Below are 72,089 nucleotides of genomic sequence, written 5' to 3' on the forward strand. Positions count from 1 at the left end.
GAAGAGTTGGCATTTTTGGAGGCAGCAAAAACGCATTTTTCCTCTCTTTCTTTTCCCCCAAGCTTAATAGTACAAAAGGGACACCTCAATCCTACAAGAACCATCAAGAATCCTCCGGAAAAAGCCATCAAATAGCCCAAAATAAGCCAGCAAAGCCGGTTCCCATCCTCACCATTGAGGTGAGGGTTTTGTGGTTTTCATTTCATTTAAAATGAAAGGATGCATTTCTGGTAGAGGGGGAGAGTAAGAAAAAATGGCAGAAAGAAAGAGACAGCAAAAAAGAAAGAAAAACAGAGGAGAGTAAAGGAAATTTTTCTGCAAAATTTTTCCAGAAAAGGCTGACTTTGCAGCCCTGTTTCAATCTAGTTTTCTCCTTCAATATAGCTTCATTCGAGAAGCTTTTGATTTCTGCACAATGTACGCAGTTGGAAGAGCAAGTTTCATTTAGAAATTCTTCACAAAAAACGTCCAGAAACCCTTCGTATTTGGCCACAAACTTGCTGCTTCGACTCCACTGGTGCTGCCGCGATTTTGCGTGAAACTCCAACGAATTTGCTTCTCTCATGATTTTCTGGTCTCAATTCAATCCGAAATCATCCCCAAGGTATATCCACGACTTTTCCCTTTATGATTATGCAAGAGATTTGAGAGTGTTTATGGAAGTTTATGTTCAAGAAGCTTAGATCCATATTTTGTTATAATTACTTGGTTTTTGGATCTTGTTTGATGCTTGGTTGAATCCATAGCGTTATGAGCTTCGTGTGTATAAAAAATCCAGTCTCAAAAGTTAGAAAATGAACTTCCGGCTAGGTTGGCCAATTTGGTCAGAATTTTTTCAGTTTCCGGCAGGTTGACCCATCCGAAATTTCTTGCTATTTTCTCTTCATTTTTTGTTCCAATTATTCTTGTTTGTTTTATTATGTTTGATCATTTTTGGGCTGTAAATGGCCAATAAAACATGTTAGTGGGCCAAAGAATTGGGTTTCTTTTTATTTTTCACTTGGGTTAGGGATTGAATTTTGCAGTTTAAACCCAATGTTTTATTAGATTTGATTTAGTAAAAAAAGAGTGAGCTAGCCCTTTTTTAAACAGAAATAATCTGATTTTTACCTTGGGCTAGGGGGTTTATGGCCCAATACAAAGTAAAATAGAAAGGACTCAATATTGTTTTCTTGGAAAGCCGAAACAAAATTGTAATCTGATGCCTGATCTTTTGAATCATTTTACTGTGGCCCTAAAAATTTTTATTTCTTTCAATTAGACCCTTAATTTAATTGCATTTTGATCAATTTTATCTTTTATTCAATTTTGACCCCTATTTTTTGATAATTAATTTGACCCCAAAAACTTCTCAATTTTTTACAATTAGGTCCCTGATCTTAATTATTTCTTTAGTACAATTACTTATCTTCTTTAATTGTCAACCATGCTTCATTTAAATGCATTTAATTAGTAAATTTCAGGAATTTTATGTTTATTTATATTTCTTTATAATAATAAAATAAATTTGCTATATGTTTACTTTTTCTTTTAAATTGTTAATTAAATTAGTGTCTTGACTATTTTGTTAATTTTGGAGTATAAATAGGGCAAACTCTACCTTATTTAGTCACTATTTCAAGGGAGGTATCGTCTATTATTTTTAAGTTTCTTTTTATGTGCTCCTATATGTTTTCCATATGTATGATTGCATGTTTTAAGTGCCTTTTCTTTCATTTTATTCATTTTTTTAGCTTTCATTCATTTTAAGTTTTCATTTATTTTATTAATTTTTTATGATTATTTAAGAGGCATTTAAAGACCAAATTGTAATATATAGGTATCCAAAAAATAAATTTAGTTAGGCCATATAATAGATAGGTTTTATTTTTGGTCAAAAATATAATTAGTTAGATAAATGTAATAGATAGGTTAGATATGTTTATTATCTATATTTCCCCTTTTAGATTGCAGTTAGAGTTTCCTAATGTAATAGTTAGTTTTTATTTGCTTGCATGCTTGTGTGCTTATGTGTTTTATTTGCTTTCTTTAGAATTTTTATATCTAAATATTATACATACGTGTTATGTGCTCGACATGGTTTATATGTTTTATGTGTTTATTTGCTTTAATTATACTTTATATGCTTTATTTATTTATAATGAGTGTATGATGTCACCACACTAGTCCAACGCTAGTGAGAATTTGTAGAAATAAGTTAGTTAAATGCTAGACCTTTTAGGTATCGATTCGCTAAATTCATGCTTTGGTGTGCCATTTATTACATCTCATACGTTTTTTCCTATTTTTAGGATTTCTTATCATTTGCATGATATTTTTCCTACTATTATTTCCTTACCCTTTATATTTTTGGACCATATCATTTAGAATTGCATCTCATTGTAGCAAATTAGAAATAGGCTAATCCATTTGCTTGACTAAGTTAGGGGAGTCACCATTCGAATATGGAAAATGAACGAGTATGACTTTTTAACCTTATCACACTATTACCCCTCTATAAGAAGAAAAATTGAGTCACGAATTTTCGTCTCCCGTATTCGTTATATTGCATTCCCCCCTTTTAGGACATGCATATTTATCTATATATTATAATTTCCTTTTGTTGAGTCTTATCTTTTGTATTTTTTCGTGATCTGTTCAAAAAATCATTATTGGGTATCACAATTAATATGATTGGTACCAATTAAATTTTGAAAAGTGATAGGTAATAATTTGTTGCTAAATTTATAACTAGTATTCCCTTGACCTTAGTCAAATATTGCGTTAATTGATAGATTCTGCTTATATTTGGTTAATGGTGCTAAATTGTAGGAAAAAGAGCAAAACGTGACAAAAAGAGACAATCTTCCAATTAATTTGATGGTGGCATGTTCGGGACCGGTTTCCAAGTTCGATTCAAACTCTGGGCAGCTTTAGAGGAAGATTTGGAAGACTTGAATTCTAATTATTAGTTTTATGGTTGAATTAGGAAACTTGAAATACTTTCTTTTGTGGTTTATTTTTCTATTTAGGAGTCTAGTTTTATTTGGTAGTAGACTTCCATTAGAAAACAAAAAAGAATAAGGAAAGCCGGATTCCCGCTTAATCAAGAGTTGGCCAGCAACAATCTCGCAGGAGATTAGATTAGTTTCGGCCGCAAGGGAAGCAAAAAGGGAGCCGTCACTTGTTTGGGCTAATTCGGCTTGCTTTCATTAGTTTTTAGAGGAAAACCAATTGCAACCAGATTCCATGGAGTCTGGCGGAATTTCTTCTAGGATGCATAGCTAAATCTCCATTTTCTAGTCGAAGGTCAATTCGAGAACTCGTTCCAAACATCTGTGAGATCGAATTATTTTACCTATTTCTTTTATTCATTGGTATGTATATGTTTTTCGTTTTTAATTGTTATAGCTATTGTGTATGACTGAATAGTGCGCAACATTTAATTATTCATATGGACTATTTGCTAATTGGGGGTAGTTGAATCCGTAATTGTTCGATTACTTCTATCCCGGTAGCAACAGACATAATTGGGTTTATGTCAGGAAAATATACGATCTAACTTAAACGAACCCTCGTAGCGTGTTTGTTGGTTAGGATTGGATTTTTCTAATTATTAATGCAATCGAGGAATTAAATCCTACGGTCGTACCTAGGGTTGTCTCTTGGTTAAAAAAATAGTCAACGGTCGTACCTTGACTATCGATAAAGTAAGGAAGAGTTGGCTATCAAAGTTTGTTGATGGCTATAACCAATCTGGTAATTAGCAATTGAATTATTTTTGTATCGATAATCAGTTGAATAGACCGTATCTAAAAAGTTGCATCTTTAGCTAGAGTCGTATTGGTTATTGATTAACTCCTGTTTATTTCTATTAGTTGTTTTATTAGTTGGTTAATTAGTTATTTTATATTTTCCTAAAACCCCCCGTTTGTTTTGACTTGAAAGGAAACGAACATTTTTCCAATCCCTGAGGAGACGATCCTGCTTGCTACTGTCTACTAGTTAGTAAATTTTGTCAATTAATTCATTCTGGTATATCGGATTAAGCAAACTCTTTGGGAACAGGGTGAATCAAGTAACCCATTGCGCACTTAGAATCCCTGCTCCAGTATCTAGAATTGATTATTGACTGCTTTTGGTGGTAGTTAGGTTTTATTATTATTATTGCACAAGTTCGATATCTGTCAATTTTTTGCGCCGTTGCCGGGGACTGGTGTCTAATTAATTTGTTTATTTTTGAGTTCATCTTGTTTTCATTTTTTTATCTTTCTTTTTTTTATATATATAGTTTATAACTGCTAACCTTCCGTATTTTGGTGATAGACTGAATTTTATTTCTAGAAGGGGCTATGAGACTCGTGCTTTTTTTAATGATCAATGGGCTGTTGCAAATTATGAAACTTATTTTACCTCAGATCATTCAACCGACATATGTCCAACATTTCAAGATGGTCTAAGTGCTCCAATCAATATTTTTAAAAATTTTTCACCTCAATATCAAACGTGGTATGACCCTTATTCAAACGGGTATGATCAAGGATGGTTGGATGATTCCAATTTTAATTATGCGATCAGGCCAATGGGTTTTCAACAACAAGAGTCTCAAGAAACGTCATCTACATTAGGTATGTCTCTCGAAGAAATGATTGAATCACTAGTTACTAACACATATCTATTCATCAAGAGACACAAGCGAGCATGCGTAACCTGGCGGATCAAGTGAATCAATTGACATCTAGGATAACGCAATTGACTTCTCGAATGTGTGAAAAATTGCCCTCACAGACTATTATTGATCATGAGGAAGATGAGAATACAATTATCCTGACAAATGACATGGAACTGCAAGAGTCTCAAAAAGAAGAATCTAAAGATGCAGTTGAAAAGAGAATTGAAGTATAAGAAATGGAACCCTAATATCAAATTATTCAAGTGGATGAATCCAGTGAACAATCTCCAAATGCGGTGATATCTCCTCCATTCTTTAATCAATATTCTCCTGACTCTTATTCTTTAATTCCTGTTAGTGAGATTGATTTTATTATATCAGAAAATTTTGAATTTCATGACAGGAATTAAGAGTTGCGATGACAAAATATTTCAAACCAATAAGTGCTCGTGATGGAGGAGTGAGGGAAGAATTAAGGCCATTACTTGTTTGTTTGGCGTCATCTACTAATCTACGGAAGACCGTAACTCGTGTGTTCAAGAATTACTCTATTTATGAGAGCTATCAGAATTATATAGAGGATGAATCATTGAAACGAGTCACAAGATTTTATCCTCCGTGAATAAACATGAAAATGTCTAGTAAAAAATATTAAAGAAATGCGCTGCTTGGGAGGCAACCCAATGCTCTTTGTTTTGGTTTTCTTATGTTTTTGGAGTTTTTGTTAAGTGTTAGTTGCGTTTAGTGATTTGTTACTTTTGTGGCAAGAAGTTGGTAGTTAGACATGCCCACGTCAAGTGGTCACGCTTAGACCGATCAACGGGTCGTGTCCGGGTCGGAATTCATTATTCCGGATCTGACCCATTTATCCGACGGGTCTTCTACTATAGATTCCGGATCCGGATCCGACGGGTCTCGGATCCGAGTCGGGCCTATCCAAAAAAATTATCAAAACTTACAATTTCTAATAAAAATGAGAAAAAAATATATTTGTAAACTAATTTCTAACTAATACAAAAAAAAATCAAATAAGAAAAGAAATCAAATTGACTTTACTCAAATACATCACCCTAATCTAATTATATTGATAAATATATATTTTAAATTATTAATCCATTTATATCTGGATCCGAGTCTAATACGGGCCGGAATACTATATTTCGTATCCGACTCTTTTTTTGTTTGACAAAACGGATCCGGATCCGAGTCCGGGTAACGGAATTAAATTCCTACCCGTACCAGCAAAAATTTCAAGGATCCGGTCCGGGTCCGGGTCCGGGTCCAAACCCGAACCGTTGACAGGCCTAGTCACGCTTAAAGAAGGCAATTCTCGTCCGCGAGCAGAAGACTCTCCGTGAGTTAGGCGTGCCCACGCCAAGTGGTCACGCTTAAGGAACTCAATTTTTGAAGATTGGTCAGAAGACTCTCTGTTAGTTAGGCGTGCCCATGTCAGGTGGTCATACTTAAAGATCTTAATTTCCATGGGTTGATAAGAAGACTTGAGGGTTGTTAGGCGTGCCCACGCCAGGTGATCACGCTTAAACATCTTAATTTCCGTGGGTTGGTCAGAAGACTCAATGGCAGTTAGGCGTGCCCATGTCTAATGCAGTGGTTCCAAAAAAAAAAAATTCCTTTCTTTTCTTTTTCTTTTTCCTTTTTTTTTCTTTTTTTCTTTCTCTCTTCTTTTTTGTTCTTCTTTCTTTCTCTCTTTTCTTCTTCTCTCCCTTTCCTTTTTATTCCTTTCTTTTCTTTTCCAGCCGCAAGACCGCAACCAAAAGACCTCAAATTCCACCCCCACCGTTGCGCTATCCAACGTGGGTCGTCGGTTCCTGATTATCGCTGCTCATCGCGCGTAATTCTTCCTCATCCATCGTGAGCCACTCGACATCCTTAGCTGTTGATCATAGCCTTTATCTTCATCAGTTTTGCCATCGAGTTCTACATGTCTTTTGCCTCTCACCTATAGCTGTGCCACAACCCTCCTTGCATGTCTTAGGGAAGTTTCGTTGTCCCTTTTTGCTTTGTATTTTATTCTTTATTGCTTACATTGATGACAATGTAAGATTTAGGTGTGCGGGGAGTAGTATATTGGTATTTTATTAAAAAAGTGCAAGTGTAGGCATTTTTGTTGGAATTTTTTTGTTTGACTTTGTCGAATTTTATTCAATTTTTACCTATCTTTGTGCATATTTGTGATTATTCTTGATAAACGATGGTTAGATGTTTTAAATTTTTCTATTGCTAAGATTTTACACTCTAAGGTGTTAAGTATGACATGGTTAAGTTAGAGAATATCTCTTTGGTGAATATTTGAAATTTTGTGACTTTTACACTTTTTGGTTAACTTCTCTAAGTATTGTAAATATTTGTCTAGCATTTTTTTTATGCAAATTGGTTCAACTATTAATCTTAGTTCTCCATATTTAAGAAATGAAATGGATTTGTGTGATTTTTAATTTTAATTTGGTGCTTATTTATAAATAGTATTCAGTTATACTTCACTAGTATTGTTACCTAGTAACCGGGGGTCTTCACCACAAGTGTTGATTTTTCCGTTAAAAAGCGATGATAACTATGAGTATGTGGTCCTTTAGCGACAAAAGTTGAGTAATCGAGCTCCTTTATTTGGCCAATGTCGGAATTTACGTCAAAACGCTTAAATGGCTAAAGATTAAGCATTTCTCCCTGAAGAACAAAAAAATCAATCAATTGTGGGAATATTTTAGCAAAAAAAAGTGCTAATAGTGAAAAATGTGAATGAATTGTTAACCCGTTGATTGATGAATTTTAATGTTGAGATTTTGCTTAATAGTCGAACCATTTGCTTATGGATGTTGGTTGAAATTTTATATTCTTAGATTAGTTAGTCATAAATTGAAAGAGTCCTTGGTCTTGAAAGTTAACTGAAGAGATATTTCTTGAAAATTGCTACTAATACTTGACATATGTTTTAATTGTATTTTAACAATAGAAGATTTGAGCAATAGCCATTGTTTGAATTTGATTATTTGATTTGTTGTTCTTATGCTTGAAAACAAGTATGGTTTAGGTGTGGGAAAAATTGATAGGTCATAATTTGTTGCTAAATTTATAACTATTATTCCCTTGATTTTAGCCAAATATTACGTTAATTGATGGATTCTACTTATATTTGGTTAATGGTGTTAAATTGTAGGAAAAAGAGTAAAACGAGACAAAAAGGGGCAATCTTCCAATTAATTTGATGGTGGCACGTTCGGGATCGGTTTCCAAGTTCGATTCAAACTCTGGGCAGTTTTAGAGGAAGATTTGGAAGACTTGAATTCTAATTATTAGTTTTATGGTTGAATTAGGAAACTTGAAATACTTTTTTTTTGTGGTTTATTTTTCTATTTAGGAGACTAGTTTTATTTGGTAGTAGACTTCCATTAGAAAACAAAAAAAAAAAAAAGGAAAAGCCGAATTCCCGCGTAATCAAGAGTTGGCCAGCAACAATCTCGCAGGAGATTAGATTAGTTTCGGCCGCAAGGGAAGCAAAAAGGGAGCCATCACTTGCTTGGGCTAATACAGCTTGCTTTTATTAGTTTTTGGAGGAAATCCAATTGCAATCAGATTCCATGGAGTTTGGCGGAATTTCTTCTAGGATGCGTAGCTAAATTTTCATTTTCTAGTTAAAGATCAATTCGAGAATTCAGTTCCAAACATCTGTGAGATCGAATTATTTTACTTATTTCTTTTATTCATTGGTATTTATATGTTTTCTGCTTTTAATTGTTATAGCTATTGTGTATGATTGAATAGTGCGCAACATTTAATTTTTCACGTAGGCTATTTTCTAATTGGGGGTAGTTGAATCCGTAATTGTTCGATTTCTTCCGTCCTGGTAGCAACTGGTATAATTGGGTTTATGTCAAGAAAACATATGATCTAATTTAAACGAACCCTCGTAGCATGTTTGTTGGTTAGGATTGGACTTTTCTAATTATTAATGCAATCGAAAAATTAAATTCTACGGTCATATCTAGAATTGTCTCTTGGTTAGAGAAATAGTCAACGGTCGTACCTTGACTATCGATAAAGTAAGGATATGGCAATCAGAGCTTGTTGATGGCTATAACCAATCTGGTAATGAGTAATTGAATTATCTTTGCATCGATGATCAGTTGAATGGACCGTGTCTGAAAAGTTGCACCTTTAGCTAGAGTCGTATTGGTTATTGATTAATTTCTGTTTATTTCTATTAGTTATTTTATTAGTTGGTTAATTAGTTATTTTATATTTTCCTAAAACCCTCCGTTTGTCTTGACTTGAAAGGAAACGAACTTTTCTCCAGTCCCTGAGGAGACGACCCTGCTTGCCACTGTCTACTAGTTAGTAAATTTTGTCAATTAATTCATTCTGGTATATCGGATTAAGCAAACTTTTCGAGAACAGGGTGAATCAAGTAACTCATTGCACACCTGGAGTCCCTGTTCCAATACCTAGAATTGATTATTGACTACTTTTGGTGGTAGTTAGGTTTTATTATTATTATTGCACAGGTTCAGCATCTGTCAAAAAGACATTTCGACCCTCTCGATATCCCTTAGGTCTAAACTTGCATCCATATAGAAACATCCAAATGTGATAAGTTTTATAAGTTAGATTAGGAAATTTTTTGACTAAATCTTGCAATTAATCTTGGTTAAGTTGGAAGGGTACCTTAGATCAAAATCTTTGCCTTTCCTTTCTTCAACCGTGATTCCCAAACTCTTTTCTCTTATTTTCAAAGACATGGAGTGGTCTAAAAGGGTTTTTATTTGTTTTCATTTAAAAATTTATTTTGGGTGATTTGGTACACCTAAACTTAATATCAAGTGGCGATTTCTATTTTTCTTAAAAACTCTTTTTAGACTAAATTTTGAGTTCAAATCATCGCACTTTATATTCCCTATTTTAGACTATTTTTATTTATTTATTTTTTAAAATAAAAAACACATTTTTAGACATCCTTTCTCTTTTATTTTAAAAAAAGGGGCACGACAACAATCAACAACCAAAGCCAATAACAATGCCTCCTAAAACTAACAGCTTGTACCATGGCAACGAAATCAGCCAATGATAATAAATATAATAAACCATACTTATCAATCATATAAACACCAATAGAGAAATGCATTGCAATTCTTCAAGCAAAGAGCACCAATCGAGTTCCCTATCAAAGATAATTCAAAGATATGCAACGGAAACCAATAGAAAAAGATACAAGCTACCGTCGTTTACCGCCAACCATCGAATACCCAATTTAATTAATTAAACTTAAATGACCAAATAACCAAGCTAGCAAACAATACATCCTCTAGACAATAAGGGCATAATTGATAACAGAGATAAAAAATGGAAACCCCTAACCTTTTGACATATAAACCCACCGCCACCTACAAGGGACAATTCCCTTGCCATCACATCATTCAATACCGAAAAACCTCAAGACACCTATCTCAATTACAAGACCAACCAAAAAATAAGTGGCCATTTTAAGTCAATCGCAATTGGAATCGAATTGCCAATTGCCTCTTTTAGTATTGTTAAGATTAGATATTTAGTTTTTGCATTTAGACGTGGTATTGACTGATTATGCTTGTTAGCTAAAAAATATATGTTTTCCTAGAAAATTCTCCTTTATATTTTCCAATTTTACTATATTTATTTGTATTATTATAATATTTTTTATATATTAAAAGATTTAAATTCATGGGACTTATGCTCCGCCTCAATAGAAACAGTGCACCCGTTTTTTTTTTATTACGATTCTTCAACCTCTCTCTCCATTTTGAAGAATCCTAAGAAAATTTTGAATGGGACTGAATCACTGCTAACTTAAACAGATGCCTACACACCACACCAGCTCATGACATTTTCATGAAAGTTTAGATTTTAGAATACAGAGAACGGATTTTATAATGTAGCCTGGATTTGAGAAACAGAGCACCCATTTGATACTCTCACTTTTTAAAACGTTCACACTTACTAAATCTTAATGACAGGCTTACATAATCCAGATAAAAACAGGTCATTTTTTTTTCCCTTTCCAAATTCGTTACGGAAAAGCGTGCCTAGTGTTACACGTTCGAAGTTCACTCAGGCTCCGCCAAAGTCGTGATGACGGCAGAAGCGACAGGAGGAGCAATACAAAGTACTCTCGTGAAGCGCAAAAGCTATCATCAATGTGTCACTTCCTCCAACCTTGACTGTATTTCCCGGGAATCCTGCTCCTTAGTCACTCTTCTTTTTGCTGACGCGTGGCAAAAAGGGTCTACATTTGTTGCCACGTAACCTCACTTCCTTCGCTGACGTTCCTGTTTCACCTTCATGGAATCTATAATCATCATCATGATTTAAGAAAAGCAGAACAGATTAGAGACTAATGGCAACTACGGAACTATGATTCAGTTTTATGAGATCCAAGAAAGCTTTTATACAATTTCTACCCTCCAATAGTCCTAGAATTTGCACAAAGCTGCATAGAAAAGGTGGGGGAGAGGGAGGCAAGGGAACACATTTTCATCAGCATCATAATCATCAATGGAGGTACCAGTAGGATTTCTGGCCAAGCTATGGAGCTTTGTGTCCTTCTTGCCTTTCTTCTTTTTGCTCTTCATCCTTGGCTCTGTGAAAGGTAGGTTTGATAATTCTTTGTTTTTCTTTACCATTATAAGTGCACATGTGGTTCAGTATTTGTGCTTGTTTCATAGTTTGGTTTGCAGTTGCACTTAAACACCATTTTAGTTTCTGTTTGTTCGTCCTTTTTAATTGTGGGTATGTGAACTGCCTTGAGAGTGGATTTATTGGGTTTTTTTTTTCTTGGCTAATTCGATCTGCCGTTTGAATTTTTAAGTAGTAGTTTGGACGCCATTGCGCTTATATGTATGTGTTTATTAATTTTTTTAAATTTGAATTTATATTTATATGCACTTTTGGAACTGCATTGAGGGTGGGTTCTTGACAGATTTGGAGTTTAATGCTTGAATCTTGGAGATCTAGATTCGTAAATTTATATTGCTTGATAAAAGTTATACAGATTAATGTGACTGGAAATTTATTTTGTTGAGCAGGTATAATCATTGGTCCGATTGTAGTACTCATTATTCTGATTGGGAACACATCCGTGGTTATTGGCCTGTGGCCTGCTCATTTTGTCTGGACTTACTATTGTGTGGGAAAGTATGTTTCTCAAATGGGACAGGGCTAGCAATAATTTACAAAATCTACTCTCTTGTTCTATTCTTTATCTATGTAAGTTTCACTACCAAGCAATTTGAGATGTTTTTGTTGTCGTGTTTGGACACCAATTCAGAAGCAAAAGGCTTGGATGGGTTCTGAAGATTGTTGTTCTCATGACCTTGCCTGTGCCTTTGGTTCTTTGGCCGATTGTGGCAATAATCGGAAGCCTGCTAGGCGGGATAGGGTATGGGTTTTTCGCTCCCTTGATTGCAACTTTTGAGGCTGTGGGGAAGAATGTGACAGAAAAATTTTACCACTGTTTTGCGGTGAGTCACTCACTCCTTTCGGGCTCTGTTAGTTACTCCAATATTACTCTTTTTCATGAATGACCTCCTAGCAGCATTCTCTTAAGGATTGCTTTAGAGCAATAATGTCTTTTGGACAATGTACTTTTGGTGTACCCCTGTCTGCCCTGCTGCCCGAATCACACAAAGGAAAAGCGAAATATTTACCAGACCTCGAAAAAGAAGCAGAGGGTTCCGTTATTATAGTAGTTGCTTTTGTAACTGATAGAGGACTTCATTGAGCTCTTTTAATCGCTTCTATGTAATTCTTGGTTTTGCTCCAGTTAAGGTTTCTAAAAAGTTTTTGTAGTTTGCAATATGTCATTCACCTACCCTTATAGTCCAGGATTTCCGGTCCAAAGGATGAGGTCACTCATGCTTCTAAGTTGTTGATATAGAGAACACACATCATATATTGTTGCTGGCTGGATCTCAGTTGCTTGACCATTTCGCTTAGTGAAAAGAAACTATACTTATCTGTGGTAAATAAAGACATTATCAAACAAACTTTACTCAACGAATATTGTTAATATTTTTTCCTTTTTGGCTTGTCATTGTCCTTATTCAGATCTTCTTCAAGCTTTCAATTCTAGTTTCATTATTCTTTTGCATTAACTTTTGAAAATAATGTTTTTCAAAATTTATCTTAGCACGAACACCAACCATGCATGTGTAATTAGTATTCGGTACCATCACCTATTCTCTGAACTTGAAAGGTTTATGCAGCCAAAATACATACTTTACTGTGAGTTTATTCGCACTTTGAACTTTAGAGTTGTAAAAGCTCATAAATGACATGATTATCAGGATGGTTGCATTTCCACACTCAAGGGAAGTTGCACAGTTGCCCGAGACTTCACAGATTTTTGTTTCCATTCGTACTTCTCCTACATGGATGAACTTTCTGAGGAAGTACCAGAAGATGAGGCACCAGTGGACCTAAAGTAAGAAATTAGCTGATGAAACTGATTAACTTTTGAAATGTGCAAGCGTTGAATGTACAGTGCTTATGTTTACACCTTTTGTCACTCTTTAAGGTTGTCAAAGTTGCCAAGCTCTGTTTTGGTCTCCCTGGTGGCTATACTTGTGGATGTGCCTGTAATTACGGTAGTTGCTATCTGGAAAAGCCCTTACATGTTGTTCAAAGGATGGAAAAGGTTGTTAGAAGACCTGATTGGACGAGAAGGTCCATTTCTTGAGACTGTATGTGTCCCATTTGCAGCCCTTGCAATCCTTCTGTGGCCTTTAGCAGTTATGGGATCTGTGATAGCTGCGTGCCTGTACAGCTTCTTTCTTGCACTATATAGTGGAGTTATTGTACATCAGGTGCATTTTGTTTCCATTTCAAAATTGTGCATTCCCCTTCTTTACCTCCATTTTATTAGCTTGGGAACTTGAGAATCCAGAAGTTTTTCTGTTTAATTTCAATGCGATTCTGTTGGTGAGATTTGTCTACATATTTCCAGGAAGACTCATTCAAGATGGGACTTGCGTATATTATTGCCAGTATTTCACTTTTCGATGAATATACCAATGATTTACTTTACTTAAGGGAAGGTTCATGCTTTCCAAGGTACAAGCTATTTTCAATCTCAAGCTGGGCATGCAGGGAACGAAGTTTGTTTAATTGCTTTTTTGGTTGCCTATGGTGTTACGAGACTTAAATAATCAACATAATCAAGTTGTTGATAAAACTAATCCTTATGACAGCCAGGCCCTGCTATCGGCGCAACACAAGGCCTCCTGATCCCACTGACAAAGGAAAGTTAAATCATCAAACGAATGAGAGGGAAGGACCATGCAATTCCAAGCTGGTTTCTGAAGGATCAAGAAAACTGAAGGAAACCATCCAACAATATACTCCAGTGCAGGTTCTTATATATCTTCTGCTTTCTTATTTCCTTGTTCCTTTTTTCCAGTGCTTCTAGTAAAGCAAGATCTTTGTGTGTTCTCTTTCAGAGGGGGAAGAGAGCTTTGGCATTGACCTCTTCCTGTTCATTAAACATACAAGATGCCTTAGAGGGCGAGGATTCAACTTTATCTCCATATGTACATGGAAAACCATCTTTTGAACAAATATAACCTAGTAATAATCTACCATGATCTTTTAGAAATAAGAAAGTTTGAACATCGTGAAAAAATTGTATCCTTCTGGTGTGCAAATCTGAATATAGCCTAGGAAACTGCTGATTGATTAGTTGTCCTGAAGTGTGAAATCTAATCATAACTTTCAAAGATCAAGGAAATGTATTTTGGTGCAAGATCCTAGTGAGTCATGGTTACATGAATCTTGATACACCTGGCATTAGTTTCTGTTTAGTAGTTGATTTAGCATCCATACAGGTATGGGATTGGCTCTTCAAATCCTGTGAGATAAATGGTAGGATGCTTATCCGTGAAGGTCTGATAGATGTGAAAGACATTGGGGAATGCATTGTGAAGGGAAAGTGTAAGAAGTTGGGCATCAAACTCCCTGCTTGGTCGATTCTTGACTGTCTTCTTGCATCAGCGAAGTCCAACTCCAGTGGTTTAGTTATCTGTATGTTATCCCTTGAACGGCTTTTACTTCCTGTGTGCTTTATATATGGAAAACAGAAAATTCTTATGTTCATGTGAAATTTTTTAGCTGATGAGGTGGAGTTGACAGTGACCAATTGGCCAAGGGACAGAGTTTTTGAGTGGTTCATCTCTCCACTTTTTGTAATCAAGGAGCAAATAAAAGGATTACAACTGTTGGAAGATGAGGAAATTTGTCTGAAAAAGCTAGTCATGGGGTGCAAAAATGAAAGCCCAGAGGATTGGAATGACAAAGGCTTCCCATCTACTGACAGTGTCAGGAGAGCACAGTTGCAAGCTGTAATTAGGAGGTCAGTTCCAAAATTTTTCTGTTCTTTTAAGATTTCAAATAGACTTTCCCTTGCATAGTTTGCATTAGCTTGGCACACAGGTTCAGTGTGATATCTAACCATGTGAAAATCTTGGTTTAACTTCCAAATAATTATGTTTAGCTTGGAGACCTCAACAGAAGGTCCAATAGTTGTGCAGTTTGAAGTACGAAGTATATCTGAGTAGTATATCTGAGTAACCGTGTAACTGTTCCAACTTGGTGGAAACTCGGTTAATAGTAATTTGTAAATTACTAATAGCCCTTATGAAACGAACCATTCATACTGAGTTTTCATTTTAGAGATTTAATTATCTTAATCCAAGTACCAATGACTCTGAAGCACCCTAGATGGGTTTGCCTTGAAATTTACGATAGGCAGTCTGTCTGTAATTAGTATCTTTATTTTGTGCGGGTGAGTGCGAATCTTTCCCACATGTTCACAATTACGATCATGCATGGGGCAAGTTCGAATCTTTCCCACATATTCACACTAGGATTATGTCCAATCTTATTATATACTGATAGCATGATACAAATTTACTAGTGTAAATAAATTTCGCTACTGACAGCACATGTGAGTATGTTTGGAAAGTTATATTTTGTCAAGATATTGAATGCTTTTTTGAGTGTCACTTCTTTCACAAAAAAAAAAAGGATCACTTCTTAAATAAACCAAATCAAATAGCTACTCATATCACTTTCCAGGATTCTCAAAATTTGCAAGGCCATGCATTAATGAAAGCCATTTTTTCTGAGTTGATATGTTGACAACCTATTGGTATTACAAATTTCTTATGAAAAAAATTATTTTATAATTTTTATTATATTGCCTAGGTAGTATTTTATGTGTTTTGATTAGCCATTGGACATCCAACTATGCAAAGAGATTAGGATCTTGTCTTTATGACATTTTTGTGAACGGTTGAAAATGGTTAAATAATAGCCCTGGATGACTGCTCTGCAATAATAGAGACTTCAAGTTCAGGGTTTGTGACCTTTTTCTTCGCCATAGAGGAGACTACTCTTAACCCATTATGTTAAATTATGCGACGTGTCAATGTTATAACGTCGCCTTCCATGTAGATTTTGATTCCACTTTATTCTTGCCATACTGTAGTTTTTATTGCAGTGGCTGAGTAACAACGAATCACTCTCAGGTAGTCATCATTGACATTGCTCTGTCAAACATAGCACATTGTAGAGGATAAGTTTCTGGAATTACAAATAGCCTTCCCATGGAAATTTAGTGGACTAACATATAGTAATGACAAACAGTTGACTGATGAATATGATCGAGCTAGTTATGTTTCATCAAAGACAAATTACTGGTTGTTTTGGAACCAATATGTAAAGTCAAAAAAGCTAGATTCTTGCAGCCTTAATGATAATATGATTTTCATTAGGTAATAACTTGCTTAAGTTTGCGTCTCTGTGAGTTTGGTTCAAAAACACCATGCAGATTGGATAAAGAGTGAGGATTTGAAGCCAACAGTTATCCAATCTCATATTGCTTTCTGCTGTAAGCAGCAAGGCAGTGGTTCAAGTCCAAGTATTGGTTTTCCAAGGTAGACAATCAGTTCCACTGCTTGACCTGTTACTTGACCTTGCCATTGGTCCTAAAAGGGAACTGATGAACATCTCACCTTTGGCCAAGGATACTAGTCAAACATGTACTACACCAGCCAGCTTTCAGGTTTATCATGATAGTGGAGGCTCAGCTACCAGTAGAGAAGATATTTGATCAAGCTGAATGTGGTTGAACCACATTGACTTCATTAAGTCTATAGAGAGTGACAAGCATCAACTTTCGGCTTAAGGAATTCTAGATTTTTGTTGGAAAGATCAGCTTAATTGCTTTACCCAAGTTTTTGAAACTTGAAAATTGACCCCTGCTACACATTCATATAATTTCCTTTACAGTGATTCGAAGAGCTCGATTTTAAGCATTTCACATTTAGCCCAATGGACAAAAACTATGTTCTTGAACATAATCTTATCTTCCACTCATTTTCAGTTGAAATGCTAATGAATTATATGGGCTCCTACAACTAAATATGAGCTGTAGGATTCTTATTGGTAATCTATCGAAGAGTATGCCAACACAGAAGAAGTCTACTCTGAACCTTTTAGCCTAAATAAAATTCTATTTGATTATTCATGAGGCCTTCATCCTTAATATGGTATGGAACTCCTCATATAAACTTTTTGATGTGGATATATCTCAACACTAAAGTTCCTAATGAAGAGTTTTAAGTATTTCTAAATGGTTTCTTGAATTTTAGCTTTGTTTTCTGCTTATATTATTTTTGGTTCCTTTTGGAATTGAGTACATTCATATCTTATAATTATCTGCAACTCAAGTATATACATTTAAGGTAAAAATAACTCGCCCTCTAGATATAGGTCTTCACTTACCTTTAGAAGTCAAATCTTTGCCTTGTGCCCTTTCTTTAGATGTTGGCCCCACTTAAACTGTGAAGCACTCCATCTCTCTTTGTTCTCTATCATCCTTCAGCAAGCAGTTGCCTAATGACCTGCTAACAGTTAGTAATTTTTATCCTTTCTCCTTTCCTTGGTTGTGTATATTGGGAGCTTCCAGATATACCTGGTTACCAAATGAGATGCCACTTTAGTTTGCTCAAATATTAATAGATTGGCCAAAGTAAACGAACTTTAGAAGGTACATATTCTTTTGGTTCCAAACTCTAGAGAAACCAAAGTCGCAACTTTGAAGCGGCTTGTTCAGTGGAATGTTTAGATCCAAGTGGAAGAAGGGTGGGTTCATTGAGTTTGATTTTTGTACACTTACGGAATTTTTCTGTTAAGTGTCAACATGAATATAGTCAGGTCAACGAATGCTGAAATGCAGTATTTTGGGTTATTCTTACTTTCCTTCTCCCCGGAGAGAAAGAAGGAACTTTACTTGTTCTTTGAGTCACAAAGAAAGTCAGAGCCTTAGTGAGCCTCTTACTAACAGAAATATATACTAAGTGGAGAAAGCGCTCATAGCTTAATCTTTTACTTCAGGCTGGATCTGATTGTCTTCTTTCTTATTTTCCTGAGTACTAGCTGTTGTCAACATTGTTCTCTGACCAGGGCTATATCTTGGTTGGATGTTTCCCCAGCAATTAATTTAGAACTGCCCTGATGTCTGGAGGTACCAACTGGGAATTTGGTTGATTGTTTAGCATTGTTAATTTCTTTTTTGTTTTTTCTGTTTGCTCATTGACCTTTTGCAAGGAGCTGTTCAAGTCTCGTATGGATCAGAATTGTAAGCATTGTTGGTTCTACTAGTTATCAGGGAAGACCAAGTGCACTAGAAGAGCTTACTAAGGCTTGTGGTGCTACATATGATGTCTTGCCATAATAGCATCTTGGCTTCTCATTAGCATGAGCAAATCGTTGTCTACACTGAAAGAAACTCTCTGTATACAGCAATTATGCTGCTAGGATGTGGCAATATTTCCTTAATTGTTTTATACTAGCACATCATCTTTTCTTTCATTGCCTTCTCTTCTGTGTACAAAACGCTTTAACATCTATGATGGCAATCATGCTTGTGAAACAGACAAATCTTTTGTCAATTGCCAGTTCTCGAAGGTCTTGCGGCCAATTTAACTTTGAATCCTATTCTGCATTTATTATGTGGCCTTATTGCCACTAAGCATTAGAAAAACTATTTGTTCCACTTGTTGGAAGCTGATACCAGAACAGGATCTACAGGTCTTGTATGCATACAATAGAGCAAGTACTGGAAGGCATTTGCACATGGTTTTTTATTTCTGCACATATAACTGTTCAGGTTAAGATATTTGCAAGGTTGCAGCGTGTAGGATGGGTTGGAACTTGAGAAAATTGAAGGGCTTTGGAGAATGATATCGAAAATTTTCTTTCTTTTGTTATTTAGTTATTCGCATGTTTCTGTTAACAAACTTATCTGCCTTTTCCCTTTTAGTCTCCTAATAAACGGGAGCAGGGCTTCCTAAGTGGTCTACTGTGATCAGTGTTGTACATTTTTAAGGACATTTTGAGTGTGTAAATTTCCAGGTAAGAGTAACAGTAAGTGCATGAACGTGCACTTAGTTTTTTCAAATTTCTGGCCAGCTGCTACTTGCAGAAGTTTCTGCTGATTCTATTTGTAATCACAACAATAATGAATTTAAGAGGAATAGTATAGTGCACATGTCTTGCTTTCTGCTTCTACTTTTTTTTTTTTACATATAAAGCAACTCCTTGTACTTTAGTTTCTGCAAAACCATCTGCCTAATCTCTAAATTCTTGCTGTCTGCCATTCACCAACATGAATGTTTCATTGTTTCCCAGGCTGGAGGGCATTGTAGGTTCATTATCCCGATTCCCAACGTTCAGGAGGCGATTCAAGAATTTGGTAAGAATCTTGTACCTGGAGGCCATGCAGAATGGTCTTTTGTCAGATCGTGTAATAGGAAGGTTGAATTCTGGAAGTTACACAAAGCAGTTTCGTGGAAGAGGTCGTCAAAAATCAGACGAGATCGGGCAGAGCATCCACGACAATGTTGACAATGTCTGATGGTTCACTTCTTCCTTGACTGTTTACGGTCTTGTAGTTCATATTGGAATCAGGCTTATGTGAGTGTATGTGTGTGCGCATTTTACTGCAAAATAGATAAAATTCAAATCAATACATTGTAGAGTATCTACATTCTGTGTCTTATACTAGTGAGACGGCCAGCGTATTTCCCGTGTTAAATTGCACAATTTTAGCTGTTATATATTTCTTATAATGTAGCCGTTATAGTTGTTAAAGGATAAGTGGAAGAAAGTCAAGATGGCAAAAAGCATAATTGAAGTGATAGTTGTTAAAGGATAAGTGGAAGTTAGAAACTCAAGACGGCAAAAAGCATAATTGAATTTAGAAAGTAAAGGAAATGTAGTTACATGCATGGAAGTCAGGCTAGAGCATAGTTACGTTCATGGTTAGGTTGATTGCTACATGAAAGGGGTACAAAAGTGCATCTGGAATTGACTTCATCAGAGCGGTAATGTCGTCTTAAATTGGCATACAAGACGGAAACAACTTTATGTCTATAGAATGAAAAAAATAAGAATAAAAATAAGGACATCAAAAAAATTGTAAAAATTATATAAACTAAATATGGATATATAGACTAATATATCTTTATAATTGTACGTCTTAAATAGTAGAAGGATTATAAATCATTTTTAGTTCGAAGTCTTGACACCTTAACCAACTTTGGTTACTCGTGATGACAACGTTGGACTTTTTTTTTTGGCGGTTCAATTTTTGGGAATCATGCAATCAGAAGCTTCTGCGGAACATGGTAGACAACCACTCCACCCACGATGCACCGCAACGAGTAATAAATTGTATAAAAGGATACACTCATAGAGCTTTTATTTACTGCTTTACAAAGAAACCGCCAGCTATAAATAGCCAAAACTGTCAATTGACGAAAATAACCGGAATATCTAATAACAATTGTAAAATAATCGCTTGACAAAAAAGCATCATTCATAAGGCAATTTTCCCTTTTATATATTTTTTTAATTTTTTTTAAGTGTAAGCAGGAGAACTCGAATCCGAAATCTCTCACTTACACTCCCTCCCCCTGTACCACCCAACCCTCCCTCTTTTATATTGTTAGATACTAAAGAGTGTGACTCGTTTGTGTAGTATTCTAAAAGCTCTGGGTGTGTTTGGATCCTTGTTTTTGGAGCTGTTTTTGAAAAATTGTTTTTCACATCCCAAATGCTACAGTAAATGTGTATTTCTAAAACAACTCCAAAAACATCTCATATCCAAACATTATATCTCTCTGTTTGGATTAGCTGTTTTTGGGGTTATTTTTCAAAAACAGCACTGTAGCATTTCGTTTTTGAAATACAAGTTTGTTTGGATTAGTTGTTTTTTAGGTTGTTTTTCAAAAACTATATGAAAAACTTTTACTGTAGATATTTTTTGGATTATTTTTAGAGGTATTTTTAAAACATATTTTTGGGTATTTTTATAATTTTAATTTTACATACATTTATGCATTTATAATACATTTATAAATATTTATAAATAAATATATTTATATATTCGCTAAAAAATATATAAATGTATTATAAATGTATTATATTATATATAATACATAATATAAATATATTTATAAATGTATAAGTGTATATTATTATAAATGTATAAATTATAAATGAATATTATATAAATTATAAATTATAAATTATAAATTTTATATTTTTATATAAATATACATTTATGGATTTATAATACATTAATAAATATTTATAAATAAATATATTTATATAAAAATATAAAAATATATTATATTATATATAATACATAATATAAATATATTTATAAATGTATAAGTGTATATTATTGTAAATTTATAAATTATAAATGAATATTACATAAATGTATAAATGTATAAATTATATATTATATATTTTTATATAAATATACATTTATAAATATTTATAAATAAATATATTTATGTATTTATATAACAATATATAAATGTATTATATGTATAACAATATATAAATGTATTATATTACATATAATACATATTATAAATATATTTATAAATGTAAAAGTGTATATTATTATAAATGTATAAATTACAAATGAATATTATATAAATGTATAAATTATAATTTTATTAATATCTATTAATATTATCTATAAATGTATTAATATAATTAATATAAATGTACAAATGTATTAATATTATGTATAAATGTAAAATTAATATTATGTATATTAATATAAATGTATTATATTATGTATAATACATAATATAAATGTATATTATAAATATACATTAATATATATATTATGTATAAATGTACATTTATATAAATGTAAAATATATATTATATTATATATAATTTATATAATATATAATATTCATATAAATATATTATAAATATGTAAAAATAATTTTTAAGTAAAATAAAATATTTATAATATGTAAAAATAAATATATAAATATTTAATATATATAATATACATTAATATTAATTATAAATATTATAATATTATAAATATGGTGTTTATATAATATTTCAATTTGTAATATTTATTGTATATTTCATTATATAAATATTCATATAATATATAATATATAATATATAAATATATAATATATAATTTTCAATTTGTATAATATACATAATATTGTATATATATAAAATAATATATTATACATAATATACATAATATACATTATTACATTATTACATATTATGTATATTATATATTATACCTAACATTATTAGACATTATTATACACAATAATGTACATAATAATATTATACATTAATAATGTATATATTATAATATAATGTACATAATATATTATGTATAAATATTTACACATTTATGTATACAATATTACATATTATGTATATTATATTATGTATATTATAATATATTATGTATAATATTAATGTATATAAATATTTATATAATATATAATATATATAATTTTCAATTTGTATATTTCAATTTATATTAATATAATATATATATATAATATACATAATTGAAATATACATATGTAGTTGTTTTTGACTATAATTGAGTAGTACTTCTCACGATACAAATACTCCAGGATGATGATGTGTTTTAGAAAAGTAGCAGTTCAACTATCAAGCCTTCTTCCTTCCCAAGCTAGGACTTTCCATAAATTAATTTTTTTTAAAAAAAGCTTCTTTCTAGTAATTTTTCAAGAGTTTATCTAGGAATGGTAACAGATCAAATACTTTTCAAATATATAGACATGAGGTATCGGATTTTTTAAGATCTTTTATAAGATAATTTTTTATTAATATTATCGTGTTGGGTACTCATGATAATAATTTCTTATTAATATTATCAGGTTGGGTACTCATGAGCGTCGGATTTATTCTACCCAATGTCATATTTCTTATCTTTAGTTCTTGAATTCAAGGATAATCAGAAGTTGCCCAGAAGAAGGAAGGATAAAACAAATATATCATTGGTTGGTTCAAACATCGTGCAAGGCCAGGTATGGTTACCAACATTTTCGTATCAAATAAATGAAAGTTGCAAGGAAGTTAGATGAATTTAAAATTTGAGTAGAACGTTGGGGGACGCTTCCCAGGTTATGTCTTTTGAGGATAGGCTTATCCAAAAAATTCTTGAAGTGCTCAAAAGTTGAATAAAGTATTTGATCAAATTTGTCTGCTCCACATTTTGGGACTCAGCTATGGTGCAAAGCTGAGTTAGCTTTGTATTGTAGGAAGAACGAAAGGGAAGAGGACAACACATGAGAATGGGTCAGGCAAAGGACAGCTAAGGTAAATAGCTATCAAAATCGGGCTGAAGGAGTTCTCAACATGGGACCCACTGTAGTATACGGACTATATTATTGTAAATGAACATGCACCCGGAACAAGTTGTGGGCATGCTTTATGAACCCCAGAACAACTTGTGGGCATATCCCCCATTTTGGGATATGCGTGGGTAGATCATTTACTGTAAATTGGCGCGAAGAGAAGTAAAAAATTGTGCAAAGAGTAGAAACAATAGGATTGAATTTGTTCAAAAAAAAAAAGAATTGAAATTATATATATAAACCATACGTGTGATCACAAATCAAGATTATTAAGCGGTAAATGTTTACTTAAAGAAAGAGTTATGCTGATTTAAACTAAATTGTTAGTTGATGCAAATGAGTGAATATATACATAATTGACCCCTTTTGCTTCAACAGGAATCAAAATTTTAGATGTGTAATCATAAGCATAATTAACACATTATTTGAAGAAATCAAAATTTGTGGTTGTGCATAATTAATCACAATCATAATTAACATAGTGAATTTGATTCACAAACATAATTATATAGTTGACATAATGACTTTTAAGCCAGTATTGAAAATCAATCTGGAGTCTAATTTACACCTTGCAATAGCAGTTGTCTAATTCCAATTTAATTAAGACTATTACAATTGTTTGATCTCTATTGTAAACAAAATTAAACATATATTCGTTACTTATCATCGGTTTTAATCTCAACTTCTGATTGAGTGACAACATCTCACCTTAACACATGTATTGAACCAGTGGTGGAGCTAGAAAAAATTTTTAGTGGGAGCAAAAGCAACTCTAAAATTTTTTACCTACTGTTTTTTTAGTTTTTTAAGGAAAAAAAATATTCACCAACAAGTACAAATGATGCATATATTTCACGAAAAACATGAAAAGACAAACTCAATATTATTAATATAATAATAATTTTATTTCAAAAAGCAAATTAAACCATTTACAATTGCTTATGACGAGTTTTCATATTTTGATAACGGTTTACAACCTTTTCATTTTGAACTTCACGAAGTATATTTTTCTCAATATAAGTAACTAAACAATTATTCATCCAAGTGTCTTCCATTCTATTTTGTAATCGATTCTTCACTATATTCATAATTGAAAAAATCCTTTCTACGTTAGGTGTAACAACAGGTAAAATCAAAGGCAATTTTAAAAGCATATAAACTAATAGATACACAAAACTCCAGGGGCACACTTGAAATTATATTAAATTTTTATAGGTATTATAGAAATTTAACGGGGTCCCCAGTGTAAATCCGTTACTGTATTGAACATATCCAATCACTCTTCTGATTTCAAGTTTACTATGTAAATTACGTTTATCATTAGTCATATCTTATTTTGGCTCATATTGAAAAGAACAATTTATGTTCTCTCTCAAACATATATTCAAGTCCTCTATGTCAATTATGTTTATAATTAGGCACTGACAAATTTAGTTTTGTTTTTAAAACAAAATTGTCAATTATATTTGTGATTACTCATCTACAATATCAATTCCAATTTCAAAGCTTTAAATGAATTGTGATTGTCATATATCTTGTACAATTATAATTATAGGAGTACAATGCCAATTATAATTAGAGAGTTTTTGGTGTCCAATATAATATTGCTAATTATAGGAGTATAATGCTAATTATAATTTCACTAGTGAGTACAAAGGCACCCGTCTGGTTCAGTGGTGGTTCGTTCAGTCCCATCCGAATTCCCCATTAACTCCCTTGGGTCCACCCTTTTCCCTTAGTGTAGAGTAGGAGTAGATGTGAAATAAAATTTAGTATGTCTGAAAAAAAAATTATTATGTAACATAGTGCTGAGTTTTGTTTTTTTAATTTAGTATTCGAAGCCAATTACAAGAAGTCAGTAGTATATTTTGAAAACTGGAGCAATGGGTTAGGTTAAGTCCAATTTTGCATGATATATAAAATAATAGCGTACTTAGTTGCTTTTAAATTTTTTTGTGTGCATTCTCTAGTTCTTGTATGTAACATGAGCTAGAGAATTTAGAATTTGAAGCTGACTAAGTACATTGAATAAATTCTAGTAGTAGATATATTATTTCATTATTTTCTGTGATATATAAAATAATATTGGGCTTACTTGGGTTTTGGAGAGTTGAAGCAGTATGTTAATGGGCCAGAAAAGTAAGGAAAAAAAACCCCATTAATTATTTGGATGACCAGAAAATTTGTTTTCTATCACAGCCTGCTATTTTTTTCTATCAACAGAAGTAGCTTTATTCATTTGGCTCCGTCTAATCCTAGCTACTAATTCATCTAAAACATACTTGGCCCAGTTCATTTGGTTCAACAATTCCACCTCGTGCAGAACTGGTATCAAGGTCCTGCTCAATTGGCATGCCTTGCTTGGAACCAATACCTTTCCAATTAAGAGTAATGCAAACTTCACCTTAAAATCAACATTATGACTTGGTTCGAACTTCCAACAACGCCAGTTTCACCACCCTTATACCAAGAAAAATTAACAGTGCACATTGTTGGTCTTGAGCCTGTTCTACTCATCCAATCATCGCTTGGTTCATCTTTCAATTTCCTAAAATTTCAAAAATATAATCTATCACAGCCTGCTATTTTTAATATATAGCCTAGACAACTATACTAATTTAATGATAATCATTAATCCTCTCATTAATTGACATTTCTACAAGTGGGTGATAGATGGACCCAAGTCTCCACAACAACTAAAATTTGAGATAAAATGATAAGTATTTTTTCATTTGCTATTTATTGTTCATTGTAGCTCCCAAAAAATTAGAGATAAATAACTTATTCTATCATCAGATATGAACTACTTCATCCATTCAACAATATATCAGATATTAACTATTTTATGCTCACTGATTTCTACGAAACTTGCATTTTATCCACAAATGTTTCCTCCTTTGTTGAGATTGCTTCTTTTCTTTGGTTTTCTAGGAGTTTATGCTTTCTATTGCAACATAAGATTGCTCCTCATTCCACACCATCTACATTTGACAGATGATTCCTTCAACAAATTTGTCAACATTGCAGTGCCATTGCTTTCTTTTGCCATGCTCTTTCTACCGCCGCCACTATAGGTCTTCATTGTAGCCCTAGATCAGTCAAAGTTTGACAACTTGTATTAGGTGTCTTGATTTTTAGTTCCCTGAATTTAGCATTACATTGATGACTGTTGTATTCTTGTATTTGACAAGGCGATCCTTCATATATTGTAGATACTTTATTGTACGCTTTTGTATACACCGGTTATCTGTCCTCATTGATGTGCCAAAATCATTAAGTTGGTTTCCTATTGAGTTGTCAACCTACTATTGGTTCTGTCCATCATAAGCAGAAGATTCCATCTTTGCATAGTAGAAGCGTCCCACATTTTGGCAATGGGCTACCTAACAAAGAAATGAGCTGTTATGCACTTTGACTCGTGCACGGGTCTTTGTTTCTGAAGTAATAGTTTCCTTTTTCTTTTGGGTCTCAATATGTTAAAAATATAGCATTGGTAACACCTTGTTTTTGCTTTAAAATTTAAGGTATATAAGTTTGAGAATATACCAACTTTTAGAGTAATTTTCAATTTTGAGTGGAAAGAAAAAACAATGAAACGAAAAAAATGAACCCAATGTAAGTTTTTTTTAAGGATTTAATTGTTTATGAAATAATCATGTAAGTTGTATAGCTGATTAGGATTATCATCAGGAGGAGAATAATTTCTATAACTTCTATTTTTATATTATCAGCATCCAGTTATTAAAGTAACAAATTAGTGATTAATCATAAAAGGAAGTTAGATCCATAAGAAACTTCAAAGATTTTTAGATGCTTTGCTATAACCTTGCCTGTGAACATTGAAAATATATAATGTGCTCTGCATCAATTATTTGATGGGTAATTAAAATAAAATTTTGCATTATCAAAACTAACCGTTTGTAAAATTGACACATGGAACAAAAACTGGAACTTTGTAATCCTAACTTTTCCTACCGTTTCTGACAATATCACAATATATATATATTTGGCAGGAAATGAGCTTGAAAACAAAATGCAGCTGCCATTATTATAAACGAGGAGAGAAAAAAGAAGAGTATGAAATCATACAAATGAAAAAAAAAATTATAGAGAACAGAGATGTTCAAAACACTTTAAATAGAGCTTTGAAAACCATACATGGTTAGTCAGTCTTGAAGATGGAAAGAAATATAGTGATTTTACCACTTGATTGCATCAATGGTTAGAAATAGAGCTAATTGAAGGGGATCCCAAATTGTAAGTGGCGGTGAGAAGAAATCATGTGACGACTCGCAAAAATTTACCTATTTTAAACTCCTATTACCAGTTTATTTAAATATTTTATTGCCCGTTTGTTCCGAATATTTTATTTCAATCTTTTTATACCTAATTACATGGAACTATGATTTACTTATATTTTTAAAATGACTCGTTTCAAAATTTATTTTTTGAAAACTCGTTAAGTGAGAATAGTGAATACGCGTTTGGAGTCAATAATCGATTCGAGAATACAATAAGTTTGAAAAATTGGAGACTTGTACATTAGTCTTGAAATAGGTATTTTTATGTTTAAGTGTTCAAGTATTAGTTAGTGATACTATCGTTATAAGAATTTCTTGGAATGTCCATTTTATCGCGCACAAATCGGAAGTACGCGTTTTCACGCGCGCGATTAATTGAGGGACTTAAGACCTTTATTTTTGGAGCTATTAAGAATGAATAATAATAGTATGAATTGAAGTACATTAGAGGTTTAGTGCACAAGTGAAACAAAGTCGAGAGAAATCGAGCACGAAACGCGCGCGTCCGCGTGCGGAGAGAGAGTTGACTTTTGGAGTATTTTGAGCCTCACACTTAAGCTTCTCAAGGAAGCTTCATTTTCGGCACAACTCTCTCTCTCTCTTCACTCAAACAGCTGGCCAACCATGAGGTGGAAGAAGAAGCCAAAACCTCTTCAACAACTCACTCATTTCTTGTCCAAATCATCTCAAAATTTTACCACAACTTGCAAATCACTTAGTGATCATATTAAGCTAGGAGAAGAGCTTCCTTTCCACGGTTTTCTTGATCTTCATTGGACCGAAAATTTCTGCTTTAGTCATCTACTAAGGTAAACAACGATCAACCTCTTAAATCTTAGTTTATGGAAGTTATCTTGCACTTATGAGCTCATAGATTCATATGGGTAGCTTTATAATGTTGGAAATCTGGTGAGTGGCCACTATGAAATCCCACAATGGCTTGATGAACTGATTTGATGAGATTTGATGTTAATTATGTTGGATTAGTGCTTAATCTAGTGAAAATAAGTTGTATTGTGGAAGAAAGCTCAAAGGAAGTGAAAAGGAAATTTTACCGTTTCTGCCCCTGCTATTGCCGTGCACTTTGGTGCACTTTTTTGTGGTCCAATTGATTTTTTCTTGATGTAGATGTGTAATATAGGTTGTGTGGAAAGTTTTCACAAAAAATTACGTGATTTGGATGAACAAATGTTGAGATTTCGAAATTTTTCCAAAACTGGAATTGTGTCCCGTATTGCTCTGGCAGTGATTTTCAAACAGCTATAACTCTTTGCTCCGACGTCGAAATCGAGTACCGTTTGCGGCACTAGAAACTAGCAATTTCCAGTTTTCCAATGGTATAAAGTGCATGCCTTGTTTCCACCTGAGTGAGCCGTACCAACCTTGTAAAGTTTCCTGTTCTGTTTCTCGTCTGTACTGGAAGCCCTGTTTTGAGCTGTGACTTGATGCTCAAATATGAGCTAGTTGTGGACAGAATTTTAAAATGATTCCTTCTAATAAATTGCAGTCTTATGAATGTAGTTTTCAACGCCATTGACCACGCGCAATTCTGAGTTGAATTACGTGAGTGATGGCCAGATTACAGATCTGTCTTCGTGAAAGAAAACCCTAATTCTGGACTGATTTATAGTTAATCTCGATTTGGGACTTGTTATTCGAATCCTTGGTGTTAATCACCTACCAAATGTATCTTGGATGTTTCTTAGACATTGTCTACACAAATTAATCATATTTGAGATGTTTTTGTTGGCCAAACGATTGAGGAAAAGGAATACGGAACCACAAGGCAGTTTTGCCTTGGAAATTCTTGGAGCTTTAATGACTTGGTTAATTGACTTTCCATGAGAATTTTTGCATGAAAATTTACAATGGAATAGCCTTCATATGGTATTGTAATACTACCAATTTGGTGCCATTTCGAGTCCATTTCGATGCCCAACCAAAGTACCAAAGCTCAAGCTTTAAACCTAGAAAATCTTTGTTCAGTGAGAAATTTTAGTAACTTTGAACCGCTATATCTTGGTGCTCAAAACTCCAATTCTTGTTCCACTTATTGTGTTATAAACTTTGATTATAACTCTAATTAAGTTTCAAGTTTCAAAGTTTAGTTCACATTGTGTGAATTTTGCCAAATTTTCAAAGTTGGCCAAAAACCAATCCAAAACTATCTTGATAGCCCAAAACAACAACTTCAAGCAAAAATTTGAATGTCTTCCATTTTGAATCATGGAAAAATGTCTTATAGAAACTTTTAGTACTTTGGAAGTAGTTTCCAACGGTACCAAGTTTTTCGATTTTGGACCTATAGAGAGGAAGTTATGATTTTTCAAAGAATGCCCTTAAATTCGATAATTTTGACCGTTTTGAAAAAATTTCGCGCAGGAACATTTTCAAAGAATCCGGCCATATATCCGGCCAGTTCTTGGCCGGATAGTTGGCTGGATTGGTAGTGAAATTTGAAAAAAAAATTGGGATTCGACTCTGCCTCGAATCCAGCCGGATTTTGACGTGGCTTCTGAAGTCCGTCTCCGATCGTTCGTTTGGAAAATGATTTATATTTACTTGTTTCCATCCAATGATTTCAAAGATGAAAATTGGATTTTTCCTTGTATTATTAAACCCCACTTTTGAGTCTCGATTTACGAGTAATTAAGACTCATTTTCATGATATTTTTCTAGATTGTACAAGTGTGCAATCTTCCGTGATAAATGGGGTTTCTAAGTGATAGTTGAATATTAATTGCTCAGGCATTCAAGAGGACCTTCAAGAGGATCCCACGGTGGACGCTTGAACTCTCAAGTGGACACTACTCTTTTGTTTTTGATTGGTTAGTGTCAAGTGCATGAATTGTTGATAAATGCTTGAATTGTTAATTGAGTATTATGGAATTGTTGAGACGAGTGTGTACTTTATCGCACTCGTTCTCCCTTAAGTGATGCTATAATTGAATTGTGCAATGTGAATTGATATTTAAATTGTGTGAAGTGAATTGTTATGTGAACTAAGTGAAGTGTTGCCATTGCAAAATTTCATTTGTGTTGACTCGACGTCGATCGAAGTAAATCTTATCGACCAATCATATTTTACTCGTGGGGACGCCCTTGTCCTCTCTCTCTCTTTGAACTACGTGGTACTTAAGACCTGAATACATATGATTTGGTAATTGTACATGAACACGTTTAACTCGTAAGTTCTGAGCGGAAGCATGTATCACACCGATTCGGGTGGGAGGTACCTCTCATGTCGACTCAGAGCCGTAAACAATAATTGGTAATCATACATGAATATGTTTAACTCGTGAACTCTGAGCAGATAACATGCACCACACCAATTTGGGTGGGAGGTGCCTCTCATACCGTCTCAGTGCTATAATTGGTTCTCAGAGCGATAACATGTACCATACCGATTTGGGTGGAAGGTACCTCTCATGTCGATTCAAAACTATAAATAAAGTATAAGTTGATTGAAGCGATGCCTCATCGACCACTGAGCGATAGTATGTACCACACCGATTCGGATGAGAGTTATCTCTCATGTCGACTCAGAATCATAAACGTATAAACGATTTCCTGAGCGATAGCATGTACTACACCGGTTCGGGTGGGAGGTGCCTCTCATGTCGACTCAGAACCATAATTGGAGAAGTGAAGTTCTACGGACTTGATTACCTACCAGGGTGACGGAATGTCATTACGAAAAAGTATTGGATTGAACTTTGGCAAAGAAAGTAGGAATTACCACTTCTAATCACACACTTAATATCATCTAAAACTCACTCTTAATCACCAAATTTGATCTACACTCCGTGCCGGATAATCACACCACGGATAGGCGTAAAAACCCTATTTCGCACTAACTTGAAAACGAAAAGGAAAAACCCTTAATTCTATATTCATTTACACTTATTATGGGGTGATTGGGTAGTAGGGCCATTATAAAGTAATAATTTCCAAATAAAAGGGTATTTGTAAGAAAAATATAAGGAATTTTACGGGTCCTCACATCGATAATGCGTTTCAAATTTAACGCACACTAACTCATACTAGGAAAATGAATTTAAAACTATACTTGTTTGTAAAAATGCATAGAAAGTTTAATATTTTCAAAGAAAGCATAAAATGTAGGCAAAGGAATACAATAATGCTGAGAAAATGTGAATTTTTTTTTTTGGGTTCTCACACTCTCTCCTCCTTAAGAAATTTCGTCCTTCAAATTTTTACTTTCCGTTGCCTCAGACGACCCTGGAACTTGTTGCTGGTCTACGGCATAAACCTGTGCTGATACTTTTGTTCGATTTCCTCTCTTTTCTTTTCTTTTATCCAAAAGGTAGTAACTAAATTCTAGTGCACCAAACGCACAGATAGACATATACACACATAATACACCGCATCTCAAGAAGACAGATAGTCAAATACACACATACATATCAAATTAGACAGATAATCATATACACAAATACACCAACAAATGTCATGTCATAACGATATAAGGGCAAATCAAAAGAAAAGGCGATATCGTCCCGGTCCCGTCCGATCTCTCACGTCACTTACTATCCAAACTAGATGTCCATTGACCTCTTGTACTCATTCTGGCCAAACAAAGCCTACTCATGTTCCCAAAATACAAATCCCAAATACCTAACACCGCCTCAACTCTGGAGTACTCGGGCACAAGAATCCGAAATAAGATAATTCACCTCTCGAGCTGGCCAGTCCCAAGAGTAAACTATCTACAATCGAAATTCCTACCTGACGTACTTATTTATGGTCCTCAGATATCATAAGAACATTTAAGGCCTATAACAATTTACAATTCATAGCTTATGCTCGAACGAGCACTTAGTCCTTCATACTTATTCACCACTCAGCCCAAACTCACTCCGCGCAGAGACCACGCGAAGCAGGCTCTGATACCAACTGTGACAGCCCCACCTCACCCTAAGGCGAACCAAAGGGTTCGGCGGATCGCCTGCCCATCTCTCGCCGGGACTCAGTCAAATCTCAATCAAATCCGAAATAAAACCACAAGATCAAACGAAATAACAATCCAAAACTTAAAGTGAACTTATATACATTTCTATCTCAAAAGGGAGTACAAATATCAAATATACAAAGGTTCTCAATTTTTCATACATCCAACCCGTGCCGAGCACTAGGGCGAGAACCATTACAAAATCAAAAAAACTAGTCTAGGCTAGTCTCTACCGAGCTCTCGTCCTTGCTCGCCTTCCCCTGCTAAGGAAAACAAAACTAAAGGGATGAGCTAAAAGCTCAGTGAGGTTCCGAACAAATAATCAAATAATCAATCCAGTTCAAGAAACATTTACAAGGGAAAGCGATAACAACACATTCATTAAAAGGATACAGGCTCACATGGAGTTATTCGTTCGTTCATTCGTTCGTTCATTCTCCTGTCATTCCCCTTATTCCTCCAATCATTTAAAAATGCATTTTTGTAAGTAAAACTCCTTTTGCATTGACATTCGTTCGTTCATTTCATTCACCCCCTCCTGGACGTTGGCCAGGCTCCACCCGACAACAAGGTAATACTCGAGTATACCAAACGTTCACACCCAGGGTCACCATATCGCCAGACCGAGTCCGTTTCTGGCTCGAGTCTATCGGTAACGAAGGGCAGGACTCAATTCAGCTAAAAGGCTTACATCATGCGAAACTAGCATTTCATTATTTAATCATTGAAAATTTCACATTCATTTAGGTCGAGTGCGATAAAGTACACACTCGCCTAGAAAACTCATTTGAAGCAATCATTGAAAACATTTAACATGTTATCATTCGTTCATAACAAATCATATAATCAAGAACAAGCCACATAGTCAATGAAAATATAACAAACAAGGAACACTCACCTATTTAAGCAAAATAACGTCCAAAGTGTTCTTCCGGTTATTACCCTTAATCACCAAGAAATTCTAATATAATCAAACGAACACATTATACTTCAACCATCAAAGATGTAAGTGATTCAAAGAAAATTCGAATACGTACTAATACTAGGTATAAATATGGTTTTGGTAGTGAAAAGAGGACATAAGTAAAATATTTGTAAAACTTATGCTCACATGTAAACCTTTAAAATCGCTATTTGAGTGGAAGTGGCAAAGAAAACGTAAATACCCTAGATGGTTCACGTGGTATTCGCTTTCAAGCCTTACTCATGTCGCAAGTAGGTCTACCTAGTTCTCGAGCGTAAAGTTGGGCAGCACGCCCTTTGTGTTTAACTATTTTCTAGCCATATATGGCTTCATTCTTTTCCTCAATTAATCCCAAAGTCACACAGAAAATCATTTCATTTCAATAGCCATTCCATAGGCTCAAAGTCATACAAGTACAAAATCAAGCTAGGAACATGTGCGGAAATGAAGTTTGAGTCAAAAAACAAAAGACAGATTTGCCGTCACTTAGCGTAACGGGCACAACCGAAGTTACACTTATCAGATTGGGGTAAAATTTATACCGTTTCGAAGATAAGACGGAGTGCTACAACTTTGATGAAGACTATTCAGTCCAGTTCATAGTGTATCTAGGTCAAAAGTCCGGATTACAGAACCAAAATCTCACATTCGGGCTAATTAACCGTATTATACGTAAACTATAATAACTCAGGCTACCGAAATTCGATTGAGGTGTTTTTAGTTGCGTTGGAAAGCTGAAACATAGGGTTAAAAGGTTCATGTTTTGGGTAAAGACTGGTTTGGTACGGATCAAGATGAAAAATGCAGACAACATGAGGAAATGTTAAAACTGTCTGCTGGATGCTACCTAGAGCAGTCTCAGGGCTATATTTGTCTTTTCTCAAGCTACGGTTGTCGGATTGAGCTGAAATTTTATAGGTAGCTATAAAATATTATTCTCTACAACTTTCATGTTTCGTGCTAAGCCTAATTCGGCTTCTAACATGGTCAAACAGTGCCGGTCAGAACAGGGGAGGTGCAAAACCGAAAATCTGAAATTTATGCCTACAAGTGCTAATCTTCATAATTCTAGCTTAAAACACTACCTCACCTCCTTATCTACACTTATTCCCATCATAATCCATCTAAACAAGAAGAAATATGGCTGATCAATACAAGCCCTAACTCACCAATTCTCCCAAAATCACCACAACAACTTCCATAGCTACCAATTTAACCAAATCATGAGTTATATAACAACTTAAACAAAAGTAAAAGAACCAAAGATAAGGGATGGCCAAAATACCTCAAGAACAAGCTTTCAAAGGATATTCTCCAACTCTCTTTGAAATTTTTGGTTCCTTAAGGTTCCCAAACTCTCAAACTATTGATTAATCAGTTTAGATTTCTTGTTTTCTCATTTAAGTGGATCAAACTCAAGATGGATTGTGGTTTCTTTCTCTTGGCTTTTATTCCTCTCTCTCTCAGCTGGTAGGCAGAAAATGAAGGCTCAATGAAGCTTCAAGAAGGTTGAAAATGATAGAAATGAATTTGGGTCAGAGGTGGCAAGTGTCACCTTATGATTGGAAGTCAATTTTTTTTTTCTTTTCTCTTGTTTTCTTGGTCAAATATTGTGGCTGATGTATGAGATATTTTGAGGGTTAATTAGCTGAAATAAAATGAGAAGATTAAGGTAATAAAGTATGGGTCAAGTGGTGCACTCATCCGGTAACAAACGGTACCCGTCGGTTCAACCCGTTTTTTCTTAAATCGCGTATACTAGGGTTTTAACTTATAATTTACTAACTTATTATTACCACTTCTAATCATACACTTAATATCATCTAAAACTCACTCTTAATCACCAAATTTGATCTACACTCCGTACCGGATAGTCACACCACGGATAGGCGTAAAAACCCTATTTCGTACTAATTTGAAAATGAAAAGGAAAAATCCTTAATTCTATATTCATTTGCATTTAGGGAAAAGAGTTCCAATGGCCCTTCAACTCTTTTCCAGATAAAGTTTTAGCCCTTCAACAATTAAAGATAAAGGTTTGGCCCTCGATCTAACAAAATAGCATATTAGTGGCCCTTCTGTCAAATCCAACAGTTAACTATAACGGGAAGCATCATCTCGTGAAAAACCAGACCAAATATGAAGGGCATTACGGTCTCTTTGCCAAGACAGAGTAAAATCAATGAAATAAATATATGTCAAAAACAGTAAGAAACTAATCCCGTACCAATCTCTAGGCCTATCTTGTCTCCTCCAAAAGAACAGCAAGCCGGTGGCAGCGAAGCCAAAGGGTGACTGATGCTTCCTCAAGCAGAAAGAAGGTATCGCGGCAGGGGGAGCTGATGGGTTCGAGTCAAATGCAGCGGGCTTGAGCTGCTTTCGGAAGGCTGCCAGGACTAGAAAGTTTTTTGGGGGGGTTTTGATAATTGGGTGGGTTTTGATAATTGGGTGGGTTTTGTTTTAAATTTTTTTTCCCCTGAAGGATGGATGTGGTTGATTATTTGCTTTTTCCATGTTGGAAAGACGCCTGAGTTGCCCCGGCCAAAGCCCATTTTTGCCGCAACTTTTCAACATTTTGGCATTTCCTTTTAAATAATTCCCACTGGGGTTCCCAATGATGAATATCAGTAGTGTTGTTTGTTTCTTTTTACTACTTCAGTTGAATGAGAAGATTGAGAGCATAATTGAGTTCCAACGAGTAAAAGTAGCTTTTTCTTCCCCTCTTTCTTTCTATTTCCTCCGTCCCCTTTTCAGGATTATCTTATAATTTTTTTTTTGGCTTTTTGAGATCAATCAGGGCAATGTCCCTTGATAAATCAAGGCTTCAACAACAAAATCTTCATTAGGTGATGACGCATATATGAATATGATTATCAACACACTCTTGCCAGTCATCACTTGCACTTATTTAAATGTCGCGGTTGCCCTTAATCATGAACAATGCATCTGGAAAGCTTTTTTCCTTTTTCTTAGAATATTCATTTTGAATCAAGATACAAAATGGAAAAACTTTGTCGAGCCTAAATACATCTGGAAAGACTGTAATGCCCTTCATATTTGGTCTGATTTCTCACGAGATGATGCTTCCCGTCATAGTTAACTGTTGAATTTGACAGAAGGGCCACTAATATGCTATTTTGTTAGATCGAGGGCCAAACTTTTATCTTTAATTGTTGGAGGGCTAAAACTTTACTTGGGAAAGAGTTGGAGGGCCATTGAGACTCTTTTCCCTTGCATTTATTATGAGGTGATTGGGTAGTAGGGCCATTATAAAATAATAATTTTCAAATAAAAGGGTATTTGTAAGAAAAATATAAGGAATTTTACGGGTTCTCACATCGATAATGCGTTTCAAATTTAACGCACAGTAACTCATACTAGGAAAATGAATTTAAAACTGTACTTGATTGTAAAAATGCATAGAAAATTTAATATTTTCAAGGAAAGTATAAAATGTAGGCGAAGGAATACAATAATACTAAGAAAATGTGAATTTTTTTTTTTTGGTTCTCACATGTTTTCCTTAACAGGAACTGAAATGGAAGGAATTATGGAGAAGTCGACTTGATGGCCCCTTTTGATTAGAATTTTGAATGTATTTGTTTAGAAATTGATTTTGGAAGTTGTATATTTTGGGAATGTAAGATATCTTGGTAGTTTATGATATAAGACTTGAACGATTATCAAGGAATTGACCTTCCTTTATATCTTCGACTTTTAGTATCGATTGGTTATTCTTAAGTTTGAATTGAAATTGTACCGAGTCCTAGCGAGAGTTGGGCAGGCGTCTCGCAAATACCCTTGGGTTCGTCCTTGGGAGAAGTGGGGGCGTCACAAATCATGTGAAGGGAGATGGTGAATTAGGACACCTTCTCGCGAGTCAATTGGAGATTGCACCTTGGGTAACTATACATGTTTATTTGCCGATTAAATCAATTAGTTGTTAGAACTGTATTGATTCGAATATGTAATTTGGTACCATATAATTGGTACTTAAAAGCAAATGATTGCTAGTTTCCTTATTATTTTATTTACTTGAAGTAATAGTCAAGAAATTTTGTATTTGTATGAATTTAGGAATAGGAGTTATTTCCAATTATTCATTGGATGTTGGCAAAAAAATTTAACTTATAAATAGATGTAGGTTGGCATACTACAAAAGTTACGACATATAGCCTTATACATAGAATGAGAGAGGATTTTTAAGAGATTAAAGATGGCATACGAGGGTTGGCATTGAATTCAAGTTGTATTCTTATATAAGGCTTTTCTTTCATGATAAAAAAATAGATTTCTCTCCGTGGACATAAATTCAATGATGGAGTCGAATCATGTTAAGATTCAACCGCGTAACACACAATAATTTAATAATAATAAGCCACAAGCATGACAGATAAACGACACACAATATTTAATGTAGTTCGGCTCCACCATTGAAACTACATCCACAGAGAGAAATCTGCTCTTTATTATAAGAGGAAAACTCTATACAAGAATACATCTTGAACCCAAACCCAATTTTTATATAGCATCTCTCAAGAAGCCTTTCTTATTACCCATGTATAAGGCTATATGTAGCCTCTTGTGTATCATTGTGTATCTCTTGTGTAGTATGCCAACTCACTTATTTACAGATAGCATTATTTGGCCAAAAATCCAAATAACAACAGAAAATTAGTGCTAATTCTTAAACTTATAGAGAATAGGAAATAACTTTTAATTTTAAATAAAATAGGAAATTCCTTGGCTACTATTAGGGGTGGGCGCATGTCGGGTACCCGCCCCATTCACCATTTGGCTAACCCGACCCGTATCTTACGGGTCAGCTATTTTCTAACCTTAACCACCCCGCATATCAGCGGGTACCCTAGGGTCGGATCAACGGGTACTCGCCCCGCCCCATTTATCATTTAATTTTTTTTAAAAAATAACTTATACCAATTTAATTGTATATTTTACACATTCATTTAAGATTTAATAAATTTTTTTTCTAAAAAAAGGTTTCCCACCAAGAAACAAGCATGTGAAGAGAATATAAGATAAAGAAAAATAGTTAAAAGAATTCAAAATCAATAAAAGTTTGAAACAAGTAGCACAATTTTTAATATATATGTTCCACATTAATTAAACTTCTTTCTAGAAAATATAAGATCATGGGCTCTACAAATGAATCTTGTAAATAAACTATAGTCTCTCATATTTGTAATGTAATTTGTCCAATAAAATTACTAATTTAGTTCTAACTTATTATTTTATAGTGTGTATATAAAAATAAAAATAAAAATAAAAAATATATATATGCGGGGCGGATCGGGTACCCGCAGTTTTTAATTATGTGACCCTAACCCGCCCCGCATCTTAGCGGGTACCTGACTATCTTTTGACCCGATCAAATAATAAAAATCGGATATCCTAATTTTCGGATCGGATCGGATCAGATATGACGGGTTTTCGGGTTAGCGGATAATTTTGCCCACCCCTAACTACTATTTCAAGTAACTAAACCAATTAGAAAATTAGTTACTTTCACACAAAACAATAAACCTGCCTAAAAGAAATTAAACCAATTTCCTAACAAATCTCCACCTTGACGAAAATTTCTTTTAGCAATCATTTGTCTTCAACTATCACTATCAAATAATATAGTACCGAACTACACATCCAAATTAATACAATCCTGACACCAAATTGATTCAATTTGCAAATAAACATGTGTAGTTACCCCGAGTCCAACCTTCAGTTGACTCGTGAGAATGTGCCTCAATTCACCATCTCCTTTTGCAGAATTTTTTCTTACTACCATTTGCAATCCGAAATGCCCTTCTGTGAGTTCTAACCCAAATCACTAAGGCAATCAAGTGGTAAAATCACCATATTTCTTCTCATTCTCAGAACTGTCTCGTCACGTGTGATTTTCAAAACTTCACCTAAAACAAAAAACTTGTAACTGTCAAATCTTCTGGCGCATGGAAATTAAATCTCTTTGTTTCTTTAGAACACATGCTACACCACCTAAAGAACATAACCGAGATCTAAAAGTCACCGGGATGAAGTATCAACTGTTGGAGGTGTGAGAAAATGTCAACCGATTCACGTCCAAAATCAACATTGGACTCCATATTTTCCTTAGCTCTTGAATCACCTGTCTAGATTCACCATCAAGTGTCTCCATGCTTTTCGGCTTCCTATCCTTCACCATTAACGTTTTTTGTCAAACCATTGAAACAAGGATATAACTCATTAAATTGTTTAATTAGTAACAGCTACCAATCCACTTGATCTCAATAGTTAACCAGGATCCAATCTTGAACAACCAAACTCTTGATCCAATCATTCAGTTTGTTGGGATCCAAGTGCTTGTGCGCAACCCAGTCTCGCAACCAAACTCTGATACCACTTGTTAGAATCCAAGCACTGAACACACAACTATTGAAATATCAAATACACAGCAATTTAATGATAAATAAGCCACAAGCATAAAAGATAAACAACATACAATATTTAACGTGGTTCGCCTGTACCATTGAGCCTATGTCCATAGAGAGAAACCCTTTCTTTATTATGAGAGAAAAATCCTATACAAGAATATAATTTGAATCTAATCCTAACCCTTGTATAACATCTCTTATCTCTCAAGAACCCTCTCTCACCACCTATGTATAAGGCTATATGTCGCCTCTTGTGTGCCCTTTGTGTGTCTCTTGTATAGTATGTCAACCCACCTATTTAAAGATAGCATTATTTGACCAGAAATCTAAATAATAACAGGAAACCAATACTAATTCTTAGACTTGTACAGAATAGGAAATAATTTCTAATCTTAATCAAAATATGAAATTTCTTGATTACTATTTCAAGTAACTAAAATCAATTAGAAAACTAGTTACTTCCACTCAAAACAAAAAACCTGTCTAAAAGAAATTAAACCAATTTCCTAACAAATCACGTTAAATCTTGTGTGTTATTTATCATTCATGTTTATGGTTTGTTTCTAATTAAATTGTTGTATTTTTTATTTTTCAATGGTCGTTTGTTTCGTGTCTCAATCCCAAGTGTGACAGCTCCACCTCCCCCTAGGACGTACCCCAAGAGTTAGCGAACTGCCTGCCCAACTCTCGTCAGAACTACCGAGTCAAATCACTCGGAAACCCTATATAACACGCGATAGAACCGCAAGAAAACGAACTATCGGAGGCTAACTTTCTGAAGCCACGTCACAATCCAGCCAAGAGTTGGCCGGATATTCGGCCGGATTCAAGGCAGTGGCTTTCCAATTTTTTTTTTCCAACAGTCCTGTTAATCCGGCCAAATATACGGCCGGATTTCCTGCCAAAATTTCTCGCTAGAAAATTTTTCGTTCCTCGTTCAAGTCCCACACTTGCTCGATTTCCAACGAACACAAGAAAAGTTCACCAAAGCCATAGAGACATATAATCTCAAACAACACACTTAAGGTACATGATAAAACACTTATATATATACATTGAAATCTTCAACAAATTAACTTGAAGTACAAGCCATAATATCCGTACTTATACAAAATACAATTAGGGTTTACTGTTGCAGAGGAGCTTAATCAAAAGAATGGCTATAACTAACTCTATTCTTTCTCTAAAATCACAGTTCCAAAATATTGGTCCTTGTAAAGAAAACAAAGGCAACGGGGGTGAGCTTTAGCCCAATGAGGTACCAACAGGCCAAGCATTCAAGAATCACAAAAGTACCATTGTACTCAATCAAATATAGCCCTCAAATAAAAGAAATGAACACCACAGATAAACAAGAAGTAAAAGGATACAGATGGCTCTCAAGAGCCCATTGTCTTTTTGCATTATTTGATCCAACCTCGTTGACTCTCCGTCAACGTTTAAAGAACAAACCTGACCGTAGACCCCACTTTACACCAAATTCCGTCTTCCACACATACCCCTTATCGGGGCCGAACACCAAACAAAAACAGAGGTGGTAATACTCGAGTATACCAAATATTAGAGGGGTTTCGGTATTCAGATAATCAGAAATAGTATCCTCATGGTTAGTCAATCTACCTCGACCAAGCCTCTTGCTGGCTCGATTCAATTAACCACCAACGGAGTTGAGCTCAAATTTCACAGTAAGGTCGTTGGACACCAACCTCTAAACGACATCAAATCATGCACAAGTATCAGATTCAGATATATACAGTAAACTCATCAATTAAGCAAGAGAAACGAGTGTGATAAAGTACACCCTTGTCTCGTCCAGAATAAACAGAAGTTACAGTCATTCAAGTCACAATTTCAAGTACAAGTAAATCAGTAAAGCAACAAATCATGCGAGTGGTACACTCACTAGTTCAAGCAAAGATAACTTCAAAAGTTTCCTCCCGGTTTATGTCCTCGGTCACCGGCACGTCCTAAGAACAACCAAGATAAAATAATTATAACTCCCACATCCAAAACCTAGTGAACGGAATTCACAAGTGAGACTCGATTACAAGTCGTATGCCTATCCAAATGAACTATGAATGCAGGGATACAAAAGTGTGGTTTTGGAGTGAAAAGGTAGCGGTTGGTCCTAAAACATGAACAACCCTAAAATCCGTCATTTCTAGCCAAAATCAACCCAAATTCAAAGGAATCAAGTAGCCCCAAAATTTGGACAGTATTTCCTCTAAATTCTTTACTTTTCCACCCTACAATCAATACCAAAACTTATATCAATTCTATCTCAATAGCAACCGCAAATCAAAAGTTATTACATGTACTTAATTAGGGCTACAACCCCCTTCACATATAACCATTTGATAGCTCCACAACAACCACAATCAAACTCAAATTGGAAACCCTAATCTGAAATTTACACACATAAGTTGAAATTTTTTTTAGGCAAGTCAATCTAGCATATAATACCCCATTATTTCACATAGCAAAGCTATCAAACTATGGCCAATCATTAAGCATCATATGAGGGCAGAAAATTCACCATAAAAACTGAAATTTCCATATCACCACTTCCACCATGAAATTTTCTCATAAAACTACAAATTTCTCAACCATAAACTACTAATATGCAAGTAGTAGAAGTAAAAGACAATCTCTTATCTTATATACCTTAGAACCTCAAGAAAGATGGAAATTTAGGGCTTCTTCCTCTAAAATCACTCCACCAAAACCTCTAAACTTTCTTAGTGAGCAACTTTTATGGAGTATTTGCACAATCTATGGTTGGAACTCAAGATTCAAGCAAGTTTGGAAGTTGGAAAATGAAGTTTTCTCCCTTGTTTTTTCTCTCAAGAGGGCCAGCCAAGCTAGAAGAAAAGTGAAGATGATTTTAGTCAAATTTTGATTTTTCTAAAGGTATGAAGGTCTTGGTCAAAGTCCAACATCCATGGGCTTCGCGACAAATGGCGTCCTAGGGTTTAACCTCATCCTTTTGTCTACCAATGATTAATCTATCTAGATAACCTCTAATTATCCCTTAGCACCTTATAAAATAACATCCTTTTATATAACATTCAGTTAATCATCAAAATTGATCGCACTATCCGCACTAGCGGGTCCCACATTCATAATGCGCTTCAAACTTAACATGAACTAACTTAAATCAGGAAAATGATTTAAAAAACTATTCTCACTTATAAAATACCTAGAAAATCAAGGTAATAAGGTAAGTACGAAAATGCATGGAAGAAAATGAACTAAAATAATTATAAATAAGAAAAATTTTCGGGTCCTCACACAAGGGATCTCTTAAAGGTGTTTTTGCCTAACAAGTGGTATTAAATTTTCTGGTTGTGAATCTGAATTACTCATGGACAAGTGAATTTTTCTCAGAGTTCTCAGAGTTGAACTGATAAAAATTCTCTTCTGGATGGTGGGCCGAAGTGTCATGGAGTTTGACTGGTATTGGATTAGGTGCACCATAAACTTGGCAGAGGGTCCAGTTGGTGTTAGACTAATGAGTCAAAAGTTGGCAGGGGTCCAAAATCCAGTTTAGATGTTGAAGAAAGTTGGTCCATTATTGGAAAATAAGGTGGCCTTATGTGTTAAGATGGTTTCGTATTAGTGTACGCGATAAAATTTCAAGTCTGCAAAAACAAGAAATATACACGACAAATATGTAATATATAAATTTAGAATAATTGTGAGTACAATCTCTGGGAGTTTCTCGAACTTCTAGAAAGTTTCCTTCGATTCTTCTTCTCAAACGCCAATCCAAGGGCTTCACAGCTTGCTCTTGGATCAACCACTGACTCCGTCAAATATTGATATGGAAGATTTGAAGGACTTGGAAGATATTTGAAGACTCAAGTCTTGATATATGGGAGACTTGGAGAGCTTGAAGATCCGGACTCTTGTAGTGTGGAGTTTCGGTACTTGAACGTATTAGATGCCTCCTGATGTGTGTATGTCCCTGACTTGGTAGAGAGACCCCTATTTATAGTTGTAGTATGAGGTAAGGTTGAAAACCTATATACCACTTTACTTGTCTTGCAAGACATGCAGTCATATTAGGACTGTGCCAACTTAAATATTATCTTTTTATTTTGTATTTATTAATAAAGAGATAATACTAATAAGTAGTCCTTTGATTGGCCAAACTTGTAGGGACCTATGACATGGCGCCGTTTGATTGGACAAACTATTGCAGTATATAAGAAATATACTTGGATTAAACAACTCTAAATATTATCCCTTTAATAAGAAATAAATATTTAGATATCTATCCGATAGACATGTGACATGATATGATTTGGTTGGCGGAGACATCCCAATAATTGATTGGAACACCTCAACTTGACACGTGGCAAAGTATAATTGGCCATTTAATAACCAATTTTTTCAAGTGTACATGACATACGGCAATACCCAATTGGATAAAAATAAGCCGTAAAAATAATTTATAGACCAATGGTAATTTTAAAAATTTCATTGTCTACAATTAGTATTAAAGTAGGCTCAGAGAAGAGTTTGTAAACTTGGATTCAATGTGAGAGATTACTTATGAAAGGAGATATTGTTAGATTATGTGTAAAGAATTGTGTCCCACATTACTTGAGAGATAGAGAAAGAGTGTTTAATATATAAGTAAGGGCCCAAAACCTAAGATGTTAAACTTTTAGCTCATAGTTCAATTCCTGACTTACATATTAGGCTCTTTAATGGCCTCTCTCTAAGGTGTTTCTCCCTAACAACCGAAGACTTGGAACGTATTTAGAACACAATAAATGAAACTCTTAAATCTATGCATCAATTTTTTACATGCATGGACATTTTTTCTCATTATAAAGGTTGTTTTGAGTATCAAAATAAGTGCATTTGAATAGGCATTATTTACAAAAAATTATTTGTTTGCATCATAAAATTCAATTTTTTTATTTTTTAAACTATTTTTTTTATTTCACATACATTAGATCATTTACAAAATGCTACAATAATTGTTCTAAATAATATTTCAAACAATCTCCTTTTTTTTTTTTTTTTTTTAATCAAAACCTTTATTAATGGTAAGAAAATTACAATGGAGAGGAGCTAAAACGCCCTGTCATGAAAAACAGTCCTACATAGTAACTAAGGCTTCCATTGCCGGCGAATGTAAGGATAGCTAACTCTGTCTAACTGAAGAAGCCCACGAATGTCCCTTGGAAAAGAGGTAGCACAGTAGGATGAGGACGCACGAGACGTGCTGGCTAATTTGGCAAGCGAGTCCGCCACAGCATTGAGCTCTCTGTAGCAATGATGCAAGACCGAGGTGAAGTCCTCAAGTAGATGTCGAATGTGGCAAACCACCCCCCAAATCCTCCACGGACACTTCATCTCACGTCGTACTACCTTGAGGAGAGTCAGCGAGTCAATTTCAATCTCAACGTGGGGGAAGCCATGAGATTTGCAAAGCTGTAACCCTTCGAGGAGAGCCATTGCTTCAGCACTCATATTGGTCTGCCAACCATAGAAAGTGGAAAAACCATAGAGTAGCCTCCCCTCGCTATCCCGGATGAGGCCTCCTCCCCCCGCATCTCCCGGGTTCCCAAGAGAAGAACCATCAACATTTAACTTCACGTAGCCCATGGGAGGGACCATCCAACGGATTATACGGAGCCGAGCCCTGGGTGGCTGCTTAAGGAAAGGTACAAGGCCTTGAGTCCAGCAGCGTTTATCTTCAGGAGTAGAACATGTGAAAGGAGTGGCCCTTGCTATGAGCTGGAGCTCCTTAACAATGTGATTGAATATGACATGCACTGGAGTAACAACCCCCTCAAAGTAAGCCAGATTGCGAAATTTCCACAGTGCCTAACAGATGAGTGCCGGTAATAAACGATAGCAATTCGCGACAAAGCCATTGCCAGATGAGTGCATCCACCAGTTCTGAAGTTGCATAAGAATCTCGTCCGCTCTATCCGTTCGAAAGTGCAGCAGGAGCCCCAGGCGATGCCAAACAGCAGTTGCGACTTCACAAGTGAGAAATACATGCTCCAGTGTTTCCACATGATTGCAGAAAACACACTTAGAGGGTAGGTGAAAGCCAAATTTACTGAGAATATCCGGGAGGGGAAGAAGCGCGTTCAGCAAACGCCACATGAATATCGAGATCTTGCGAGGCAGGCGTTGATCCCAAATGAGTGTACGGGAGAGTAAAGAGGCCCCCTGATGGCGCCTTCTCAACACAGCAGATTTGATAGAGAACTCGCCATTCGGGTTAGGCTGCCAAATAAGGAAATCCTTTTCATTAGAGAGAAAAGGGGGGAATGACCGAATCTGCTGAATCTCCACGCTGGATAAAGCACCTTCAATAGGCGCCAAGTCCCAACCCCCTTCGCTGATACACTCTCGGATCGTGAGGGAAGGACTGGGAAGGTTAACCTTTCCGACAGCCAAAGCCCCTGAGCCGAGCCAATTGTCGAACCAGAAAGAACAGGTCCCCCCAGCAATCATCCATTGAGAGTTCTCCTCCACAAAGGCCCGGCAGCGCAACATACGCTTCCAGGTGGCCGACCCATTGGTGGTCTCCTGAATCTGCGTGATGTGCCCCTCTCTCTTCCCATATTTCGCTAGCAGAAAACGAGACCAAAGAGTGGAAGATGTACGAAATCTCCACCAGAGTTTGCAAGCAAAACCCGCTGCAATTTCTTCCAGTGACTGAAAACCTAGACCATCCTCCTCAACTGGCTTGCACAGATCCCTCCATCGACGCCAATGTCGCTTCTCTTTCCCAGCTGCTTCGCCCCAGAAAAAGGAAGCCATAAGCTGTTCTATCTGCCTCAACACGCTCTTCGGAAGCTCTAAGACTGCCATGGCATACTTTGGGATAGCTGAAAGGACGTGCTTGATGAGTATAGCCCGGCCACCAGGCGATAAAAGTTTAGTCTTCCATCCAGCTAACTTCAGCCTCAGTTTATCAATCAAGTGCTGAAAATGCCTCCTTGCCGGCCGTCCTTTCGAGATCATACATCCCAGGTATCTGATGGGTAATTTACAATGCTTAAAGCCAAGCCAAGTGGTTATGGATCGCAGCCTTGCTGCTGAACATTTAGAAGAGGTAAGGAAAGAGCTCTTGGATTTATTCACTCGTTGGCCTGTCCCCTCCTGATAGATGGCGAGAAAATCGAGCATTTCTTTAATATCCGACCTGAGCCCCCGCATGAACACTAACACATCATCCGCAAAGCTAAGGTGGGTGATGGAGAAACAGCCTCTTGAGAGAGCGAAAGGGGAGATCTTGGTCGAGGCGAGCAGCTCATTTAGCCCTCGGCTAAGGCTATCAGCAACCAGCAGAAATAAATAAGGAGAAAGGGGGTCTCCCTGTTTAACCCCCCGCCCACTTTGGAAGAATCCATAGGTTCGACCATTAACGAGAACCGAGAACCAAGCTCCTTTTAGGTTATTCATGACCAAGGTAATGAACCAATGACTAAATCCAAACTTCTGCAGCAATTTGGAGAGAAAATGCCAAGAAACACTGTCAAAAGCTTTCATGATATCTAATTTGAGGACCAGGTTATGACCTCGTACTTTCTTGTCAAGTGACTCTAGTATTTCCTTCGCCAGAAGAATATTGTCCGAAATTTCCCTCCCCTTAACAAAGGCCGATTGTTCTGGAGATATCAGACCATCCATAAGGGGCTGCAACCGCTCAGTCAAGATCCGCGTGAAAATTTTGTTCAAGAAGGTACAAAGGCTAATAGGTCTAAATTCTGCAAAGGTTTTCGGTCTATCAGTTTTTGGAATGAGCACAATTAAAGTGCTCCCGATGGCCTTAGAAAGTGGAACACCACAGAAGAATTCCTGCACTGCTTGCAATAGGTCCCGAGCAATAATGTCCCAGCAAGACACATAGAAAAACCCCGAGAAGCCATCGACGCCAGCCGCGCTGTGACTATCCAACCCAAAAACTGCTCTCTTAACTTCTTCCATAGATACCGGACGCGTTAGCTCCTCATTCTGTTGTTGTGTCACTATAGACGGAATCGATGCTAACAGCCGGGTCACGGATGCTTCATTGTTAGCCCCGTCTGATCCGGAGAGGAGCTGCTGGAAAAAACTAGCTGCTCCCTGTCCAATGTCGTCATTTGTCTCAAGCAAATGCCCCTGGCTGTCCTGAATCTGGTGGATGGTTAGCCGCGACCGCTTGTTAAGAAGGGAAGCGTGGAAGAATTTTGTGTTAGCATCCCCCTCCTTTAGCCACCGAACCCGAGCTTTCTGCTTCCAGTAAGTTTCCTCATCCGCAAGACATCGCAGCAGTGCAGCTTGCGCACTGCTCCACTGAGATCTTAGCACATCCGAATCCTCTCCCTCCATTTGGATCTCACATTCCTTGACCTTTGCTTCAACCTTCTTTAGATTTGCAAATATGTCCCCAAACGTGGTTTTGTTCCACTCCTTAAGCACCTGTTTCAGACGCTTAAGTTTGGAGGAGAAGGCAAACATGCCATAGCCTTGCACCTCCTGCTCCCAGCTAGCTCGGACAACTTCAAGAAAGGTCGGGTGACGCACCCACATCTGTTGAAATTTAAAAGCTGATGGCCGAGGGGTACCCTGATGATTGTTCATGCGCAAGAGCAAGGGCGAATGATCAGAGCCAGTGCGACTTAAATGCTGCACAGAACCACAGGGGTACGCTTGCTGCCAATCAGTGTTTGCCAAAATTCTGTCAAGTCTCTTCCAGACCCGCCTACCCCTCCGGATGCCAGACCATGTGAAGCGGCTCCCAAAGGCAGGCAAGGTATTTAGACCACAGTCCGCAATAGTGTCTGCAAACTCCGAAACTGCTTGTAAATCTTGCTGGGCAGGGCCAAGATATTCATCTAAGGAAACAATAGCATTAAAATCTCCTCCAACTAGCCAAGGCTCACCACCCACTCGACGAGAGATTGAAATTAAGTCTTGCCATAGGGGTCTCCGTTCCACTGTGGTGCATTTTGCGTAGACAAAGGTTCCAAAGACTACACGAGTCCAGGTCTCATGTGTAATGGCTAAATGCAAAAGCTGGTCGGAGCTAACCTGAACATCCACCGCAACCCCTTCTCTCCACAGAATCCAAATCTTATTGGTTGGGTTACATAATCCCAGCTTAAACTTAAATTTTTGAATCAAACTTTGCAATTGTGAAGCATCAATCATTGGTTCGAGGAGAACCAAGAAGGAAATATTGTGAGCATGTACTAAAGAAAACAGCCGTCGACAAGAGGCTCGGCCGGCAACTCCTCGAATGTTCCATATGAGGAAGCTAAACATTTAATGGGTAGAGGGGAAATCCATGATGGCCTTAGAGGCCTGACGAGTGACTATGGTGCGGGGAAGCGAAAGGAACCTCTTTTTCTTTGTATTTTTCCCCTGCGGCAACGCCGAGCCTCCCAGAGAAGGGACTTTAGCATCCATACGCCTTTTGAATTGGTGGAAACTCTCACAGAGTTGAGCTCGGGGCATAGAATCCCGCTGTTGGTCCTCAGAATCCGAGAGCGAAGTCGGCCACTGGATTAAATCTCGTTCTGTTACAAGCTCACAATCATCCAGCAGCCTCGACGCCAGGTTGTTGGCTTCAGGGATGACCACTTGTAGCTGAGTGGCCGGTTCAGGGGGTTTCGGTTCCCTTGTGGCAGAATGACCATGAGATACAACCTGGCTCGGGGTCCCCTCTGAAGGGGCGGGATTAGTCGTGTCCTGATTTTGCACTACCCGTTGTTTGTGCATTTTGTCACAGCCAAGCAGATTAGGGTTCTTTATCAGGGAAATTTCTGGTTTCTGGCGAGGCTCATTGGTTGCCATTGGCTGCTGCATATCAGGGTGGCTTGTCTCAGGGTTCTTGGGTAACCAGACTTGCGCGTGATGATCCGACCCCTGACTAGCAGCAGTCGGCGCCGGGTTGCTGATCTTGCATACGTCTGCAGTATGGCCAAGTTTATGACAGCAGCGGCAATAGTCAGGCACGTTTTCGTATTCAATTTTCTGCCAGAATCCAAAAGATCCGTTAACAATCCAGACGCGATTCGGGAGATCCTTAAGAAGATCTATTTCGACACAAAGTCTTGCTACGTTAGGCCTTGTAATGGCGGCTGTGGAAGCATCAAGCCGAAGAGGCTCTCCCACAAGTCTGCTAATGGAGAAAAGAGGGCCCTTGGCGAAAAAATGGACAGGAAGATTGGGTAGCCGAATCCAAATGGGGACGATGGAAGGTTCTGAGTCTACCGAGAAGGAGGGAGTCCACTTCAGTACTCGCATTCCAAAACCCTGAAAGGACCAAAAACGACGAAGCCAACATCTATGGTAGTCTTCTTCATGTTCAAACCTGATGAGAACGTGGCGTGGATCCAGCAGGCCAAGAGTGAACGTCCCTTTGTAGCCAATGGTTAAAAATTCCTTCCGTAGAGCCTCCATGGAAGGCCGTCCCTTGGAGAACTTACCTACCAGGGCAAAACGGAAAGGGGAAGCCAACGATTGAATTTCATCAATGGTGAAAGTTACCGCAGGTTCTCCGCGATACACTTCTCTCGGTTTCAAGAATTGTGAGGATGGCAACGGGTTTGAGGAGGAGGCAAGGATATCGGCAAAGGAACGCTTGGATGGCGTGGGGTGCCCCTCACCCATGGGATGAAGGGCAGCCATGGATGGAGCTAGACTAGGGCTGGCGGCAACCCTAGCAAAAATAGTGTATAGAGACAGCAATTTGTTCTCACATTTCAAACAATCTCCTATCCAAACACCAATATTGAAAAAAACATAAATAAAGAAAAACATAGCATTAGGTTCGGTTTTCTTGTGTGAGAAATGAGAACACTCAAATGTTTTCTCTCAACTTTTTCTAATCAATGAATATTGTTGGATCCACCCTAGCTTGATAATTTAGAAACAGAGAGTGGAGCGTTGCAAATTTTAATGATTCCTAGAATATTTCTGATTCTTTGACCATACAACTATTATACTTGGCCATTAATATCATTATCATTGAATTTTTGGATAAAACATTATCTGTATTCTTTGATTGGCCATTGTAGGAGCTTAACTGTATATACTCAAAATATTTGGAAGGCAAACTGTTTCTAAGACCCAATTTAGAGGGGCAAAGCGTAAATTAACATCAGTTTGTCCATCAAATTGCAGAAGGTTGAGCTAAGCCAATCCTCCTTGCACTATAACAAAAATGACTTTTAATGACGTTTAAAGGTGTCAGTATAGATAATCTAACTTGACACTTTACCTTTCCTCACACCTTGGACGAGTGTTGTCCCTTCCAATGTGGGGATAGACTCGTACTATTCAATGTGTTAGGAAAACTATGCTATTATAGCATCCCATCTGCCAACAAAAATCTCTTTTCTTGACAATCGAAAGTGTTAGGATATTGTCGAAGTTGTTGAGCTATGTTGACACTTTTAACTGCCAGGAGTTGTTTTTTCTTTTTTCTTTTTAAATAAAGAAACAACCTGGTTGTGCTCCCTGCTATACACATTCTGTCAATCAGATACCCAAAGGATTTATAAAATTATCCCAAAGAACAGAATGCATGTAGTAATTTAAAAGCAAAAGTCAATGCTCAAATATCATTTGTTGAACTAAAATCAGCAACAAGTACTAACATAGCTAATCAAAAGCCAAAACCAACACCAGCTAATGTAACTAATTGTCTACACTGTCAGTATATAACAACCAAAACCAACATTTAAAGTCCCAAATAGAAGTTCCTTTATCTCTGGAACCTTGGTGCTCAATGCGTTGTTAAGCAAAGTTGAACAGGAGCAGAAAGCTTTAGTTCATGTACGGCTTGGAAGTAATCTGCGGCTGCTTGTTTCAAGCCTTGAGACTTGGATAGCACTCCAAGAAGGAACCACACATGGTGGTTTGTCGGCTCTAGTCAGAGAGTAGTCATCAACAAGCTTCTTGCAATAGGAAGATTCTGTCTACCCAATTTTATCAGCACTCCAGCACTTAAGACAATGCTTGGTACATAATTTGGCTCTATGGAGAGTGAAACTGAGAATGCAACAAGAGCTTCCTTGTATTGTTCTTGAGCTTCAAATGATTTACCTGCAGATATAAACGCATCTTGTGATAATCAAAGGATATGAATAAACGCATCTTACTTTTTTTTTTAAATTTTCGCAACTTTTTTAAAATTATACATCATCTTACGTGTTCTGAATCACTTATTAAATGTTGTTATTTCTAGAATTGGTTAAGCGAAATCCCAGCTAACCACTTTGTCAGTCACTCTAATAAAGCAGGGGATTTAATTGAACAGAAGGAAAGAAGAAAAGTGCGGTAACACTTCCAATAAGGACACCATATCAATTTCCAAAAGACAAAAGTAAAAAGACTATAATTCAGAGTACAGAATAATTGCATTGGAACGCCCTCAGTTAATCTTTTCTGAAATGGCATTAACCAAACATGCATCAAGATAGTATGAACTTAGACAAAAAAGCAAATAATCATCTGCAACAGCAAAACAATGCATCTGAGCTTCTTCATTTTCCCTTCATACAAATTAGAAAAGCCTAGTGCTTATCTTGTTTGTACGCAACATTTGAATTGCAAAAAATACTGTTGTCCATTCTACATTTGCCTGCCCCTAGTATTATGCCAGGCTGCAATCATGTTGTAGATTATTTTCAATTTTAGCTAGAGGAAAAACAAACAAAATACTTGTCCTTTTGCCCTACTAGTTGTGGGATATTATGCCAGTTATTTCTACTACTCTGACAGGCACTGCAATGGGTGCATTGGATTCTTCCACCTATAATAAGAAGCTCTAAAAAGTAGACAGTAAGGGCTTTTGTCAAGATCTTTTCTTTAGCTATGGAATACCATTATTTTGTAGTCTTTCTTCGTGGAGAAGTCAAGAATTGAACTCATGATCTCCAGAACATAGAGCATGCATTGATTCCTTGGGCTATCAACCTCTTTTCCACGAGGACAGACTTTGCCACCACTAATAACAACAACAGGGTCTAAAATTAGTCATTGGCACTTTCTGAGAAAGGGCACAAAAGTTATCCACCACCATGTTTTAGTACCTGCAGTTTCAAGTAAAGAAATAATTAATTACTTAACAAAATGCATATTCAAACTGGATGTGACATGTTTTAGTACCTGCAAAGGAGGAATATAAATTCCAGGTGCAAATGAGAATGAAGCAGTGACAAACCCAAGGAAAACGTACCCTTCTTGGCAATTGAAGGAAAGAACGAGGGGAAGACGCCCAATGGCCACCACCCCAGTGAGCTGGGAACCTGACGATGAGTGGGAACTCATCAACGATGACGGTTTCATCTACAAACACAGGAAACGTCCCCGTATCGATCTTCTTTCCTCCACTTCGGCACCGGGGCTACCAGATCCGGCCGTTGAAGAGCAGAACCATTGGCAAAGGAAGAAAAGAGCTCTTCTCAAGCTCAAACACAAGTACCAACAAGAGATCGAATAGTGGGTACATTTGTCGAACACCTTGAAGGACATGCAGCAAAAATCCCCAATTGTTATTAGTCAGCATAAAAAATCCCCAATTGTTATTAGTCAGCAGCAAAAATATCGACAACCCAATGACGCTGCTACGTCGTCTGACTGAGTCACAACGACTTCCCCAGTCCCTCCGGAACAATCGTCGGACTCCGCTTGCTGACATCTTGTCGATGAACTTCTCTTGCAGGCGGAAGCCCAAAAATCTATAATTGGAGATGTAGCAAGGCTGTGCGATGTGGACGAAGCCTTGTGTAGCGCAAGAGAGGAGAATTTTACGAAATCCTTCACTGAGCTACCGGTATGGGCGTCAAAGCTGCATGAGCTAATGAGGTCACTCTACAAAGATTGATTTAGTTCAGGAGTAAAATGTCTTTTTAAAGTTCCTTCTTCTACTCCATTACAGACTTCTCTGCGATCCAGGAAGGCCGAAAGGAGGGAGATGACCAAGAAACCCTTGGGTTGGGCACTTGTCTATAGCTGCTCTTTTGGATGGAAGAAATACGACCAAAAACGCCACGCCATGGGCCTTCTCACTCCAGAAATTATGTGAAATTTTAAAGAGATTCGAGATGTAATTCATGTATAATATGACTGGTTTGATTGCTATCCTTTCTGGTTAAAAAAAAGGAAAGAACGAGAAGAAAGAGAAGAATATGGAATAATTTAAATGAGAATGAAAAAGGAAGGATACGATGAGGGATTGGAGATTGGGGAGCTAGAGGAAGAAAGGAGAGCAAGAGCGGCGGAGGAGAAAACAAGAGGTGAACTTGTGTTTGCCCTACTTAGGGAAGAGAAGAAAAAGGAACACGTGCACCTCACATGAGTACGACGAAAAACTTGTGAACAGTAACAATTTTTCAAGTGTCATGTTAGGTAGTCTAAATGCACATTATTATTCTTATATCAGATAAAATAAAAAAAATTAAAGTATATATTATTGAGTTGATAATAAGTGTCATAATAGAGGTACTATAATGACAAAAACCAACAAGTGTCCTTATAGACATGTCAGGAAAGGCCATTTTTGTTGTAGTGCTCAAGGTTGAAATAATTGCATGACTTAATTACTGGACAGTGACGCAACTATATTGATTTGATCGTGAATCAGGTACCATGACTTCAAGCAGGATACCTTAGGTTGGACAGAGTGTAGGGACGATTGTGAACCTTAATAATTCATCGATCCAAATTTGTTAACAAGGTAAAAAAATTTGAGTTGTAAGAATCAGAAAATGCCATGTAAGTCTAATATAACTATCACGTACTGACTTATATGAATAGTAGTAAACATAATTTCTTTGTTATACTTTAAAAATTTCTGTTATAAAGATGTACAAGTTATTTATTGATAAATTACAACTTGTTCAAGTACTCTTACATCTAGAGGTGGCAATATGGATAAATGGTTCATAATTGGTTTTGACTTAATGGATGGTGGATGAAATTCATCCAATCCATTTAGATCCATTTAATAAATGGATCTAAATGGATGGAATAAAAACCAATTATCCATTTATAATTCATTTAAATATTTTGGTTACTTTTTTTTTGTATTACCATTTCTTGTAATATGAAGATACTTTTGTACTGACCTGACCTAAATTATGAGCGTCTCACTGCTGCTTCAACTATTGTACACTTTTTACGATCACTCTGTAACTTTAAAAATCAATTAACCTGGAGAACAAGCCCCTTACCAGTTGGATGTATCAATAATAGTAGAAATGTAAAGTTCAATACTTCCACCTCAAAAGTAACTGCAAAATACGTCAGTTGGAATGATCCCATTTAATTATGTTAAAAATAAGTCACTACTAGTAGAAATATAGAGTTCAAATCACCCCTTAATTAATTATGTTTAAGTTGTTAAGAGTTTCCCACTCAATCCTTCATTCAACAGCTGTGACGTGTGGTCTTAAGCAAGAAATTTCTTTTTCCTCGCCCTCAATGTGAAATGTGACTCACATATATAAATAATCTCATAGCAATATATGTTCTTACTGATCACGGATGTGAAGCTTTTACACAGGAATGTATAGATTCCAGTTACATGCAACTAATCACTGTTTAAGCATACGAATTAACCATCATGAGCTAAGACGCAGAGGCAAGCCAAGCTCCAAAGCCAATTCCCAGTTGGTTCTAGTTAAAGGGATCTTTCCGTTTCTTTTATTTGGTTTTTAAGTAAATGGATATATGTGGTTTTTGTGGATAATCCATATAAATCCATTTAATTTAATGGTTTTACTTTGGTCAACCATTTAAAACCAATACCATAAATGGATAATCCAAATCCATTTAATTATGGATTATATGGATGGATAAATGGATCTCAATCCAAATTGCCACATCTACTTACATCATTTAAAAATACTTCCATCGATAACTTTTCCTACCCCTCTCCATCTCGAGTCAATATGTTCCCTTTCCTTATATTATTGTGCCCCAATATACCAAAAATCTTGGAACCCCGCATTTCTATGGATATTTTGCAGACTTGGAGTGGGTTTTCTTTGGAATTTGGATAAGATGTAGACTTGGCCTGGGTTGAGACATCCACAAGTTGTAGAGAATTAGACATTACAATGGACATTCCAATGGCTGTAAACAACTCAAAAGGATCAGGAATAAAATTTGGGATACTTTCATAAACCATCCGTATGGTTTCTAACAAGATCACTTAGCACCCTTAAAATTTTAAAAATATCATTGAATTCCCCTATTTTAAACTTTTTTGTAACATTCTCAACCCATTTTAAAATATATCATTAGAATATTTATTTTAAGAGAGAAGATAACTTGTTTCAGAAAATTGCCCTTTTCTTGTGGTTCTTTAATTGTCAAAACATACAAATTTAATCCCTCAATATTTCAAAACCTGACCAATGTAATTCGTTAAGCGAAATTATAAGTTTTTAACTGGGTTGAGTAATTCTTTAATAGCTTTTGTGTTATAATTTGGACAAAAAAAATTCAAACTTCTACAAAAATTACAAATTTCATAAATATGACCTGAAAAGCTTTAAAGATTAAGAAAGTAGCTGTTTGTACCTTTAGAAAAATTTCAAATAAGTTTTTTGGTATAATTTTCAGAACTTTTCTTTTTTCTTTTAATACTCAAGCCATTGATTTGGATAACAAGAATTTTAAGATTCTAAACAATTATAAAACTCCTTCGGTTAACCCAAAATGCCTATACATTTAAGAAAGTTATTTGATAAGCACATAAAAAATGAAATTGGATCCAATATTAAAGTTTTTAAATTAGTACCCATCTCTTGAATTGCAACACTTTCACACGAGAATTTTACCTTCTTCTAAAAAATAGTACCGGGCTCATTCCTCATCTAGTGCCCTCAGGGCACCAAACCTTAAAAACATGTGTATCGAACAAATATAATTCATTGTGATAAGTCAAGTGGATCTATTTAGTTTCAAATAAATTTTTAATTTTTTTGGGCCTCAAAAAAACATATTGCTGATAGTCATTGTTGGTATATTTTATCACATCAAACTTATGCCTTCATGCATTTTTTGTCTTTGTTTTTTTGCCTTGAATTAATATATTTTTACTCATATGTCTTGAAATATATTGAAAATGTTGAAAATAAAGGAGGTCAATGACATCTCTCAAAATTCAAGGGTGCTAAATGATATTGTCAAAAATCTCAGGGAAAGTTTCTAAAGGTATCCCTCAAAATTTGGCAATACTTTAGAAAATATAAAGAGACACTTAGGTAAATAGTATTTCTTATAACCAAAGGTTGTTATAATGTTTATATTCATAGTTGGTGTGTATACAATCACCTATAACTGATATTAAAAATGACTGATGCATTGGATCACCGGAGGTTTTCAGCAATTGTTAGATGTGATTCTACTATACTGAAAACAGGAAAATTTTACGGTCTCTTCTCTGAAACTGTTGCTTAGATTGTATCCTCAATGATGATATTAACTTATATTTTAAATAGTTGAAATTGTTATAACTTAATTGAAAATAAAAGAGGCCAATGACATTTTTCAAAGTCGTCAAAAACTTTACAGGAGATTTCTAAAAGTATCCCTTAAAATTTGGAAATAGTTAAGAAAAATATAAACAGATATTTAGGTAAACAACACTTATTATAACCAAAAATTGTAATAATGTATATATATATATATATATATATAGTTGGCGTTTATATAATCACCAATAACTCAGACTAACAATGACTGATGCATTGGATCACCAGAGGTTTGCGGCAATTGTTGGACGTGATTCTATCATTTAAAAGGAAAATTTTATGATCTATTATGGAAACTTGTTTTTAGATTTGTATCCTCAATAATGATCTCTTATTTGAGATAATTTTGGATTGTAAATTATTTGAGATAAATTTGCGAAAAAGTACTGTAGCACCTTTTTTTATATGATGTATGTGAGATAAAAAAGTGATTGGAAAATGTGTTGATGATGCAAGCAAATCAGTGTGTGTAAATAAAGTGAAATAATCTTCAATCCAAACACACTTTCAACGGAAAAATCTAATCTAGGTCTTGTTTGGATTGCAATTTTTCTCCAAAAATTTTTTATATTTTTCATGAACACATTTTTTAATTTGTCTTTTTTACTTCACATATATCGAATTGTTACAGTATATTTTTTTATAAAAAAATTCCAGAAAATAGCAATTCAAACGACTCTAACGTTATGATATCAAAAGGAATTGTAGTAAATCCTTTAAAAATAATGGTGGGTATTGAAGATAAAGGTAAATTTTGAAATTATGGAGGGACTCGCACGTCAAAAATACCCCATCACGGGCATTGGTAGTTTAGGTTGTCTACATTTACAAACCTTATCTTCATCTACGATTTTAGTACCTGTATTTCTTGTTTTAGTGTCTACATAATTACTGCATTTTGTATTAACATCACATCTGCTTTTGAAGTAAACTGGATAGAATACACATCCATATTCTTGTATCACAACTCACAAGCTAGGGAGAAACTAGAAAGGCGAATAAATTTTTTGGAACTTCATCTTCAATCTAGTCCACAGAGTGAGGTTAACGGAGAAGATGAATGAAATGAAGAAAGCAGAGCTCGTGTTCATTCCTTCACCAGGGATGGGTCATTTAGTATCAAGTGTCGAACTAGCAAAGCTTCTCATTGAACGTGAGGAACAATTGTCGATTACTGTTCTAATTATGAAGCTGCCCTTTGATACAAAGATCATTAGCTACAGAAATTCATTGTCAGCGTCTTTGAGTTCGCGCATAAGGTTCCTTGAGCTCATCAAAGAAGAGCCTTCTTCACAATTGACATTTTCTCATTCATTTCTGTTTCAATTTATCGACAGCCATAAAAGTTGTTTGAAGGAGGTTCTTGCTGAAATATCCAATTCTGTTTCGTCTGATCTCAGTGGAATTGTCATAGATATGTTTTGCACCTCCTTCATTGATGTAGCCAATGAATTTGGAGTTCCTAGCTATATATTCTACACATCTGGTGCTGCGATGCTTGGCCTTGTATTCCATTTGCAAAGTCTGAGAGATGATCTCAAACAAGATTTGAGACGTTATGAGAATTCGGACGTTCATTTAGCTGTGCCTACTTACATCAATCCTGTTCCAGCTAAAGTTTTGCCTTCGGGACTATTTGACAAGGAAGGAATTGGCGACATAATCCTCAATCAGGTCAGAAGATTCAAGGGGACCAAGGGAATCATAGTTAACACTTTCCTTGAGCTAGAATCCCATGCGATTCACGCCTTGAGCAATGATAAAACCGTCCCACCAGTATATGCAGTAGGGCCTGTATTGAATCTGAAGGGAAGCAATAGTCAAAATCAAGAAACTGAGATGATTATGAAATGGCTCGATCTTCAGCCAGAATGTTCTGTTGTGTTCCTTTGCTTTGGTAGTGGAGGTAGTTTTGATGGTGACCAAGTGAAGGAAATTGCCCATGCACTCGAGTGCAGTGGATATCGATTCCTCTGGTCATTGAGAAGGCCTCCACCTAAAGAAACATTTGAGTTTCCCGGTGAGTATGAGAACCTGGATGAAGTCTTGCCAGAAGGGTTCTTGCCGCGAACTGCTGCGGTTGGAAAAGTTATTGGATGGGCACCACAGGCGGCAGTTCTATCCCATCCTGCTGTGGGGGGCTTTGTTTCTCACTGTGGTTGGAACTCAATATTGGAAAGCGTTTGGTGCGGTGTGCCAGTGGCAACTTGGCCGCTTTATGCTGAGCAGCAGACAAATGCGTTCTTAATGGTGAAGGACTTGGCAACGGCAGTGGAGATCAAAATAGATTTCAAAAAAGATCTGCTACTGGGTGTGAGTAGTGAGATTTTGACTGCAAATGTGATTGAAAGAGGGATTAAACATCTGATGGATCCTGAGAATGAAATCAGAGAGAAGGTAAAGGAAATCAAAGAAAAGAGCAGATTGACTCTAAATGAAGGAGGATCATCCTATGCTTACTTGAAGTGCTTTCTCGAAGATGTAATAAATAGTATTCCATAATTGTTTGTCAGATCTCAATTGTTATAATGTATTGCATAATTGATTCTTTTTCTTAAATCCAGAGCTGAAGGTCAACCATTACTAATATCCATTAACTCTGCTATAACCAATTTTACTCTGAAAATCAGTCCTTTTTTCTGTTTTTGCTTGTTAGGCTTTCTTATGTTTTCCCTTTCACACTTTCTTTTGCTATTCTAATCTTCAATGTGGTACTTTGTAGGTCAAATACAATCCGTGACTTTGAAATGGACTAGCAAGGACAATGTAGACTTACAATTGAGTTAATACTAACAGTGAATAGCTAAACTTGTTAAACTTCGGAGTTGGCAAGTTTATGGAGTATTGTAGTGCTAAACCAAAAATGATGGAACTAAATTGTGACAACTTTACTGCGGCATTGAGAGCAGAGTATGTCTTTTACAGCATTTAGTCACACCTAGTTGTGGTGCGCGCTGTTCTACTTGCAATAATTGGTACAAAATGCATGCTGCCTTACATTTTTTGGGCTGCAATTAAAGCATAGCTTACTCTTATAATGCTGACAAGGTGGTACTGTTTTTCTTCTAATGTACTGTATCATTGCAGGCTCTTACCTGGTAAGTTTTCTTTTTCCTTACGTCCCCTTTTTTTTTTTTTTTTTTTTTTGTGAAATTTGAACTCAATGAACACGGAAAATCCTCAAAATTGACTAAAATAAGGCAAATTCTCGTATGCAACTTTAAACTTTGTAGGCAACATGTTCAAAACTTCATTGGAATTAAATTGATTTACGACCATATAATAGGAAACATTTCTTTCACTACACAATTGAAGACCAAATAATAATGCCTGAATCTCTGCCTCCAACACCTCAGCTTCCCCCAAACTCTTTATAGAAAGCAAAAACCAAGTTACCTCTGTGATCACACACCAAACCACCACCTGCCACCCTACCATGTACTACGCTCGCATCTGTGTTTAATTTGCAAAAATTCACCGGGGGTCTCTTCCAGCAAACAGAAATTAATCTAACAATTGTAGAAGGATGAAAAATAAATTGAGCCAAGGAAAAGTCCATGTCTCCACGGGAAACACAAAAAGTTTGGAATGAAGTGGCTTGCATTAGAGAAGTAACAATTAAATTATTTGACTTCCTCCGTCCCATTAAAAGTGTCGTACTTTTCTTTTTGGTCTGTCCCAAAATTATGTCATCTTACTAAAAATAGATAAATAAATTTAGTGTCGTTCCAAGCATTGCCCTTTATTCACATGGTCAGGAGAGGTTTCAAGAATTATTTTGGGTCCCAAATAATACATCTCATCTTTTCCAAGATTGCTAAAATAGCGGAGCTACTTTGCACGAAACTATGATAACTCTAGAGAGTGAAGTTACGTACACTTCAAATGGTTATTAATAGATTACCAAAGTAATTAAGGGCCCACAATTGCGTTCATTCTTTCATCGTAAACTGGCTACAAATAGGGATATGAAAGGAAATCAAGCAAAATTAGGTGACTGTTGATAAAAAAATACAGTTTCCGAAGAGTGTCAAACTTATTGTGACAAAGGGAGTAATAAGTACGTTTTGCACAATTGTAATTAGTTCGGGTAAATGATCCAACTATTCCTCAACACTCATCATTGATCATATTTACCCGGACCATTGAAGCGGGGAAAGTTGACTACTTCATAAACTTGGAATGGCCAAACAATCAATATAAAGGGATAATTGCAGAAACCTCCCCTGAGGTTTCTGACACTAGCACTTACCTCCCCTAAAAAAAATTGGGGCCTATTGTTGACGTAAAAGTGTGTGAATTTACTTGGCTACCCCAATTATTTTCATGTTATCAGATGAAAGGTTTAATTATTTTCATCAAAACCAACAAATCCTTTGTTAAAATAATTAAACTATTTGCATGTTAAACTAATTAAACTAATTAGCTAACTAACTAAAGTACTTGACAGTCTGTCCTTGTTTGATCAGACTTGGAGCATGTTTAAGCATTATTTGTAGAGGCAACCACAAGGCGGCAATGGAGGAGGAAGATGGCACCATGAATTGACGCCAATTTGTGCTTTGACAGCTCTTGAGGTGACAAGCTGTGTACTTGCTCCATAAGAGAGGTAAATGACTGATAAAATTGTGATCATTGAGGGAAGGAAACATAAGGGAAGATGCTGGAGCTTTTGCTTAGTTCATGAGAGGTTTCATATGCGTGAGAGAGGAAGCACAATATGCAATAGAAAGGAACCAAAATCTGAGCATCTACTCCAGTTAACTTGCAAGAATCACAGTTGTATATGTAAATTATTTCTAATGTTGTCACTTGAAGGCACAGAATTTGCATGTTAGCTCTTATATGATAATAAGGCAAAACCTGACTGTAGTGAATGTATGTTAGCTCTTGCATCATGATTTGAATATGTCAGTAATGATCAATGAAATATGAATGTGATGTTATTCTAGTTGTTTAAGACTTGCTGCTGTACTATTTTAGTTGTTTAAGTGTGACGACCCCACCTCTCCCTAGGGCGTACCAAAGCGTTTAGCGGATCGCCTGCCCAACTCTCGTCAGGACTCACTCACTCATAGCACAAGAAAAATAACGTATATCCATAGAAAATAAATAACACATCCACTTCAACTTAATATATATTGATGCTCAAATCCAGATACAAAGTTTCTACACACCAAAATATTTCAAAGTGTTTACAATTGAGTCCAATCAACCCTAGTTGGGTGCTAGCGCGAGTACCATTCAAAATTTCAAAACTAGACTACTCTGCACAAGTTTCACGCCTCGCTCGTAACCCCTGCTAAGGAAAACAAATGGAATGGGGTAAGCTATATGCTTAGTGAGTAATCAGGGATAAAAATGTAAACTCACATCCAATTAAACAAGTAAATCAGGATATTTCACATCAATAACAGAAAAATAACATTACAATGGTAGGATACGGGTGGCTCCAAAACCAGTTCAATTCCCCGAGCTTGAACGCCTGTTGACACTCCGCCAACCAAAGTACTCATGGTCCGTAGACTCCACTTACTTTCCCCGTTCACCTTATCAACCCCCGCTGGCCAGTCAACAACACACAGCAGCTCGAGCGAAACAAAATCACTTAGCTTTAATCAAAGCTTTAACAAAGAACGAAATCCCAAGGTTAGTATGGAACTAACTTCGACCAAGCCCCGGTTGACTCGAATAGTTCGTCTACCCTTGGAACCGGCCTGGAACCAAACCCTGAGATATCTAATCTCTCAATAGATGATATCTCTCAACAAAGTACACAACAAAGTACTTACCCCAATAGCACACAACAAAAAGGAGTTTAATTCAAGTTATGTAATCACCCCCATCAACACACAGCAAAAGGGTGATACTCAACACAAGGCATGTATTCTCACATATGAAATCAAAACAAATGATGAGTTTAGGTCGAGTGAGATAAAGAACACCCTCGCCTAAGTACCCATTTAACATATACAAAGTACTTTGACAATTTCACATCAGTAAACAACCTAATTACTCACTCAAAAGAGTTAGCACGCAAATCAAGACACTATATACGGGTCCACCGACTCTGTCCGATTCGTCAATGCTTGTGACAGAAGATTATACTCAAATATCAGTGAATCAACCATCCCAAATGGGAATAAGGACTAGAACAATCAAAGCGGCAAAACGGTAAAGGAATGCATACGCGCGTGCGCGGAAATGAAAATGGTACAAAACGGATTACACGATTTTGACCATAACTGGAGCTGTGGTTATCGAATCAAAAATGTACTGTCTCGAAGCTTAGGCAAAGAGTTACAGCTTTCATGAAGACATTTCAACCCAATTTTTAGTGTATCCAAGTCAAATTTGCAAAATACAGAACTAGAATTCAGGGCCGTTGGAAAGCTAAGACATAGTACTACAACTTCTGTGTTTTGGCCAAATGCTAATTCAGTACAGATCAAGGTGAACAGACGCGGTCAGATAAGTGAAATGTCAACACTGTCCACAGAGCTCTACCTATGGCAGTCAGGGGTATTTTTGTCTTTCATGTGCTACAGTACTCGGATTGAGCTGAAATTTTACAAGCAGTTATAAAACATCATTCCCTATAACTTGCATGTTTTGTGCTAAGCCTAATTCTGTCCCCATCATGGTCAAACAAAACCGGGTAGAACAGAACAAAGAAGAATCTCAATTCTGGAATTTGAACTTTTCCACTAGAAATTCATATCCAACAAGTACTCTATCATCAAAACCATCAACTACTAGCTCAATAAAATCAATTAAGAGGTAGATAACTATATTCAAAGCTGAAAATGTAAACCCTAGCTCTATATCTAATAAATCAATCAAAACTAACCGATTAACCGTCATAAGGCAAGAGTAAGAGCTTCTAACTAAACTTTAACAAGATTAAGGGAAATAAATGTGATGGACAGCCAATATACCTCTCAAAGATGTTTGGAAGAGTTATCCACCACCTCTCCTTGTGAAATTTAGCTTCCTAAGCTTCCCAACCTCTCAATTTGCAAGTTAATCGGTTTAGTTTTCTTGTTTTCTCACTAAATCAAGCAAAACCCAAAATGGATTGAAATGGTTTCCTCTCTCTTTTTTCCTCTCACTCTCATGGCTGGAGGGCTGTAAATGAAAGCTCAAATGAAGCTTCAAGAAGGTTAAAATGATAGAAATGAATTTGGGTCAAAGGTGACAAGTGTCACACTTTGATTGGTAGTCAAATTTTGTTCTTTTCTCTCTTATTTTTGGTCCAATATTTTGGCTGCCTTGAGGATATTTTGGGGCTGATTTTAATCAATTAATAGCAAGGAGATTAAATTATTAAAGTAATGTTCAAGTGGTGCACTCACTCGGTAACAAACGGTACCCGTCGGTTCAACCCGTTTTTTCTTAAACCTCGTATACTAGGGTTTTATCTCATAATTCACTAACTTATTATTATTACCTCAATTCACACATTTAATATCATCTAAACTCACCTTTAATCACCGAATTTAGTGCACACATCTCACCAAGTGATCACAAGGTCAAAATATGCAAAAAAACCCTAATTTACCCGAACTAAGAACCTACAGGGAAAACCCTTGATTCTATGGTTGATTGCAATTACTAAGGCTGTGAATGAGTAGTAAAGCTATTAGAAAGAAATAAATGCCAAATAAAAGGAATTTTAAGAAAAATGTGAGGAATTTTACAATTCCATTGGTTACGATTAGGGTTTCGATTAAAATATAAGAGATTTAGGAAAATCGGTTAGTCACAAGTAAACTAGAGTTTTTTCTTTTGATTAGAATTTAGGGTTTCTAATTTTTAAAACAAAGTAATGTCTTAAAATAAAAAAAATATAGAAACCGTAATATCCTAAAAGTCGGGGTATCACATTAAGACTTGTTGCTCTGCTATTCCAGTTGTTTAAGACATGTTTATCAATGGATGATGTATCATGAACTATTTTTGATCTTCATAGGTCTTGTATAAACATGGTGTATTAGTCATTGTCTGAGTTCATAACTGGTCTATAATACAAATATAGAATATTTTAGTACAATTGTAAGGTGTTGTGATTCATCCTTGCTCAATAACTGTCACTTTTGAAACTTAGGATGACTCTTCTTCCTGCTTATGACATATCTGTCCACTATGAGGGGAAACAAGTGAGATTCCAAATGTCGATCCAATTGGTTACTATTATATTAACTTGCTGTTTGATGTTGCCGAGAAAGTATTCAGTCAAGTCCCTGGGCATCTGAATAAGTTAATACACATGAGGTGCCTAATTCTTAAGACAGGTCGCATGTTTGATATTACAGATGAGGATTTAGTGAAATGTTCAAAATGCATAAGTCTGTAATGGTGATTAATGTGCATGTGCTGGATATGGATGTTATTCCCAATGATCAAACTAATGTTGAGGTTGAAAATGCTCATAACACCTATCTGAACTTAGGAAAAAAAGGAAATGACAGTGTATCTGCTGTTGAGATTGATGACTCTGAGGATGAATATAATGACTTTAGCTTTGATTCAATCTGGCTACACAACATGGATAGTGACAATGAGGATGACATAGATGTTGATAGAATGTCTCTGGCAGGTAGTGAGAATACTGACATGTTCTTTTTTGATTTTGATGATAATGAGGAGGGTGATATTGTTTCTGATTCTAAAAATGAGGAAGAATGTGACCCCATTCAGCAAGCTTTGAAATAAAAAATGTGGACGTATAACCTAACAGGAAACATAGAGTTTAAGAAAGGTTAGCTGTTCACTAATGTTGATGCATTCAGAAAGGATTTCCTATTGTGAGAGTGAAGAATGAAAAGAGTAGAGTAACAGCTATTTGTGGTGTTGAAGGATGCAAATGGTGAATTCATGCATCACCAGTAGCAGATTCCATCACCTTTATGATTAAATCTTACCAAGGTGAACACACATATGTGATGGATAGGAAGAACATAGAAGCTATAGCTGACTAGATTGCAAAGAAACTAGTACCAGTCATGAGAATTCACCCTAACATGTCTTCCAAAAGAGTAGAAGCAAAGATGATTAAATATGGTGTGCATCCAAGCAAATGGCAAATTTATAGAGCACTTTCAAAAGCAAGAAATGAGATTGAAGGCAATCACAGTGAATCCTACACCAAATTGCCAAAGTATGCAGAACTTCGCAGGAAATACAACCCACACAGCATCTGCAAAATACATTATGATAGGCCTACTCTCCTTATTGTGTCTAGATTTCTGAAAATATTTATTAGTTTCAAAGCTCAAAGAAGTGGATTTCTTGAAGGCTGTAGACCTTTTGTTGGTTTTGATGGATGTATTTTGAAAGGTCCCTTTGGTGGCGTACTTCTCACAACAGTTACTTTAGATGCTAACAATAGCATCTTTCCTATTGCATTTGCTGTGACTGAGTGTGAAAATAAAGAAACATGGAGTTGGTTTTTTCATCACTTTGAGGAGTTCTTTGAGCCATTTGGAGAGAATGGTCCTTTAACCTTCATGAGTGACAGGCAAAAGGTACATTAATTCTGCAATAGTTTTGTTCAGTTCTGATTTTGTTAGTCATCAGTGTAACAATATAATTTTTTTGGTTTTCATTTCAGGGCTTGAATCTTGCTTATGAAGAGATAGTGCCTATTGCTCATGGAAGACATTGCTGTAGGCATATCTGTAGCAATTTTAAAGCTCAATTTCCTAGTATTTTGCTCAGTAACCTGTTCTGCAGAGCAGCAAAAAGCTTTGACATTGCAGGGCATAATGAAGCCATGGCCAACATAAAGAAGCTAAACATAGAAGCTTGGAGATATCTGAAGAAAATTCCCAAAACAAGTTGGTGTAGATATACCTTTAATACTGGAATTAAGTGTGATCATGTCACAAATAACTATACTAAGTCCTTTAATGCATTGGTAGGTGAGCTAAGAGGGAAACCTATCTCAACACTGGTTGAGGAAGAAGTTCACGAAGAAAACGCACAAGAGATATCAAAAAGGGTGCACACTAACCACTACTGTCACCACAAAGATGATGGATAAACTGCAAAAAATAGGACAAGCATCAAGACAATGTCAACTTACTATGGCAGGTGATGACATATTTGAAGTGGGGGATATGAACAGGTCTTACATAGTCAATTTTGCCAGCTAAAAGTTGTAATTGTGGAGCTTTTCAAATTTTAGGACTTCCTTGTAAACATGCTGCATTGGGGATTATTTACAAGAGATAGAAGCTGGAGTCCTACTGTGACCATTGGTTCTCAAGAGATATGTACTTAAAGACATATGCAAGTCTGAGGACTCATGTTTTAATTCTTAATTTAGTCTATTTTATAATTATTTTGCCCTAGTGTTATTTAATTTTACTATTTTTGCATGAATTTTTCTTAATTAAGCTTTTATCGCGTGTGCGTCGAAAGTTTCTCGAAGGTCACACTGGTGCGACTAATTGGAGATTTGAGGATTTAATACTAGACTAGTAAGTGAGTAATTGTAGTGCTAGAGGAATTACCCTGGAGGATTAGTGTATAAGTGTAGCAAACAAGAGAGAAATTGGTAGTGCAAGGCACTATTGAGCCACTATTGAAAGTTGACTTTTTATACAAACTTATGGTTAGCCTTTCCTTTATTTTTCCACCACAAAAAAATTAAACATTTCACTCCCTCACACACACTCTCTCTCAGCCGAACAAGGAAAAGAAATAGGGGAAGAGAAAAGCTTCACCTTTTGCTCCAATCTTGCTTGATACTTTTCATCCAACCCACAAATCTCTTGGAATTTTGCTATAGCTTGAAGGAAGGTGCAAGCTTGTGGTGTTTCTTGGTGAAGTATTGGTGGAAAGTCTTGCTTACAACTAGGGTTTAGGAGCTTGAGGAGGTAACCATTTCATCCTTCTTTAATCTTTCAAATTTTACCAAGAGTAGAGGTTGTATTTCATGGGATTGAAACCCTAATCAAGAATCTAGGCTAGTGGACTTGAGGAAAACTTTTATTTCTTGCTTTACATCTAGGCTAGTGGTCTTGAGGTGGCCTTTTAGGTAGCTGACTTGAGGTTCTTGCTTGATTGTTGTTGTTGTGTGATGAGTGACTTGATATTGGCTTGGTAAGAGGAGAGAAAGTTGGAAGAAACTCATGGGAAGAGCTGGCCGAACATTTCTGCCTTGTTGCCTTGCTTGGATTTCGAATTTTGTTGCTTATATGGCTGTTAAATTGCTTGTTATATGTTGTATTATGTGTGTGGAAATTGGTTTTAAAAAATCATTTCAATTGATTACATAAAACTTGGGTTTTCCAGAAAGGTAGCAATCTAGAAAACAGCGGCCAGGGCAGCCGACTAAGGGTACTTTGTCTGAGCATAAATCTTTGTACAAAAGTCGAAATCAATGTTGTCTATTGCATTTGAAACTAGACACCAAGAGTTTTCCAACGGTATAAAATTACCCTGCTAATTCGTTTTGAATGAGTCGTAGCGAACTAGCAAATTGGACTGACCTGTTTTACCTGTTTATTCGAGAGAAACTATGAAACTGTATCTTGTGGCTCAATTTCGTCTTACTTGTGAAAAGAGTCTGAAAATGATATCTTCTGATGAATTATTGCATTTTGAATCTAGTTTCTAACGCCATAAACCATTCTCAATTTGGACTTGTGTAGAGTTAGATATGGTCTGATTTCAAAACTGTGTCAAAGCTGGTAACTGGAAAATTATTGAACAGGTTGTGAAATCCAGCCATCTTCAAACTGTTGTATCTTGCTGTTCAAAAACTCAAATTTAGTTCTGCTTGTTGCGTTTGAAACTTGACTTGAAACTCTTTCTATGTTATAAATTTTAGAGGCTAATTCAATTCCTGTGAATTTTGCCGAATTTCCAAACATTGCTGAAAAATCAAGACTGGTTCTGCCCCGATTTCATGAAGTAGCAACTTTGAGCTGAGATTTGAATGATTTCTAGTTGGAATCTGGGAAAAGTTCTTCTAAAAAGTTTTAGTACTATGAATCTAGTTTCCAACGGTGTAAAGTTTCCAAATTTTGGACTTACCAAACTCAAGATTTGATTTTCCAAGTATGGTCGCGTAAAGCTAAAAATTTCTAATTTCTTAAGGAAAGAACTTTTAAGAACTTCCAACTTCCTTTTGAGATTGATAGTCCGTTATAAACTTGATTTCATGGATGATACAAGTTTCCCTTGTGACTTCAAATTCTCATTTTTGAATCTCGATTTTCGATGAGAAAATCTCTTTTAAGGCATTGTCTTAAATTTTAAGCAAGTGCATTTCCTTCCTTGAATGTTAAGTGGTCTAGAGTATATGTGAGTGATGGTTGGTCACTATTTCTTCAAGTGTTCAAGGGGGTTTCGAAGGGGATCCCGGTACGGACAATTGAAGGATTTTATTTGCTCACTTACTTTTGAATTGGTGAGTGTCAAGTGCATGACATGTTGTTAAATACTTGAATTGTTTCTTGTTAATTAAGTGATTTGGACTTGTCGAGACGAGTATGTACTTTATCGCACTCGTTCTCTTTTACCTGACTAGACAATTGACTTGTGTGAACGTGACTTGATAATTGAATTGCGTGAACTTGGCAAATTGTATTTGTACATCTAGGGATGCCCAAAACTCATTGGCTAACCTTGCAACTCGAGTTGGCATGGGCTTGGTCGAGAAGCCTGGTGAACCATGAAAAAATTACAAGCTTGATCTTTTAAAATTTTACTTGGCATACTCGAGTAGTATTGCCCTCTTAGTGAGTGTTTGGTTACAGATTCGAGAGGGTGAAATGAAGGATGGAGGAAATAAGCGGGGTTTCTATGGACTTGCTACCTACCGGATTGGCGGAATGCCATCACGTGGAGGTATTGGATCAAGTCTTGGCAAAGCAAATGGGTATTTAGCTCCTGAGAGCTCTCGTATCCTTATTGATTGTGCTTTATTGTTATTTGTGAATTACATGAACTTTCTAACTATATTTCTTGTACGAGTGTTATTGTTACTTGAACTTATTTGTTTACATGTTTTTCTTGGTCTCGCTGAGCGTTAGCTCACCCCCGTAGTTTGTTTTCCTTAATAGGAGCTCGGAATGGAAAGATTTTGGAGAAACTGACTTGATTACCTTTTGATTAGAATTTGGATGTAAATGGTTTAGTCAACTTTAAATGGTTGTATTTTGGAAAAATTGATGTACCTTTTGGAAACTTTGTGATGTAAGACTTGAATGATTATATAAGAAAGCGACTTTTAGATTAACTTTTATTATTAGTTGTTTACCTTTAAGTTTAAATTTGACTCGTATTGAGCCCTGGCGAGAGCTAGGCAGGCGGCCCGCCGAAACTCTGGGGTTCGCCCTAAGGAGAAGTGGGGTCGTCATAGCAAGTATGATTCATCCAATTCCTGATAAGAAGATGTGGCCACCTATGCCACATGTTACCCCTTCAACGGTCTTAAGGAGAGCACAAGACTCCTCAAGACTCCACATGTTACCTATGCCACATGTTGCCACCTCGTTTGAGGAGAGCTCCAGGTAGACCAAAGGTGAACAGGAGAAAGGAACATGATGAAGGACAATTTGTATCACAATCAAAAAGGTCGAGCAGATTTAAGTATGGAAACTGTGGCTCTTTTGGTCACAATAAGAGGTCTTGCCAAAGAGCACCGTCCAAAAGAAGAATGGCAGCACAACTTCTGGCCAACAGGTCTTATATGTGTTCAACTTGCTATTGAAAATAATACTGAAAATAAATAAAATGCACTAATGTTAGCTTCTTCCCTAACAGTTGAGCAATAGAAGAGGCAAACCAGGAAGAGGGACTGCAAACACTGGCCTGTCAGGAGCTACTCTTTGGGTAAAATTTTTTTTGATTTATTATTAGGATTGTAGCATTTAAAACCTTCTAATATCTAAAGCTACTTGTCTATGTTTACTGCTAGGATCATGTGCAAGGCAATGTGCCTGCTGTACACTCAAGCCAAAGAAGCAATCATTCTCCTCCAAGTCAACCTGCAACTGTGAATGTACAACAGCAGATTCAGACCACAACAACTGCTTCAAAGAAAAAGGTTCATTCAAATGACTGCATTTTATACATGCTTCAGTATAATGCTTGAATATAAGGTTCGATCTCTATGATTGTGTAGACAGGAAGGCCATTGTGCAATACTGGAACAACTACTAGAGGGAGTAGCAAGAGAACTAACTCAAATACAACTACTCAGGTCACTCAAACTCTGGAACCTCCTCCAGTTCATCAAATTGCAGCATCTCAAGTTGCTACAGCTGCATCTTTGTCAATCAATGTAGCTACAACACTCAGTCAACAAATGTCAGCAGCAGCAACAATTTTAGTATGCAATTCTAATGCATGCTCTGTAGTTTTCTGCTTATTGCTTCAGTTTCAACTTAGTAGTATGCCTTGCATTTAGGTCACTATATACGAATGTTTTGTTTGACTGTTGCAGTGATGACATTTGAACTGATA

The 72,089-nt window shown here is 36.0% G+C and overlaps 2 protein-coding genes across 4 annotated transcripts; both read left to right on the top strand.

Annotated features, from left to right (window-relative positions):
* Positions 1–10,978: 10,978 nt before the first annotated feature.
* Positions 10,979–19,743, top strand: LOC113770078 (uncharacterized membrane protein At3g27390). 3 transcript variants are annotated; one of them, XM_027314429.1, is made up of 10 exons: positions 10,979–11,288; positions 11,725–11,833; positions 11,967–12,159; positions 12,985–13,121; positions 13,215–13,503; positions 13,644–13,750; positions 13,892–14,048; positions 14,521–14,716; positions 14,804–15,044; positions 19,388–19,743. In XM_027314429.1, exons 1-10 carry the CDS (start codon positions 11,195–11,197, stop codon positions 19,611–19,613), a joined length of 1,749 nt encoding a protein of 582 aa, XP_027170230.1. In that variant the 5' UTR covers positions 10,979–11,194; the 3' UTR covers positions 19,614–19,743. The 3 variants fall into 3 exon arrangements, with proteins under 3 accessions (XP_027170230.1, XP_027170231.1, XP_027170233.1); XM_027314430.1 differs by having other exon boundaries at positions 14,825–15,044; XM_027314432.1 differs by lacking the exon at positions 11,725–11,833 and having other exon boundaries at positions 10,980–11,288.
* Positions 19,744–58,505: 38,762 nt separating this feature from the next.
* Positions 58,506–60,191, top strand: LOC113770787 (anthocyanidin 3-O-glucosyltransferase 2-like). The gene has a single exon (XM_027315369.1). It carries the CDS (start codon positions 58,665–58,667, stop codon positions 60,108–60,110), a length of 1,446 nt encoding a protein of 481 aa, XP_027171170.1. The 5' UTR covers positions 58,506–58,664; the 3' UTR covers positions 60,111–60,191.
* Positions 60,192–72,089: the final 11,898 nt, after the last annotated feature.

The sequence above is a fragment of the Coffea eugenioides genome, chromosome 5 (genome assembly GCF_003713205.1).
Source record: "Coffea eugenioides isolate CCC68of chromosome 5, Ceug_1.0, whole genome shotgun sequence".
In the NCBI taxonomy this organism is placed as follows: Eukaryota; Viridiplantae; Streptophyta; class Magnoliopsida; order Gentianales; family Rubiaceae; genus Coffea; species Coffea eugenioides.

Bases quoted from the DNA above. Each gene is read 5' to 3' on its own strand.
- LOC113770787 (XM_027315369.1), top strand. From the start codon at position 58,665: ATGAATGAAATGAAGAAAGCAGAGCTCGTGTTCATTCCTTCACCAGGG.
- LOC113770078 (XM_027314429.1), top strand. From the start codon at position 11,195: ATGGAGGTACCAGTAGGATTTCTGGCCAAGCTATGGAGCTTTGTGTCC. The intron at 12,160-12,984 runs GTGAGTCACTCA...CATGATTATCAG, and splicing joins AATTTTACCACTGTTTTGCG to GATGGTTGCATTTCCACACT. The intron at 15,045-19,387 runs GTCAGTTCCAAA...ATTGTTTCCCAG, and splicing joins TTGCAAGCTGTAATTAGGAG to GCTGGAGGGCATTGTAGGTT.